The sequence below is a fragment of the Staurois parvus genome, unplaced genomic scaffold (assembly GCF_062004578.1).
Source record: "Staurois parvus isolate SC_StPar_1 unplaced genomic scaffold, SC_StPar_1.0 ptg000576l, whole genome shotgun sequence".
Classification (NCBI taxonomy): Eukaryota; Metazoa; Chordata; class Amphibia; order Anura; family Ranidae; genus Staurois; species Staurois parvus.
This window is the reverse complement of record NW_028318372.1, coordinates 3,276,791-3,348,879: the sequence shown is the minus strand read 5'-3', so window position 1 is coordinate 3,348,879 and position 72,089 is coordinate 3,276,791. Positions and strand designations below refer to the sequence as shown.

Sequence of the window (72,089 nt, the reverse complement as noted above, 5' to 3'; positions counted from 1 at the left end):
AGCTCTGTATAACCTGTATGTAGCATCTGTTACTTATGGTATACAGTGCTGTGCTCCAGCAGCAGTATGGGGACTTCCCATCTGCTGCTGAATCAAAGAAGAGTCAGGCTGAGGGCTTCTCCAGCCATTCACAAGAAGCCTTATATTTTTATCAGTGTATACAATGCTTCATCTGGTTGGTTGGGATGAAAAGGTGAGCAGATGACCAGATTTACTGCGGCGTTCATATTCTCTACCCCGGTATATCAGCGAAGGCCTTTCATTCATTGATAAGAGCACATTCCTTTGAATGGCTGAGAAGCCCTCAGCCTGACCCAGTTGTGTTCTGGTAGCAGATGGGAAGTCTCCGTCCTGCTTCCAGAACACAGCATGTATGTACATACATTTGTATACAGCGCTGACAGCCACTGTATCAGTTAGTAAAGGAAATAGTTTGTTTGAGCCAGCTTGGTCCAAACAAAGTATTTCAAGTAAAAGTAGAAATGGACTGAGACTTTAAAAACCTCATATTTTTTCCCTACCTTCAATTAATTTCTCCAAAATGGTAACGTTCACTGAAAACTCCAAATTTTTGCCAGAGTTTTAGGAAAATGAAAAATTCCCATTTTTTGACAGTTGTGTTGCATCAGGCATTCAGCACACATCCCTAGCCAAGATAGCTAGCAAATGACTGTGTTGGATTCTTCAGCTAACAGTTGATCTGCCTCTTTCAGCAAAGACAGTGGTGTCCAACCATCCTCCTCCTTCAGTACCACAGGAGGAAGGTGTTATAGGTTGCTGTAGAGCAAGGGTCTCCAAACCTTCTAAACATAGGGAAGAATATTGTCCTTCAGACTTTAGGGGGGCTCAGATTGTGGCCATTAAACAACGCCTCAGGCTTGGTGGTCATTTGAAGAAAAAAAAATATAGTGCTTGCGGTCAGTAGAAGGAGGAATAGCACCCCGTAAATGTTAAAAATGGAAGAAATGCTGCCCCATCATTGGTGTCAATGGGAGCAATAGCACCCTATTGTCAGTGGGAGAAATGGTGCCCTATTCTTGCTGTCAGTGGGAGCAATGGCACCCCATTGTTGGTGTCAGTGGGAGGAATGGCACCCCATTGTTGGTGTCAGTGGGAGCAATGGCACCCCATTGTTGGTGTCAGTGGGAGCAATGGCACCCCATTGTTGGTGTCAGTGGGAGCAATGGCACCCCATTGTTTGTGTCAGTGGGAGGAATGACGCCACATTGTTGATGTCAGTGGGAGGAATGGCGCCACATTGTTGGTGTCAGTGGGAGGAATGGCGCCACATTGTTGGTGTCAGTGGGAGGAATGGCGCCACATTGTTGGTGTCAGTGGAAGGAATGGCGCCACATTGTTAGTGTCAGTGGGAGGAATGGCGCCCCATTGTTGGTGTCAGTGAGAAAATATTAGTGCCTTGTGTCAGTGGGAAAAATAGTGACCCAAGGGCTGGATAAAGGCTTGCAAAGGCCTGCATCCTACCCACGGGGCACCGTTTGGAGAGCACTGCTGCAGAACAACACATTTTGTGAGAAGAAAGTTAGTTCTTCCCAGTACCATCTCTTAGACCTCATTTGGGTCTCATAGACATGGTAGTTGCTGCTATTGTTCCTGCCCCACACCCTTTACTGCACAGCATTCAGTATGATGTTGGGGTGTGCTGGTGGCATGACCTTGGGCATAAAGCATTAAGGGCTGTAAGATTGAAACCAGTCTGCTTGGTGGGAACTTTGAAGGGCAAAGGCCAGACTGGCATGATCCCAAGGAGTGTTGTGCGATCCAGTCAATGGTGGCCTGTTTACTCTCTGGCCTTGGCTATCTTCCATTTATGTTGAATTTTGATTGATTTATGTAGTAAAATAAATGCATTTCAAACAAAGCAGAATAAAACGTGCAACACAACAGTGCATGGTAAATACGCAAGGTCTTAAATTGAAAAACATGGCTAGCTACACTTAAAACCTCTTTGTCATTAGGTCAGGCATCTGTCAAAATGTAAGGACTATGACATACCTTGAAGATAAGTAGCAAAGTTCTGGGTGGTGTTACAGAGATTTTTGGAAACAGGCCAAGAAACATTGGAGAGAATCAAACTCTCCAACACATCAAAATAAATAAATAAAAGTTTGCACACTGATCTATGTTTGGCCAGGTATAATGGAAATTCAAGGGGTCTGCTGTGAATCCCATAATGGTGGCAGCAGTTCCACCTGTGGATCTGAATCTAGGGATGATAAAGAATTTCAGAACTTTCAGTTGGAAGGTTGTACAAGACCACCAGGGAGCTTAGAGAAAATAGCCCAGGCAGCAGCACTGGGAGGCAGTTTGCAAGCACCCAGGCATGGGAGGTATGAACCCCTTTAAATGATGCCATACCTTTATCCAATTATTTATCTTAGAGCTTTCCTCTATAATTAACTTCTTTTTTTTTTTTTTTAGCTTCGCTGGAGGAACATGGGACTGGGAATATCTAGGATTTGCTTCTCCAGAGGTAATAAACTTTTATTCTTAAAATAATTTCCATCTGAGGTGGACAGATCTAAATTCAGTATGTGGAGGGGTTAGACAAAATGATAATGAATTTATTGAAGTAACTGTTGGCATCCTTTCCCAGAGCTTACAGTCTTCATACAAACAAACACATTTTTGCTAGTTGTAGAGGAATCTGGTTAACTAAGCACATAGAGCAGCGGTAGTCTACATTCTTCATATGGTGGGCTTCAAGTGTGGCCCCCAACATCACCAAAGGGCCGCACGTTAAATTCAGTGAAATTGAATTACCAGAGATAGCAGACACACAACAGGATATAGTCAAAGACAATGGGCATAATAAGAGTGATGGTCAGAGACTTTGGACATGCTGCAGGAGACTGTCAGACACTGTGGCCATGCTATAGAAAGTGTTGGAGACTCTAGACATGCTTCAGGAGACATTGATACTGTAGACATATAACATTTACATATTACATTTCTAGGCTGCTAGAAATTACTACTAAGGCAGGGCAATAGGGAAACACAGATTAGTGTCTTCGGGGGCCCCAAGGTCCTCACCAAAAGAGCTAAAGGGTGGGCGCCAGGCATTTGGAGGAAGCGACATAAACAATGAAAGCACCTATAAACTCCATGCAGAACCTTCTGTGATTTTTAAATTGGTATGCCCATATTGCCACAGTTTTAAACTGTCACCTGTGGAAGAGATGCCTCCCATAGTCCTTATTGTCCTTTAGGAAATAGAACATAGAAATCCATCCAGTCTATCCAGCTTCTGCAGTCCTTTGTCACCTTGTACCAACTGACATGCATGTTGATCTAGTGGCTCCTGGATTTCCCTTTCTGCATGCTTGTTTTGAGTCAGGGATTCAAAAAGCAATAAAGCCATTGCATGAACATGTGACTTGCATTTTCAGGAGTCTATTTTATTTATTTATTACAGGTACTTATATAGCGCCGTCAATTTACGCAGCGCTTTACATATATATTGTACATTCACATCAGTCCCTCAAGGGGCGTACAATCTAAAGTCCATAACTTACATTCATACATACACATACTAGGAACAATTTAGACGGGAGCCAATTAACCTACCAGCATGTCTTTGGAGTGTGGAAGAAACTGGAGTACCTGGTGGAAACCCATGCAGTCACAGGGAGAACATGCAAACTCCAAGCAATTGGTGCCATGGCTGGGATTCGACCCAACGACCCTAGTACTGCCAGGTGGAAGTGCTAACCATTTAGCCACTGTGCTGCCCAGTGAGTTCAGAAATTCAGAGTTCAGTAATTGCAGGCTTGATGGTTTTTTTTACATTTTTACCTGTTATGCAGCTGTCAAATGCCACAGGTTTTACTGCCCACTGCAGTCTGAGCATTTCAAAGCTTGACATAGGGAGGAACTGGAGCCTACTTATGACTTGGCCTGTAGAGATACAGGAATCTTTTTGATGCTTAATGGGTATTTGAGGCATCACATTGCACCAGCACTAAATCTTACCTTGCAAACATCCCATGTATATTACACTTTATATGCTTACCTGGAAAAAGGGATAATTGTTGGAGGAGTGCTAATTTAGGTACGATCTTTAATCACCCTTACAGGAGTATGCAGAATTCCAGTATAGGAGAAGACACCGACAGCGCCGTCGTGATTTGCACAGTATGAGGAGCAACACTCCAGATCCCGATGACCACACAGAAAGCACTTTGGGTACTCTTCAATTTTCTAGACTGGCATCAGCAGCAGTGCAGTTGTTTTCATACTCACTAAGATATCTAAAGATGACTGTAAGCCTATGAACCTACATTGCACTAGTGAGCTGGTGAACCCAGAATACATTAGCGAGTGTCAGCCTGTGAACCCAGATTGCACTAGTGTGTACTAAGGAAAACCTGCCAATATATTCAGATTGCACCAGTGAGAGTCAGTCGGTGAACCCAGATTGCACTAGAGAGCCAGCCCTTAAAGGTCAACCCATAAAACCAGATTTTTCTAGTGAGTCTATCCATGAACCCAGATTACAATAGTGAGGGTCAGCCAGTGAACCCAGATTGCGCTAGTGAAGGCCAGCCCGTACATCCAGATTTTACCTCTGAGAGTCAGCCCATGAACCCAAGTTACACTGGTGAGACTTGGCCCACAAACCCAGATTGCACTAGTGAGAGTCAGCCTTTGAAACTAGACTTTACTAGTGAGAGTCAGCTCATAATCCCAGAGTGTACTAAGTAGAACCTGCCAATATATTCAGATTGCACCAGTGAGAGTCAGTCCGTGAACCCAGATTGCACTAGAGAGCCAGTCCATAAAGGTCAACCCATAAAACCAGATTTTACTAGTGAGTCAATCCAAGAACTCAGATTGTGCTAGGGTAGGTAAGCTCATGGAACCAAATTGCATTAGCGAGGCTTGGCCAGTGAACCCAGGTTGCACTATTGAGTCAGCCTGTGAACCCAGACTGTACTAGTGAGAGCTCACAATCCCAGATTACACTAGGTAAAATCTGTCCGTATATTCAGATTGTATTAGTGAGTGTCAGTCTGTGAACCCAGATTGCACTGGTGAAAGACAGCCTATGAACCCAGAGCCAGCTTACAAACCGTTGTGAGAGACCTGTTGATGTTACAAGAAGGATGGGGAAAGAAAGAGCTGGTGCAACCAGAAAATATCTATTTCTGTACAGGGGAAGAATAATGGAAATTACATAGAAAGAAGAGGAATTAATTTGCCCTTTTAAAATTGCGTTTTCAGTTTGATCCCTATCATTTCAGATACCCTGGAGGTTCGTGGTAGCAGGAGACATGGCACATCCACGGTGAGTCCGACCATCACTGATCCAGTATATACTGTATCTTCTTACTCAAAATATATAAAGAACAAATATTTCTGAGGTGATCACATTCCTTGCAGCAAAGCTGAATAGGTTTAGCGTCACTGGAGCAGAAATCATATCAGCCTTAGGAGCTGGAAGATGGCAGCTTTTTTCATTTGTCAGAAAACGTTTCCTAGCGAAACGTTGAGGTTGCCGTTCTCCAAAAACTAGTTGCCTGGTCGTCAGTCAGTAAGGATCCTTTCTGGAAGCATTGTTTATAGGTTGGACACTAACCCTTGCAATCTCTGCAAGTGATTCTAAAACTTTTCAAGTCTCTTGCTTTTTAACTGGTTGTGTGTTCTGTACAACTTCTCTTAGATTTGTAAATGAATGCTATTTTGTAGCCTAAGGTAACAGTTTAGCTGCAAAAAAAAAAAGAATTCTCAGTCCACCATGATATCACTATTGCGTACATTTACCATCATGAATTCCTTTGCAGGCGCTGAGTTCACTGGATGACGACGATCCCAACATCCTCCTGGCCATTCAGTTGTCTTTGCAAGAATCTGGCCTCAGTGTCGATGAAGAGACTAGACAGTTCCTCAACAATGAGTCTTCACTAGGAGCCATAGGTTCATCTCTGCCTACAAGACTTGATCCATCTCCGATAAGCTTGGAGAACCCTAGGTCTGCATTGAGTAGCTCCGAACTGCTAGAACTTGGCGAAAGTCTGGTAAGGCTAGGAGCTAGCAATGACCCATATGCAATAGACCGCATACACTCGAATTCATTCACCGATGTCCCAACATCCAGCAGTGACCTCGATTCTTCTAGTCAAGACCCCAACATGAATGAGAACCTTCTGGGAAACATTATGGCATGGTTCCATGACATCAATCCTCAGAGCATCGCCCTTATTCCGTCTATGGCCTCAGAATCAGACGTTGATTTACAGCCGCTGAGTGTCAGCGACCAGCTGCTGTCTTCTGCTGCAAATTTGGCAGAGGAGCATGCACTTTTTCAGGATGCACTAATTAACGAAGACCCAGAAATGAGAATAGAGGAGATTGCTTCCGAGCAGATAGAAACTCAGGCTGAAGCGATGTCACAGAGTGATGACCACACCAACGAAGTCATGAGCAGTGTGGCCAGCTCCGAAGATATCTCAAGTAGAACTCCTGAACCCCCAACAGAATGGGTCGAACAAGTACATTTGGTATGAGTACGACAAAACCTAAACGTCTATCCGGTAACCATATTCAGATCCTCACATACAACCTCAACACAATGCCACCGTACATTCTAGACCACTTAAGAGATGGATCATGTGTTGGGAATTCTATTAGACCTTTAACTCAACTTGAACTTTTAAACAATATTTTCTGCATTTAACTAATGGAGTTTGATTGCCTTTTATTTTTTTTTTTGTTTTCTTTTTTCAAAACAAGAAATAAGTAGGGTGAAATCTTTACTCAAATAAAATGCAGTCGTCATGTAGCCTTAGCTTGGTAATACTTACCTTGAAGATATGGGTTGAGTTTTTCTGTTTTGTTTTGTTTTTTTTTAAGATCACGTAGGTAGTTTAATTAAATCCTTGCTGTGTTGTCATACCTCAGTTTTTCCCCCTTGCCACAGAAATTCGAATCACTCCAATCATATTCCTTTTGCTTCCTTTGTTATTGTCACTTACGGTTGATAGTTATTTTAACTACAGCAGTGAAACTAAAAACAGAACTGTTTTGTGCAAATTGAATTTGGTGTGAGCAGTGACACAACTCTGCCAGTGACTCCTCCCATGTTTTTGGTTTTGTCATGCCTTATATCTTCTGTCCAGACCAATGTTTGGATATTTGGTGTTCTGTCAAAATTAGCTTGTAATTTCCACTAGAAAGTTGTGTTTTGATACATTTTATTGGCAAGCTGACATTTTTATTTGCAAACACAACTTTTATTCTCCATAGATGGGACATGGCTTTTAAGCTGTATGTAATTCCTGATTAATGTATCTCCTCTTCCCAACCTGCAAAAAATGTACAAGCACATAAGACATTTTAGAAGACAGCGGGAAAGAAAAGTTAAATAAGTAAGTAACTGAGTTAAGTATTTCTGGAAGAAGTTAAAAGGGACCTGTGAGCAAATGCTGTCATAAGGCTTTAGCAGCCTTGCTGCTATTGATAAAGAGTTGTAAAACACTGAAACCGCTTTCCTGGAGAAAATGCAAGTCCCGGCTCATTGAAGACCTAGGCATGTGGTCACGTGATCTCTGCTGAACAAATCATTCAATCTGAAGTCTGAACCTTCTCTTCAGTAAAGATCAGATGGCAAATACCTAGACCTTCAGACAAGTGACCAGCATATGAGCGGAATCGGGAACAGCATTTTCTCCAGTAAGTGTTACTATTTCAGACCTCTTTTTACTCTTTTATTTTTGAATCCCAAAGAGACCGTTCACTTTACCTTATGCTAGCATTTGAGTACAGGTCAAGTTTAATATATGTCTAAATAGTATATTTATAAATGGTTTTATTTCTAGTCTAAAAATAATTTCCTTGCATAATTGTCCTTAACCTAGACTTGCTGTTTATTGTTCACCAACAGGTCTGTGCATTACATGTGCAACAGGCACATTGCAAATGGATGTTTTAAAATAATGGCCCTTTTCATTTTATAAGTAGCAAAGCTAAATGAATGTGTTTTTATTTTTCTTAAATTAATTCAGGATGCCTGATATACTAAAAATGTGATTCTACCATCTGAGATATAGAACTCATTATTTGAATATCATAAGGAAGGGTTTGGTTTCATGACAAGTCCTCCATGCATTCTGGAGCCTAGCAGGGAGTTCTACCAACTGACAGTAATAGGGCACGCTTGGCCTTTCAAGTACCTTTTTAAAGTGATTCTAAAGGTACAAGTTTTTTTTTTTTTTTTACTTTTAAAGCATTAAAGTAAAAATCCTTCTGCATGCATCTCCCCTCTGAATACTTACCTGAGCCCGATCTTGATCCAGCGATGTGCACAAGATCAGCAGCTCTTTCGGTTCTCTCTCCTCATTGGACAGAGTGATCACGCTTGAGCTCCAGCTTGCTTCGGGGGTACACAGCAGTGGGGAGGAGCCCAGAGAGCCAACGGTGGACCCCAAAAGAGGAGGATCGGGACTGCACTGTGCAAATCCATTGCACAAAGCAGGTAAGTATGACATGTTTGTTATTAAAAAAAAAAAAATTGCATTTATAATCCGTGAGTTCCTATAAAGAATCCACTAGAACAGTGGTTCCCAACCTCAGTCTTCAAGTACCCCCAACAATATCCTGTTTTTTGGCATTTCCTTCACCTTGCACAGGTACTTTAATGCAATGTCCTTGGCTTGATATCAGTGAGAGCTATTATACCTAAGGGAAATTTCCAAAATATGACCTGCTGGGGATACCCGAGGGCCAGGTTGGGAATTACTGCACTAGAAGGTACAGCGTTTAAACCCGCTAGTGGATACTTTATAGGCATATATATGGTGGAGTTACTGCATTTGGTCACATTGGTAGACAGTTGGCTGTTGAGAAAGTCTGTGCACCTAAGGAGGATTTTAAATCTAGATCTATAAATGCCAGATATTGGCCCAACAGTCTTACATGCAGGCTCACCTTTGGTTTTGCTGCCCCGTCATGTTTCCCTTGCTAATATACAGTCAGCAGTGTAGGGGTGGTAATTATTGAATTAGCCCATGTCACTTACAGTGTACTATAGCTTAGAAACAGGAAGAGTGCTGTTTGATGGTGGGTGGGTGAACTTGGATACAATCCACAGTCCATGATGTGGACAGGCCTATGTTATGCGATAATCCAGAAACCCCAGATTCAGCTTGTTGCCCCCAAACCTCATAAATCTGTAAAGACCAAGTGAGGGATCCATCGCTAATACATTCCAGTTAGGTAGGGCAAACTAACAGTTTTGCATTAAACACCAGAAAAGGTTGAGGCCTGTGGTCTCTTTTTGTCCGGGTTATTTGATTTTTTTACTGTGAACTTATGAATGGTGACCATCAGAAAGGCAAAGAGTTGCTTTTAACCTAATTTTATGGAATAAAAGTGGACCTGCTACATGTGAAACTCACTTGCAGCATCTAATTTACTGACAAGCATGCCATTCATGAGAAATGTCACCTGTCAAATTCTCCTCCAGTTTCTGACATAATTTCACAAGAAAAATTACACTAAACTGTATATGACCACTCAGAGCCAGGTAGGTTTTTCTAGTGCATGCTGAGAATATTCTCATACGCAAAAGAGAAATATGCACTGTTCCGGTACATAGGATGGTCACGTTTTCATGAATACTTGTGAATATTTATAACTGTCTGAATAACAGCAGCTTTGTGCAGATATGTAACAAGGTGAATATAGAAGGAATGATGTACAGGTAATGCATGGTCAGTGTGTAATGTTTGTGTCCTGATGTTTGGACAGGTCCACTTTTAAAGTAAGTGAAGACGTAAGGCATACTGTTTTACTTTTGAAGTGCTGAAGGGGTTGATGTATTGAGCTGATGACTGGCAATCGTATCAGTCAGGGAAGTTTTCACTTCGTACATTACTGATAGTTGTTGGTAAATAGAGGTGTTCTTGACTTACATGGACATACAGGAACATAAGAAAAGACAGGGTATGTGATGGTGTGAATGTAGCATGTATATGTTTGCAGAGTGAGGTGGAATCAGAGCAGATGGGCCTTTAGTTAGTCATGTTTACAGAATTTGTATAGGCAAGAGTATTTAAAGTCGATTGTCATCCCTTATTGAATCAAATTTAAATAGGGATACACGACCTGTAGGGAATGTTTGAGGAGAATACTTTTACAGTATAAGGTAGTGGCCCTCAATTGCAGCTCTAATTAGCAGGGGTAAGTTACAAGAAGAGAAAAGGCAGACACACAGAAAACCTATTACATTATATAGCCTGACCATCACACCTATGAGTTTGTTGCACATCCCATTCCAAAACCATGGGCGTTTTTATGGAGTTGGCCCATGCCTCCCTTTGCAGCTCCTAGAATTCTGGGATGGTTTTCCACAGCATTTTGGCTATGCCTGTGGGATTTTGTGCTGATCAGGTCAGGTACTGACGTTGGATGAGATCCTGGCCTCCAGTCAGTGCTCCTTTTTTTTCCAAAAGACAGTAGGGTTGAGGTCAGGACTCTAAGAAAGCCACTTAGGTTCCTCCACACCAAACTCACCAAAATGATATCTTTAAGGAGCTGGTTTTCTACACAGGGGCAACAGTCATGCTGGAACTGCAAAAGGCCGCCCTCCACCAAACTGTTACCACAATTGGTCTAAAATGTCTTTGTATGGTGAAAGGTTAACAGTTCCCTTCACTGGAAACACCAAAATTCCGTCATTTGGAGGGCTGTCCTTATACTTTGGCCAAATAGTAAGTGCGATGGTCAGCTGTCTGCAAACGTTTGGCCATATAGATTGGCTTATTGTTTAGAGTCTGTTTCAATTTAAGTTTTTGAGAAAAATATTAACAGCAGATGTTCCCATTGACTTTTACAGGACACCCGCTAAGGGTCTGCTGCATGCCAATTGCTCAAAGACAGGATTTTTTTGGGTTTTTTTTTTAAATATATATATATATTCATCCGCATGTGCCTGACACAGAGTAGGAAATCCAAAAACAGCAAGAGTTAATTTTTTCCATGGATAGGGTTGTTTCCTAAAATTTCTGCAGTGTAAGTTTACGTAATCTACGTAAGTAACCTACCATAACCTGACTTATACTCTACATACTTGTTCCAGGGCAGTGCCTTTATTTGGGCAATTTGATTCTCAAACTTAGAGGAAGCATGTACTGCATCTGCAGTGATGGCACATTCTGAACTGATAAAAAGTTTATTCAGCAGTTTATTTTTAATTTCATATTTTTGCTTGCTTGCCGTGCCATATTTTCACGACTGTATTTCAAATAGAAGTTTTTATTTTTCCATCTATTATCTGTATGACAGAAAAATTTCTTTGAACTGAGAGGAAGGGTGATGCAAACTTGAGGTGCAGCATGACTATACTTTGTATGTATATATAACATATACAGTTGGATGCTTCCGTGTACATGTACAGTATAATTTACAGCCAAAATCTAAATGATTTGAGACAGGTTTTTTTTTGGGGGGGGGGTTTAGCCTTGACTGAGGCTTTAAAAGAAAATCATTTGTTTGAACTCATTCCTGTGCTGCTTCCTTGTTGTCCAGTTACAGCATTGCTCACAACTTTCTGAAATCAGAAAACTTAACACCCCTAATTCCAAGGACCATGAGAATTGATAACTAATATATGAAAAATGTTTGGATAAACCCAAAAGAGGTTTTTAAGCACTGTTTTTCCTCAATAACGCTTTTTTAAATTTTAAATAAAAGGAATGCACCTCCCTACATGACCTTTTATGTAGCTGCTGGGGGAGAGGTGAAGGGAATACTACAGAGTATGATATTAGTGAAAGCTCTGAGTCTGCTGGGCCTGCCAATATCACATTGAAGATGGCGGCTCCCAGCAGCAGTGTCAGGGCTTTTGGATATCTACAAAAGGAAAGTTTTTACAGGTAAATAACATGCATAAAATACATTAAATATACATATAATCTTATAGGAAGAGTTTTGTTGATAGGTTTGGTCTGGTGACAGGGTCTCTATAAATACTATATTTTTATAGCGAACCGTATGCAGAGGCTTATGGCGCCGCTCCAAGCCAGGAAGCCAAAAGAAAATCACCCCGCTGACGAAGGAAGTGGGAGCGGTGTCCGCAGGTTGCTCCAGACACTATGTAGGATGAGAAGATGGACGCCGCTCTACCCTGTCCCTGGAATCCCGTATGGATGGAATGGGATGGCCTCAGCTGCCACTGTGGCCATGCCCTCTGACACATTTCACCACATTTACTGGGGCTTGGTCACAAAGGCATGCAGGACACCCTCTCCCTTTCACCCTCACCCTCTTTTGTTCTGAACACCTCTGTGATCAAGTCCCCCTGGTGGGCCAGGCAAAGCCCATCAGAGGGTGTGGCCAGAGCAGGGGGTGAGGCCATCCCATTCTATCCATACTGGACTCCAGGGACAGGGTAGAGCGGCATCCATCTTCTCATCCTACACAATATTTTTATAGTGATCTATACAGACGGATTTGGTTCAAAAAGATAAACCATCTCTCCGAATGGGGAACAGTTGGGAGTTATGTCATAGGCTTGGGCAGGTTGATGACTAAGCTGCATTGCTTAACCATGGTAGTAAAAAGTCTGGTCTGCCTGGATCACAACTTGGACTGAATATAAATTTTCCTCCTCCAGGAAAAATGTTTATATAATTTCAACTGTGCATTTAATTGGTAGACTGGAGTTCAGCATTTGGCTGATGTCCGGCAATGTGATTCTGCTGCTAGTGCCAAATCCCCAGCGGCAAAGGGCCTTCCGCTTACCTATATGAAAATGCTTCCTCACTGGCCCAGAATACTGCTAAATCTTGATGGTTAGAAAGGGGAGAGACATCTTACTGCCCTTAGCTAGCAAGAGAAAGGTTCCATAAGAACAAACAGCCTCATATTAATCCTGCTGCTGGCGATTTGTTACTAGAAGCAGATTCACCTTTCTGGCATCAGCCTTAGAATTCCCTGTGAGGTTTGAGAACTGGTTCCAGAATCAGATCATATGGATCACGTATTGGGGATGTGGTTTATAATGCAGTGGTAATACAGAATTGTTTACTAATCACATTTCACATTTTTCTCCCCCATTGATAAGGATGTGAATTAATCATACTGCATAAGACATCACTGTGCCTTTCCTTTGCTGATCAGTATTTGCCACATTAAGGGGAAAACTAGAAAATGTCAGCCTGCTTTATGTTGTTACAACCTTTTCTAAACCATCCATGACCTTGCTTTTTATAGTGGACTCAGCACCTACACAGAACAGAGATGGCCATTTGGTCAAAGTTCATCCATTTATTGGGAATGAATGACAACACTAAGGCCTCCTGCACAGTTCAGGTGATTGACTTGCTCCTGACTATGGATGAGCTTGGTTTCAGTCTGAACCCAAAAGCTAGCTGTCCTTGCTGGGCCAGTGAGTTGTGGGTGGGAGATTTCCTGTACATATTGGCCATATTAGGTCAATGGCATTGATCTAATAAGGCCATGAGCCAATTTTAGGTTAATGATGGCACGAGCATCCCCCACCCCATAATGTCTGTCACCTGTGGGTCAGGTAATCGCCTACCCACAGCTCTTTGGCCCAGCAATGACAACTAACTTCCAGGCTCGGATGCATCAAACCCTGAAACCAAGATCATCACTAACTTCCAGGCTCGGATGCATCAAACCCTGAAACCAAGATCACCACTAATTTCCAGGCTCGGATGCATCAAACCCTGAAGCCAAGGTCATCTCTAACTTCCAGGCTCGGATGCATCAACCCTGAAGCCAAGGTCATCACTATTCTTGACCAGTAGGAAACCACAGAGCCATTTTATAGCCATGGATATACTTCACAAATTCTGCTAGTCATGTTGATTGCCTGTTGTACTATAGAATAAGTACTTTCTAAATTTGTTAAGCATACATTGAAAAGCTGTGGCATGTATCAGCACTCCTTGTTCACAAATAATCCATGATACAGATAAATTGCTATTCAGACCAAGAAATTGTTTAGTCTATTAATAAAATAGTTTCTGCATATTAAAACATATTTTGTCCTAATATTGTAGCTATCATTTCCAAAGTGTAGGCTGAAAAGGAGAAAACATTTTTTGTAATAGTAGACTTTAAATACCGAGGTTTGAGGTGGTAACCATTTTGAACTAGTTGACTTCCTGGGATTTACTGAAATTCCAAAGGATAAGCCTGGCTGAATTGATGGGCAGCCCATAATACAAAGGACTATTTGTAGATCACAAGACAGAGTAGTGCCCACAGCAACCATTTATCTTCTCAGTTTTTTTTTCTCATCTGCCATGCTTATTGCCTGTTTGAAATTCCTTCTTCGTGTATTTAGGTAACCAAGGTCGTTGATTTCTCTTCATCATAGTGTTTTTGTGGGCTGTTGGGTGACATTGACCTTAATATCTCGATGACAACAATCATTTTCTAATCATTCATTCTTTTGTGTGTTATATCAATGCCTTTTTGTTTTTACTGAAACATTGTAAATTTACTGTTCTCTTTATATTCTCAAATATCCCCAACCCACCTCATCTTATTGGGACATAGCACTTGAAAACTGCTAACTTTGTACTAACCAAATGCTATGTGACTTAAAAATTAAATGTTGTTGCTGTTGTTAGGAAATTTGGTGACACTGTTATTTGAGTATGGTCTTATGTGGTTTTGATGGCCAAGGAACCCTGTTGTGTAAAATACCCAACTGAGCTGGCAAGCTGGTGCATCTTGAACGTTCAGAAATTGAAGTGCAGTTTTCTGTGTTTAAAGGGAGACTGATCAATAATTTTTAATGTATAACATATGGCCAAAGGTTTGTTGAAACCTGACCATCACCATTCTAAAACCATGGAATTTCACTACATGGGTGGTTCTGACACCATATAGTGGGGTGTGTTATACTTCTGCAAAGAGGCCACTGTTTACACACAAAGAGCAAGGGTCCTTCTCTGCAGCTGCTGGTAGAGGACAGGCTTTTCTACTTGGGCTGTAGCTGCTTTAGAAAGAAAATGAACTGAAAGACTTTGAACGGCTTTTGTTTTGATGCACCTGGAATATACTGAGCTGATTTAAATGAAACATTCATTTGGGCTTTCATATGCCACACAAATACATTTACATTAATTTTATAAATTAATCTACAGTCTGTTTACAACTGTTACATTTCATTTAATTAAAAGCTTGATTAGAAGGAGCTCCAGGTGCATTTAAAAAAAAATTTTTATTCTTTGTGTGTTGTACACAGAACATTTAAGAAGTGCAGAACAGAAAGTATCAAAACCACTAAATAGTATGCACCCAAAAATTAATCCGGGTGCTCATCTCCCTTTTGGAAATGATACTTATTATTGTGGTATAACTTTCAGATAAGAGTTCTGAGCTACACTGGCCTTTTCTGTTTAGGTAGACCTCTGTAAAAGGTTGTACACTCAGATTGTAAGCTATGTGGCCAGCTATAAACCCTTCGAAGAACATCTGCTTAGAGATGTATTGTGATCACCACCCTATAGCAAAATAAATGTGATATTTCCTTGTGCAGATTGTCTAGTGTTTGTTTATGGGAAACACTGTATGGCAGATAGGAGACTTCCCTGTTTCTGGGCTCTCTACCAGGCAATTTAAACTGACTGTTGACCTGTTTGTCCATTGAATCAGTTGGAATACTTACTACTGGGATATGCCACCATCACTATGTTATTTGTAGTTGTCAACTTTCTCCAGTAAATTGGGAGGGAGAAAAAAACAGTGATGCCCTTTGTGTGCCAAGTTTTTTTGCTTTCCCCGACTAGTTGGCCATGCGAGGGAGAGGAGGAGGACAACTTCCATAATGGGGGGGGAATTCCCCACAGAGACTTGGCATCAATGGGGTACTTGGTGGATTCCACTATTTTTTCAGGCTACGCCGATATTTACTGTATCTGTTCACTAATCATTTGCAATTGGGTACTTCCAGCTTCATGGTTGACGTTTTTATATAGAACTCTTTGTGTTGGTTGTAGCAAGTCTTGTTTTTGCAGTGCAGGTTATAAAATAGAAGGGAATACTGGGTTGCTAAGGGCAAGAGAGTGGGACTGATTAACGAAAACTGTAGGGAAGGAAAAATAAGATTGTTGCCCATTGCAGTTTGAGGTTGTATCTTTTACTGGGACTGGGAAATAAAGTGAATGTTCTAGGCCAGACATTCTCAACTAGGGTTCCCCCAGAGATTCCTAGGGGTTCCTTGATTGACCTCCCATTTAATGTTGCTTGCATAGTTCCAAGGCCAACACCACTTGGCAAAGCCAGCAGCATGACACCAATGATCTTTTTATTTATCTTTAAGGATGGCATTCTGCACACCACTGTAAGGGTTTTATTCTTCTCACTGGCTGCCAATGTATAAAGCATTTTTTCTTTAGCTCCAGATGAATCGATTTCAGTGGGAGTTCCCTGAGACCTGAGGGTGGTGTTAGGGGTTTTGATGAGATAAGAAGGTTGAGAAAGGCTGTTCCAAGAAATGGCTTCACTTTCTGTGCTCCAGTCACAATATTTGCAAGGCGATCAGTGCAATGTATACAGACATGTCTGCCAGCAATGTTAACGTTCCACTGGGCAGTCAGGGGGGGGGGGGCCCTGGACACCTGGTGGATGATGTCACAGTCACAAGCAATAAAACAAATGATTTTTCATCCTTTCTCTACTTTAAAACTAAAACAAGTTTTGGCTGGAGTTGAATGGTCACCATCAATTTCATGCTAAAAAAAAAACAAAAAAACTGTTCCACCCTTATACAATGTTTCGGATTGTGGTAAAAATAAAGCAAGGTAGTGAATTTGACCATATTGGCAGGAATGGCAGATTGCTAGCGAATGTGGTAGAAAGAGTGATTGATCCCACAGATGGTACAACGTCTTGGCTTTCTTCTAGAACCAGTGTCATAAACCCCTTGGGTCGTTCTATTAGTCAATGGGCAGGCCCTCTTTGTTGATTTTATGTTAGGCCAAGTGGTTTCTCCACTCCATGCTTAGTACATGTCGGCGTTCAGCAAAGTCTTGGCATTGTGCTGCTCTGTATACCAACCATGTGTAGAGCTGCAGGCTGCTTTTTTTTCTTTTATATTACTTTTTTTTTTTTTTTTGCCCTGTAAAAAGAAACCTAGGTTCAAAGTTACAGGTGGTGTATATACACTTTTACTTGCGCGAATTAGTCCCAAGTGTTGAAATTTAAAGTATAGCTGAAGTTTCGGATAGAGTGAAGAGGAATTTTATTGTTGTCTGTGTCCCTGTTGGGAATATTTACTGCCTCTATTTTGTCCTGGTGACCATTATCACTGAAAGTGAAGGGAAATCTCAAATTTTAAATAGTTACCAGAACAGGAATAGAAGCAAAATCTTCCAGTGGGGAAACTAGTTTCAGTGACTACCTAGGATTTCCCTGCACTTCCTGTTCTAGCTATAGGACACAAAATGAAGGGAATTCTACCCAATGGGACACAGCCAGAAAAAAAAACTCGGGGGGGTTATAACCCTGCCTTGCTCTATCCAAAATAAAAAAAAATTCCCTTAGATTGACTTTAAGAGTTTAGTATTAGTAATTGTATTATTGGACTGCACAAAGGTTTGATCCACAATGTGAACACCTACATTGTACACGGAATCCCATGTTACTTTTGGCAGAAGACTTATAATTGTATAACTATGAGAGTTAGATCACAGTGATTGAAACGTGTCAGCCCTGAGGGTATGCTAAGCACTTTACACTTGCTCCAAGGTATCAGTCCACACTATACTGCGGCCATTTTGCCTTTAAAAAAAATAAAAAGGAAAAAAAAGGCCACATAGCAATTTTACAATCCATACACCCTAAATCTGAAAATGCTATTTTGTAAGCAGGTTATTTTGTAATGCAAAATTAAAAAAAAAATACTGTAACCTAGACTTGTTATTTGCACTTTCATAATCTATACTTGATACATTCCCATTTTATATACATTAGAGGACAATTCTGTAGATGTCTGGCCAAATGAATGCTGTTCATAAAATGGAAACGTCTGATTAAACATTTATTACTTTAACAGTTTTTCATTTTGTCTCATTACACTCTGGCTTGTATTTGTCTTGTGTTCTGTCTGATTTTTATTTTTGGATGCTGTTTCAATAAAATGGGGTTGACGTGGCTCTCTTTCTTCAAATGCCGTTCTGTTTGTGAGGTAACAAAGATTTTATACTTTTGAAAAGTGAACCATTGGCGGATCAGTTTATAAAATAGATTGCCCTGTGTTCATTTTGTAACTTGAAACAGGTGAAAGGCAAACATTTTCCAATTCCTTTAGGCCCCATTCACACTTGTACTACTCCAAAGTTGTGCAACTTTGAATGGGTGCCACTTGGATCTGACTTGTCCTTCTGCAAAGTTGGACCCACTGTTGCATGTTAAACAGGTACGACTTTCATCCAACTTTTGAGGGTTAACATTGATGTCTATGGCCCTCAAGTTGCATGAAAGTCAGACCAAAGTAGTGCATGAACTACTCTGAAGTCGCTGCAACTTTAAGTCGCACATACAGTGCTCAGCATAAATGTGTACACCCCTTTTGAAAAGTAAGATTTTAATCAATATCTCAATGAACACGAGAACAATTTCCAAGATTTTGACTAAACTGAGTTTCATAGAACATTTGTTTAGCTCATTACATGAAAGTCAGGTTAGTAATATAACTTTGATTACAAAATCTTCAGTTTTACCCAAATTAGTTGATGCAAAAATGAATATACCCCACAACAAAAACTACTCCCATCTAGTAATTTCTATGTCCTTCAAGATTTGAAAGGACAGAATCAAGTCTTCTAGACGTGGTATGAACAAGTTGGCAACATCTTGCAACATTGATCTTTTTCCATTCTTCAAGAATGACCTGTTTTAGAGCCTGGATGCTGGATGGAGAATGATGTTCGACTTGTCTCTTCAGAATCCCCAATAGATGTTCAATTGAGTTCAGATCAGGAGATATACTTGGCCACTGAATCACTTTCACCCTGTTCTTCTACAGAAATGCAACTGTGGCCGTAGATGTGTTTCGGATTATTTTCATGTTGGAAAAGTGCACAATAACCAAGGACACGGAATGTTGGTAGCATCTCTTTCAATATAGAGCAGTACATCTGTGAATTCATGATATCATCAATGGAATGCAGCTTCTGACACCAGCAGCACTCATGCAGCCCCACAGAAGGACACTACCTCCACCATGTTTCACTGTAGGCACCATGCATTTTTACTCCTCACTTTTGTGATGCCATACAGTTTTGAAGCCATCAGTTCTAAAACAATTTAGCTTGGTCTCATCACTGAGGAGTTCAGAATCTCAGTAGTCATCTTTTTCTTCAACATGGGCAATGGCAAATTCTAGGCAAGATTTTTTTGTGCATGGCCTTTAGGAGAGGCTTCTTTCGTGGATGACACCCATGCATGTCATTCATCTGCAGTGTATGCAGTCACAGTAAACCGTCACCCCCAGTTTGGCTTTCAAATTCTTTAGCTAACTGCAGCGAACTTGCATGGTGATTTTCTTCAACCCTTCTCCATCAGAAGACGCTCCTGTCGAGGTGTTAAGTTCTGTGGATGGCCTGGATGTCTCTGTGAGATGGTTGCAGTTCCATCTTTGTTAAATTTTTGTATCACTTTTGCTACAGTATTCTGACTGATAAGTAAAGATTTGCTGATCTTGTCATCACCTTTCTTATGTAAAGAAATTATTTTTTTTTCTCAGGCCTTGTGACATCTCTCTTCCATGTGGTGCCATTGCTGGCAGAATGAAATGGGAGGGGTTTTCTTTGTTAAGTAACGCCCTTATATAATCAGCTCTCTGCTAGACACCTGTTTAATGAATAATTAGACTTGCCTGTAGTTGAATTCTTGTTCATTAGAATTCTGTTGTCTAAAATTTAGCTTTGCTCCTGAGACTTTCATTGGGGTATATTCATTTTTCCAACACGGTCTTGAATTAATTTGTCAGGAAGAATACTTTTTTGTGTGTGCAAATTAACAAATCTTGTTTGCAATCAATGGCCCACATTTGTGGGAGTATTTGGTAGTATAGTGTCCCATAGAAAATGTTGATTCTGAAAGGAAAATAAAGGTTTTCTGACAAATCTGTTGGGGTGTACTCATTTCTGCTGAGCACTGCATATGAATAGTTATCATTGAAAAACATGAGGTACGACTTCTCATGCAACTTTGATGTCCAAAGTCGCATGACAAGTAAATGACACAAGTGTGAATGGGATCTTAGAGGCTCATTCACAGTATGTGTAATGAATGGTGTTTTTCAGCAGGGATAATGCCATTTACAGCAAGAGCACATAGAAAACAATTGTTCAAGTTATACAATATGTGAACCCAACATTTCATTTTTCTGATATGTGCCTGCTGTACCATGTACTTGTATGAAAAAGTATCCTGTTTTCTTTGTATTGCTTCCGTTCTGTGAAATCCCTGGTGTTCCTGCCAGTCCCTCTGCTTTCTTATTTAAAAAAATTACCACACCAGGCATCAGAGCACAGTGTGGTCAGTTCTCTAGCTTTGCTGGGAACTCAGCCTGCTGTCATCCAATGATCAAACTTTTGCTGACACACCCACACTGCACAGCCATTCACTTGGAAATCCAGTGTCCTGCTGTTTCTCCTCCCCCACCTTTTATGCAGCTGAGAACAGAGGATATGTGATCACTAATTTAAAAAAAAAAAGTGTATTTTTTTTTTTTTTTAATCTATATACAAATGTTTTGCCTTTAATTTCTATTTTAGATGCAATGAGCTGTTTTACAAGGTGAGGGTTTACAATCACTTTAAATTAAAAATAAACCATGCAAGGAGTTGATGAAACATGCATCACATCGCCCCCTGCTGGACCACACACAGACAGCTGTCTGCACAGTAAGACACTGCATTTTGCTAGTCATGCTAACCCTCACCGCACTGAAGATTGCCTATGCTGTTTTCACATACACCCATGGGACACAAAATATGCCTGGGTATTTTAGATTGGCCAGACAATTTCTCCAGGGATAGGGGGAAGGCGGTTGCTGAATGGATATTTATAGAATTGGTCCGCCACACTATAATGTAACTGTGATATTAAGGGAACTGTACGCTAAAGGGGCACTGTATTGGTTACAGTGCAGTCACCTTTATATCACAGTGCCCCTTTACATTACAGTGCTCCTACCAAATCACAGTGCCCCCCTTTTCTCTCTAATCACACAGCAACGAGATGGCCCAATCCAGCAAAGAGACATGCCCATATAACAAAGAGGCATCCCCATCCAGCCAAGAGACAGCAAAGTCCAGCAAAAAGACATCCCCATATGACAAAGACATCCCAATGAACCCTCACTACGGTAACACTGGATCAATGTAGGGTTCAGTGTGCTCAACTTCCTCCCAGCATTTGATGACCCTCTTCACCCTTGTGCAGCTGTCAATGTGTGCCGGCCAGTGAAGCAAAGAGGCCGCCGTTATCCTTTCAGTGCAGTGTATCTGCAGTTGCCAGCCTGGGAGGTGTGTCTCCTGCAGGCGCTTCCTGCATGTCCCTGGAGCCATCTGGAGGTGTCATTGGAATCCTCCAGGTCAGAGCCAGAGGTTACCCGGGACACCTGTGGCGCCACCCTGGTGGGTGAGAGTATTTCCACCAAGAAATGTGAAAGTCTTTCTGTGTATATTTGAAGAGCCAGAAGCTCCTAGTTATGAGACGGTGTGACAGCCATCCGCCATTGAGGAAAGTACTGGTGGGGTCAATGGAGATGTGGATGTGTCTATAGGTAAGGTGTGTGGAACAGACATTGTCCCTGGCAGGACTGTGGAGAGGGTCAAGGTAGCCCCCTCATCTCTCCCCTCCTCTGACCTTTCAACCGCACTGCCCCCCACCACACCCAAGGCCCCGCTTACCGTAACCCCCCCAGCACTGTACTCCTTCAGCCCTGCTACCACTGAGGAAGTCACCAGGGTCTTCTCAGAAACCCGCATCACTACATGCCCCCTGGACCCTATCCCCTATCATCTCCAGTCGCCCCCCTCCTCCCTCATCCGCTCCCTTACCCACATCTTCAATCTCTCCCTCTCTACTGGCGCATTCCCCTCCCCCCTAAAGCATGCGCACATCACCCCCATACTCAAAAAGCCCTCCCTGGACCCCACAGACCCAAACAACCTCAGACCCATCTCCCTGCTGCCACTCACTTCCAAGCTCCTTGAGCGCTTAGTCTACGATCGCCTGAGCACCCACCTAACTGACAACAACCTCCTTGACCCACTACAGTCCGGCTTCCGTCCCCAACACTCCACTGAAACCGCCCTCCTCAAAATCACTAATGACCTACTAACCGCCAAAGGCGACTACTCTGTCCTCCTTCTCCTGGACCTCTCCGTGGCCTTCGACACAGTTGACCACCCCCTCCTCCTTAATAAACTACTCTCCCTTGGCATCAGAGACACCGCTCTCTTCTGGTTCTCCTATCTATCCCAACGCTCCTTCAGCGTTTCCTACAACGGTGCCACCTCCCCTCCCCCTCTCTGTTGGGGTCCCCCAAGGCTCTATCCTCGGACTCCTTCTCTTCTCCATCTACACCTCCTCCCTTGGCAAACTCATACACTTCCACGGCTTCAACTATCACCTCTACGCTGATGACACTCAAATTTACCTCTCCACCCCTCACCTCACCCCCACAGTCTCCGCCCGCATCACTCACCTCCTAAACGACATCTCAGACTGGATGTCGCTCCATTTCCTCAAGCTTAACCTCTCCAAAACCGAGTTCCTTGTCTTTCCCCCTGCCCACGCCCCCCCCCCATCCTATCCATCACTACCAACAACACCACCATCAATCCCGCCCAGCAAGCCAAAGTCCTTGGCGTCACTTTGGACTCAAACCTTTCCTTCCAACTTCATGTCAAATCACAATCACATGTAGGCTCCACCTCCGCAACATCGCCAAGATACGTACCTTCCTTACCCCAGACACCACTAAGCTACTCGTGCACTCCCTGATTGTCTCGCGACTTGACTACTGCAACTCCCTTCTCACCGGCCTGCCCCAGCGCAGGCTCTCCCCGCTTCAGACCATCCTGAACTCAGCGGCTAGACTCATCCACCTCACCAACCGCTCCACCTCTGCCACCCCCGTCTGCCTATCCCTCCACTGGCTCCCGGTTGCCCAACGCATCAAATTCAAACTGCTAACTCTGACCTACAAAGCCATTCACAACACTGCCCCAAACTACCTCACCAACCTGATTCCCAAGTACCACCCTACCCGTACCCTTCGCTCCTCACAGGACCTCCTTCTGTCTTGCTCCCTGGTCTCCTCCTCCCATGCATGACTGCAAGACTTCTCCAGGTCCTCCCCCATCCTCTGGAACTCACTACCCCAATCCATCAGATTGTAACTTCCCTCCTCACCTTCAGGTGCTCCCTGAAAACCCACCTCTTCAGGGAAGCCTACCCCACCCTTACCTAACAGCCGTCCTCCTTCATTCCTCCTACCACTCCATCCCCCACAGCCACTTCCTCCTGTACCACTACCCCCTCCCTCCTAGATTGTAAGCTCGAAAGAGTAGGGCCCTCTAACCCCTCGTGTGCTGTTTGTTGTTGCTGTACTGTTTCATGTATTGCCCCCCCCCCCCCTCTATTGTACAGCGCTGAGCAAACCCTTTGGCGCTATATAAACTCGATGTAATAATAATAATAGTAGATATGACGCAACGCTCTGGGAGAGCACCACGCTATTGTGGCCGATGAAGATGAGATCGCCTCTGGGGAGGTCCTTTAACCACTTCCATACCAGGCACTTTCACCCCCTTCCTGCCCATGCCAATGTTCAGGTTTCAGCGCTCTCACACTTTGAATGACAATTGCGCGGTCGTACAACACTGTACCCAAACTAAAATTTTATCATTTTCTTCCACAACTAGAGCTTTCTTTTGGTGGTATTTAATCAACGCTGGGGGTTTTATTTTATGCTAAATTAACCAAAAAACATTTTTGAAAAAAAACCCACCTTTTTCTTTGTTTCTGTTATAAAAGTTTGCAAATAAATAATTGTTCTTTACACATTTAGGCCGAGATGTATTCTGCTACATGTCTTTGGTGAAATTAGGATGTATTCTTTAGTCTGTAGGAAAGTTATAGAGTTCACAAACTATGGGATATATCTGAAAATTTATCAATTCTGAAGTATTGACAGCCAATCTAATTTCTTGAGGTCCAAGAATGTCAGAACAGTACAGATATCCCCCAAATGTCAGGACAGTACAGATATCCCCCCAAATGTCAGGACAGTACAGATATTCCCCAAATGTCAGCACAGTACAGATTTAGGCATGGTTGCAGAGCGGGAGGTGAGCTGCGGTCTGTGTCAGCCCTGCTGTGCGACCTGGTCATCAACAGGCCACTCTTCTTAGGACATACAGCCCACCAGTCAAATGCCCTGTGGCCAGTCTGGGACAGCCCATGGCCTTTTTTAGGCTGTGTATGCATTGCTCAAAGCATTTGCACAATGCATGTACTGTATCTAAACTTCATTGACATGCATTACAATGCATTTTATATACGTGCTTTGGTAATGCTTTAATTCATTTTTAATAGATCCCCATGTACAGTGGGGATCGAAAGTTTGGGCACCCCAGCTAAAAATTTGTATTAATGTGCATAAAGAAGCCAAGGAAAGATGGAAAAATCTCCAAAAGGCATCAAATTACAGATTAGACATTCTTATAATATGTCAACAAAAGTTAGATTTTATTTCCATCGTTTACACTTTCAAAATAACAGAAAACAAAAAAATGGCGTCTGCAAAAGTTTGGGCACCCTGCAGAATTTATAGCATGCACTGCCCCCTATGCAAAGCTGAGACCTTCCAGTGTCATGGATTGTTCTCAATCATCGTCTGGGAAGACCAGGTTATGTCAGTCTCAAAGGTTTTAAATGCCCAGACTCATCTGACCTTGCCCCAACAATCAGCACCATGGGTTCTTCTAAGCAGTTGTCTAGAAAACTGAAACTGAAAATAGTTGACACTCACAAAGTTGGAGAAGGCTATAAGAAGATAGCAAAGCGTTTTCAGATGTCAATATCCTCTGTTCGGAATGTAATTAAGAAATGGCAGTCATCAGGAACAGTGGAAGTTAAAGCAAGATCTGGAAGACCAAGAATAATATCAGACAGAACAGCTCGCTGGATTGTGAGAAAAACAAGTCAAAACCCACGTTTGACTGCACGATCCCTCCAGAAAGATCTGGCAGACACTGGAGTTGTGGTACATTTTTCCACTATAAAGAGATACTTGTACAAATATGGTCTTCATGGAAGAGTCATCAGAAGAAAACCTCTTCTACGTCCTCACCACAAAAATCATCGTTTGAACTTTGCAAATGAACATATATACAAGCCTGATGCATTTTTGAAACAAGTTCTGTGGACCGATGAGGTTAAAATTGAACTTTTTGGCCGGAATGAGCAAAGGTACGTTTGGAGAAGAAGGGGCACAGAATTTAATGAAAAGAACCTCTGTCCAACTGTTAAGCATGGGGTTGGATCAATCATGCTTTGGGGTTGTGTTGCAGCCAGTGGCACAGGGAACATCTCACGAGTAGAAGGAAAAATGGATTCAATAAAATTTCAGCAAATTTTGGATGGTAACTTGATGCCATCTGTGAAAAAGCTGAAGTTAAAGAAAGGATGGCTTCTACAAATGGATAATGATCCTAAACACACCTTGAAATCCACGGGGGATTACATCAAGAGGCGTAAACTGAAGGTTTTGCCATGGCCTTCACAATCTCCTGACCTCAACATAATTGAAAATCTATGGATAGACCTTAAAAGAGCAGTGCGTGACAGACAGCCCAGAAATCTCAAAGAACTGGTAGACTTTTGTAAGGAAGAATGGGCAAAGATACCTCAAACAAGAATTGAAAGACTCTTGGCTGGCTACAAAAAGCGTTTACAAGCTGTGATACTTGCTAAAGGGGGCAGTGCATGCTATAAATTCTGCAGGGTGCCCAAACTTTTGCAGACGCCATTTTTTTGTTTTCTGTTATTTTGAAAGTGTAAATGATGGAAATAAAATCTAACTTTTGTTGACATATTATAAGAATGTCTAATCTGTAATTTGATGCCTTTTGGAGATTTTTCCATCTTTCCTTGGCTTCTTTATGCACATTTAATACAAATTTTTAGCTGGGGTGCCCAAACTTTCGATCCCCACTGTACTTCCACGCAGCCTCAAAGCATGACAACACCTACATCAGAATATACTTGCTCTGCTTTGTGGTGAGTTGTGCATAAGCATGCTTTGAAGGGCCAAAGCAAACGAATGAGCACGGGTACACGTGCTACAAATCATCAAGTATATATGTAAAAAAAATTCTGTACAACAGTCCAAATAAAGCCTCAAGCAAAATATGATAAAATCATCCTGCAACATAAATGTGAACACGTGCTGCGCTAATTCAACTCAATAGTGTAAGAGCTCAAACATACAACAAATATCCAGAGTCAAAGAACAATATATGTGAAACACAAACTATGTGCAGAATCTGTGATCAATTCAAATATTTCAAAGTCTTTTCCCAAAATTCGGGATAATGTGCACTTGCAAGTGATCAATTGCCGCCATCCCTTAAGGGGTCTCTGCTCAGCTTCAATATTGACCCTCATTACAAAGTTCATATGCATATGTGGTTTATGTCAGGACTCGGGTATAAATTCACAGGTGGACCCAGTATTATTAATCTTTCAGCTCAGAAGTAACCCCAGGACTTAACTCCACATGTTAAATGATAAGACCAGCCTGTGAGGAAATGTACCCAATAATTAGGCTGTTTCTGCTTTAAAGGAATAACTCTTTGTGAGATCATGTCTGGTGTCTTAAAATTGTTTTAGTAAGTTACCAGCTTGCACAACATTTGGGGCTGAAGTTGGATCTAAGGTCTTCTCTTTCTTGGACCGCAGAATAGGAGGGTACGTCTTGGGTGTCCACATTGCTTTCTGGTGATGTGGTCACTTCCTACTGACTGCCTATCGGTTGGGTTTTCAAAGGTACGGAGACTCCAGTGGTAGCCTAGTAATGTCACAACGAGAAGCAGTGAGAAGACCAGACGATGGTGGGCTCAAACTACAATAATGAGTCACCTTCACTGTTGTAAGTGGTGCTGTGACAGGTCAAAGGACTCAGATGAGTAGAGGACTTTATAAGCTGAGGTTGAACATGTGTAAGGGTGGATAGGAGGGAACAATTTTTTGCCTGAATATGTATATTGAGTTAAAACCCCCCTTTGCGACCTCCACTTCCCAGGAAAGGCTTTTTCCAAGACTGTGGAGTGTGTCTGTTTATTTAGCCAAAAGTGCATTTGTGAGGTCAGGTACTGATGTTTGATGTGAAGACCTGGCTCAAAACCAGCATCATTCCAATTCAACCCAAATCTGTTCAGTGGGATTGAGGCCATGTCTAACTCCCCCCCTCAACAGTTGCTACTAGGTTGGATGCTCACAATTGTCTACAATATATTTGTGTGTTGTGACATCAACAGTACCCTTCACTGGAAACACCTGAACTCAAAAATAATTTATGGGGAAGGTATGTACACCAATCTGCAATAAAATTCTGTATACTGACATGTAATGTGAATAACATTGATTATCTCATAGCAATGGTATGTGAAAGTGTGTGGGATATATTAGACAGCAAGTGAACATGTCCCTGAAGTTGATGTTTTGAAAGCCAAAAAAATGGGCAAGTGTAAGGATTTGAGCGACTCTGACAAGAGCCAAATTACAATTGAAAAACAACTGGGTTAGAGCATCTCCAAAACTGCAACACTTGTGAGATGTTTCTGATCTGCAGTGGTCAGGGCCAACCAAAAGTGTTCCAAGGAAGGAAAACCAGTGAACTGTCAATAGGGTCATGGGTAACCAAAGCTCAGTGACGCATATGGGGAGAGAGGGCTGGCCTATCCATCTGATCCAATAGAAGAGCTCTTGTAGCTCAAACTGCTGATAAAGGTACTGCCGGTTCCAATAGAAAGGAGTCAGAACACAAAGTGCATCCCAGTTTGTTGTATATTGGGCTGTGTAGCTGCAGGCTGGTCAGGGTGCCCATGCTGATCCGTGTCCACAGCCAAAAGTGCCTACAATGGCCACATGAGCATCAGAAGTGGACCACGGAGCAATGGAAGAAGGGGTCTTTGAGGTGTTGACTTGGCCTACAAATTCTTTTGAGCTCAGTGCAATCGAGCATCTGTGGGATGTGCTGAAAAAATAAGTCCAATCCATGGAGGCCCCACCTTGCAATTTAACGGACTTAAAAGATCTGCTACGGCTTTGCAAAAAGAGTTTTCTTTCTCTTGGAAGGAAAAAGCACTAAAATATTTGGTAATAAATTTAACTGTATCCTCAAAGAGTTAATATAGGGCAAATTATATCCCATTATTAAATGAAATCAAGGATGAAATGAGAAAATTAGGGACAGGTGGTACATCTTGGATAGGACGAATAAACCTGATAAAAATGGTAATAGTTCCAAAGATTTTATATAAATTTCAAATGATCCCAATAAAGCTGCCAGGATTGTATTTTAGAATAATGAAAAAAATTATGATAAAGTATATTTGGGGGAATAAAAAACCTAGAATAAGTTACGAAGTTTTAACTAGAGACAAAGAGAATGGGGAATCGGGTGTTCCGGTGTCAAGGTCCTACCTTTTTACCAGAGGTTATGTTACTCCATGTGCTGGCATCCATCTTGGATTTCTGCAGAGCATGGTGGGAATCTTTTATGCCTTCAGGTCTCTGAGGTCCATCCCCCAGAGGGGTGTGGCTGATGACATATAAGCCTGTGTTCCGCACATGCTCTTTGCACTTGTGTCTTGTGTCTTTGTGTTGCTATTACTCTGTTCTGACTCTCGAGACGCTCCTGGAATCTGACTCGGCTTGTGACCTGACCATTCTTTGTGTTCTCCTTTGATCTGACCCTCCGTTGCTGAACCCGGCTCGTGACCTGTGATTCTCGTCTGCTGTCCTGTACCGTTTTTGTCTCGTTGTTGACCCGGCCTGTGTGACTACTCTATTGTCTTTACCACTAGCTACACGCCATTGGCGGCGGCCATTACCGCAGCTGGGGTGCCTCGGGGGCCGCGACCTGGTTCCTGATTGCGTCAAGTCCATCCCCACCACCAGGGGCCCGAGTGAAGGGCAGCCTGGGACTTAGACTCCGCGCCCTGAGGGACTTCGGTCTGTAGGTGGTGGTTGTCGTCAGCCTGTGCGTTACTTTGATATTAGGCCTGCCTGTCCATTTCCCAGCTCCTGCCCTGACATCCGGATTTTAAAAGATATTATAATTCAGTATTGTGCATTATGTGTTCAATCAAAAATTTGTGATAACAAGGGAAAAATTGGGTAAATATAGAAAATATATTAAGCAAACCACATTTGAATCGGATAATATGGTTATTACCTCACTGTCGTGGATTGATAGATAGCACAAGCATATTTACACAAAATGTTTTGAAAATTTGGGATACAATGCACAAGCAAATGGGATGGGAATTCAACTCAATATTGATGCCCATTGTAAATACAGATTTCTTCCCGCCGGGGAATGAAAATATTGCAGGGAAATGGATAAAAAAGGGAGATGCACAATTGAGAGATATAATGAAAGGTGAGGAAATTTGTCCCTTAGAGGAAATGAAAAGGAGGACTGAGCTGTTTAATAAAGTGGATGAGTGGCGGTATTGTCAACTGAAGCATTTCATAGGAAAACTCCCTAGGCCCTTAAGGAAAAAAGAAAAGGGGAACCCATTTGAGCATTTACTTAGTACACGAGGTGATGGGAAATATGGAAGTTCAAAAATATATAAAATTATTATGAGGTTGACAACAAACACGATCCCTGCTTATATGGAGAAATGGGAAAAAGAATTTGGTTTTAGGATAGAGGGAGAAAAGCAAATAAAGATTTATAAGTTAACACACATAAATGTAAATGTGAAGGATGTAGAGATGAATTACAAATGTTTAGCGAGGTGGTACATGACACCAAATATAGTTCACAAACAAAATAGGGACAATTCACCTTTATGTTGGCGGGGATGTGGGGAACAGGGCACGGCGGTACATATCTGGTGGGAGTGTTATAAAATTCAGGAATACTGGGAGGAAATAATACACCAAATACAGGAAGTAAAGGGGATAAAAATACCAAAAGACCCAGGGATCTGTCTCTTACATGGAACAGAGCTAACGGTTAAAAAATACAAAAATTCTGGGTTATTGCATTATATTAACGCAGCAAAAATATTGATCCCCACATTTTGGAGGCTACAAGAAGTACCAAAAATATCGGATTGGATAAGAAAAGTGGATCAGATATATAGAATGGAGGAACTATACCATATAGATGAGGATAAAATAGAATCTTTTCGCGAGAAATGGAAAAAATGGGAGGAGTTTAAGAAGCTTAAGTTAATGGAAAACACTTAGGAAATGGAAGAGGAAGAAAGCCCTAGGACTCTCAATGAGAGGGGAGAGAAGCTGAGTGGAGAGGGAGGGAGGGGGTGGGTGCTGGTAGTTGAGGGGAGGGAAGGGGATGTAGTGATTGGGTTAGGGTGGGGGGAATGGGAAGTTTAGTATTTTTTTTTATTTGTTGATAATAACAGTTTAATAAGAGTTTTTATTCTCTGACTTTACTGATGAAATGTAAAATGTAATAAAATATTAATAACTGGGCAGCACAGTGGCTAAGTGGTTAGCACTTCCGCCTGGCAGTACTAGGGTCATTGGTTTGAATACCAACCACGGCACCACCTGCCTGGAGTTTGCATGTTGTCCCTGTGACTGCGTGGGTTTCCTCCGGGTACTCCGGTTTCCTCCCACACCCCAAAGACGTGCTGGTAGGTTAATTGGCTCCTGTCTAAATTGTCCCTAGTATGTGTATGTATGAATGTGAGTTAGGGACCTTAGATTGTACGCTCCTTGAGAGTTAGGGACTGATGTGAATGTACAATATATATGTAATGCACTGCGTAAATTGACAGCGCTATATAAGTACCTAAAATAAATCAAATAAAAATAAAATAATAAAAAAAATAAAAGATCTGCAACTGATGGCTTGGTGCCAGATACCACAGCATACCTTCAGAGCTCTGGTGTGGAGTTCATGCCTTGATGGGTCAGAGGGACCTACCTAATGTTAGGTGGGTCGTCATAATGTGATAACTGATTCCTGTATTTTTGCTATTAAAAGTAGTTGTGTTGGTTAGCTGTCCACAGCGTTTTATAAATATAGTGTGGTTAACAGAGAGCTCCCAATCTCTACTTTCTACAGCCAGTCACATAATCAGAAACCCCACCTTGCCTCCCAGCATCAGAATCCTCTTAAAGGGCTGGGAGGTGCCGGCATTAAGGGGTTAAACAATGTTCTTTCAACCTTGTGGGAACAGATCGGGAAGGTAATTTTCTGTCCCATCATGACTCTACCCCTGTGCACAAAGCATGGTTTGATGAGTTTGCTGTGGAGGAACTCAAGTGTTCTGGCTAGAGTCCTGACTTTGGGACAAATTGCAAGCCGGGTCAGCAGTACCTGACCTCACAAATGCATAGGACATCACTGCCTCACCACTTTATCCAATCAGAGAATGCTTTCCATTCACTGAGAAAAATTCTCTGAACGGCGCCTCCTGTGCTCAGTAGGCAGCAGTGTAGCTATCTGGCACAAGACTAGGCGGCTAGAGGACATCACTGTAGTAGTGGTGCCGCCACCAATGATTTCCAGCATCCACTGGGATATTCCAGGTATGACACATACCAAGCTGGACCTATGCAACTATACTATAATAACTTAACCTCAACTTTAAAGTAGATGTGAACTACAAATGAATGACATTTAGCTTGCTAAGTCCCAGTTCCAGAACCAGTTGGCTTATTTTAAACAACCCACACTTGTTTTTGCATCCCTCGTACATCTCATTGCTGCTGATCTGCAACCTCTTTGCAGACACTTTCTGGATACATGCATTCCAGCGATGGCTGCATGCAGGGCCGGTGCTGGACTATTCTGCGCCCTAGGCAAGACCAGCTACTTGCACCCCCCCCAGGACAGGTGGTGGGCAGTAGGACAGGAGAAGGCAGTGTGACAGGAGGGGGACTGTAGGACAGAAGAGGGGCAGTGTAACAGGTGGGGGACAGTAGGACAGGAGGGGGCAGTGTGACAGGTGGTGGGCAGTGTGACAGGAGGGGGACTGTAGGACAGAAGAGGGGCAGTGTGACAGGTGGGGGACAGTAGGACAGGAGGGGGCAGTGTGACAGGAGGGGGACTGTAGCACAGAAGAGGGGCAGTGTGACAGGTGGTGGGCAGTAGGACAGGAGGAGGGCAGTGTGACAGGTGGGGGACAGTAGGACAGGAGGGGGACTGTAGCACAGAAGAGGGGCAGTGTGACAGGTGGTGGGCAGTAGGACAGGAGTTGGGCAGTGTGACAGGTGGGGGACAGTAGGACAGGAGGGGGACTGTAGCACAGAAGAGGGGCAGTGTGACAGGTGGTGGGCAGTAGGACAGGAGGAGGGCAGTGTGACAGGTGGGGGACAGTAGGACAGGAGGGGGCAGTGTAACAGGAGGGGGACTGTAGCACAGAAGAGGGGCAGTGTGACAGGTGGGGGACAGTAGGACAGGAGGGGGAAGTGTGACAGGTGGTGGGCAGTAGGACAGGAGGGGGCAGTGTGACAGATGGTGGGCAGTAGGACAGGAGGGGGCAGTGTGACAGGTGGGGGACAGTAGGACAGGAAGAGGCAGTGTGACAGGAGGACTAGCACAGAAGAGGGGCAGTGTGACAAGTGGGGGACAGTAGGACAGGAGGGGGGCAGTGTGACAGATGGGGGACAGTAGGACAGGAGGGGGGCAGTGTGACAGGTGGTGGGCAGTAGGACAGGAGGGGGCAGTGTGATAGGGGGGCAGTGTAACAGGTGGGGAGCAGCCATATGGGCCATAGAGCAGAGTGGCAGTGCTGCAGAACTCAGTGAGTAAAGCATGAGTTATGGTAAAGTGGGGTCGGCACTGGAGAAGCTCTGCCCAGCACATGTCCTGCTGAAAGCGGCTGGCAGGATACCATAGATGAGTTCAGGCAGCCCTGGATGCCAGCACCGACCAGGTTAATCAGGAAGCCCCTCAAAACAAAGGTATCATCTACTTCAGCCAGCTGCTTCTCCACCCTGTGCTTGGTATCTTCTGGCAGGGGCTGAGGGGAAACCAGATGCATTTTGGTGGGCTGAGCATGCAGCAGGTGTCCCGGACTGACCAGTAATGGCTCCTTCCTCACCTGCATTCTGAGCCACCAGCCGGCTTGCAGACCGTAAGGGACTGCCAGATCTGAGAGCAGTGAGAGACAGGGACATGGAAATGGAGTGAGCAGCGTCTCAGCTGCTACACACTGGCCCCAGACACCCAGACCCGGTGGCATCTTCCTCTGTCCTTCCCTTCTTCCTCTACCTCTGCCGCCCCTACTCTCAGCTCACGGATTAGATTGCCTGCCTGTGCTGCTCCCAGACGCCCCTAAGCGGCAGTGCGCCCTAGGCGATTGCCTAGTTTGTCAAGTGAAAGTGCCGGCCCTGGCTGCATGGGATACCTTAGGGCGGGTCTCTTGATGTTAACAGCAGTGGATGAGGTCTTTGTAATATCTGCTGAACTGGCCACGTGTTTCCATTACAAGCCTGTCTGAGAAGGCGACAATAGAAGAGTACAGGTGGGAGACAAGGGCAGAGCATTGTCACTTTTTAATAAGAAATGCCTGTACCAGGACCTTTTTATGGTAGAATTACCCGATCTTATAGTAAAAACATTCTACTCATTTAAAAATAAAAAAAATGAACCTATTACAGCTTCTATGAGATTTAATGATTGGGTAGACATATACTTGAAGGAATGGCTTCCACAAGGGTCTTCTCACATGAGGAGTTATTTTTATTACCCTTGGCACATGCAGGTTATTTCCCACTTTACATCTTCTTATCTAATGTACTCTTGTTGATTCATATTTTATCTCTAATAGAAAGTGATATTTCACAGTTTTTGCCACGCCACTAATCAGCACCACTCTTGGCACCTCATACAGAAACACAGCGTCATCAGGCCATGGGGCCTTATCTGCCCGTGTTACACCTTCATCAGAGCTCCATTGCATAATCAGGAATTGTGTAAATTTTGACTAATATTTTGGAACAAGCGGACTCACCAGGGAGTTTTCCATAAGAAAAGAAAATTCAGCTCCACCCCACTGTATCATAAAGCCCATCCCTCACTCCCCATGGATTGTAGGTGTAGTCCACCCATAGGTGAGATTTTAGTTATAGGTGGAACGGGTCAGGCCCAAACATGAGCTCCGCCTGCTATAATTGGGAGATCTGGATTGCCCCCCCCCCCCCCCCCCCCCCCGGGAACTTTTAGTGTTGTCATCCAATCTTGTGTGTTCCATCTCCTTCTGCATTCAGTTTTTCTATATGACTTCAGGTTCTGTCTTACATCTGATTATAAAGTCATACTGAACTCCTCAATCAGTGCAATATTCAGGTGAAAGCAGCTCTAGGTTATCTAATGTACATATGCACATTGCGGCATTTACAGGCATATTTTACAGCAGTGTTTAGGGGCATAAAGAAAATGCCCCAAACCTGCATTCAAAGAGGAGTTTGAATGTGCCTAAATGCAGGCATAGGCATGTAAATTTAATCTAATGGCTAGAACAGATTAATATTGAGAGTTTACGCTTCTATGCATCTAGACGCAGTACGTGTGTAAACATGCACACGTATGTTCATATACATGCAACATTAGAGGCTTTTTTTCTGCCAAGTTCTGGCAGAAAAAAACCAACATATTTTCATACATTTAACAATTGATCATAATATCTTTTCACATATGGTGCATGAGAATTGAAAGGGAGATTCTTATCAGGATGTGCGTGAAAAATGGGTTCTTCATTCAGTGCGTGTCCTGCAATTCTCCCAGTGATGTAACACAAATATCTTTCTTTTCAACGAGCCTACATTTCTTTGAAATATGTGTTCAGAGTTGATCTTAACAGAAACTAAAATATACAAAAAATAGTTTAGGAAATCAATCTGCGTTCACAATGCAGATGTGCGTCTACCCATTCTGAACTTAATGGGATTCTGAGGGGATCACATAATGGCATCTGTTTTTTCATACAAGGATATGGTCTCACACACCAAGGTTCAGACAATGCCACTGGTTAAAGTGGAACCAACATCAAATTATTTGTAAATCTATTGTAACGTTTCTTACCTGGAGATCCTGCCATTGATAGTATTTCCTGTTGCAGACTGACAACACTAAGCCACTGGCTGAAAATTAGTAGCAGTGTTGTCAGCCTGTAATGCAAGTTCCTTCAGGCTTGGCTTATGGGATCTCATGAGCCTGATAGGCCGCACAATGACTAACCAGTTGGCAATGGCTTTGCATTGTCAGTTACAGAGGTCAGGCATGGCTTGTTTTACAGCTAATTTATTTCTTGTTAGATTAACCCATCCCTCTTTCACCACCCATAGTCTTCTTGATTCCCTGCAATCAGCCCAGTGCCAAGACCCTGGAGTTCACTCTTGCCCCACTGTAATCCACCATCCAAATAACGGGCCACACACCAAAGACGTTCAACTCCGGCCAAGGTTTACTGCAATGATAGCACCCTGCAGTGTGTTGTCTTTGCAATAAACCTGGCTGGTCTTTGGTGTATGGCCCGTTATTTGGATGGCTAATGAACTTCTTGTTAAGAATACAAACTTGAATTTCCATATCTTGGCCACAAATTCACTTTTAAATATCTAAAACATTTGCATAAAGGTTCATACACAAAACCTATGATAACAAGATATGGAATTCTATAAAATACATAGATACTATTGTATTATTATTATTATTTTTTTTTTTTTTTCAAACAGGTTTTTCCTCTTTAGGTTTTCAATCCTTCACAGAAAAACAAAACAAAAAACAGTAGTAAATATACAGAGGTCAGGCTTTGTACAATAATACAGGATGGATGGAAATAACATCTCAATATGCACACAAAGAGCAATCATCCCTCTGCATTGTGAGGTGGCAAACTGTTTTATTATTTCATGTTTGTTAGTACAGTTATTTCTACAACATAAAAACAACAAATTTAGGTAAAATCTTACTATAAAAAATAAATAATTTAAAAGGAATCTGTCATCTAGCTATTTGCTGGAGTTAGCCTTCAATGAAAGCTCCCATGACATGCCAAACTCTTTGTTTTGGGACAAGGAAGTATCTGTTTAATTACACTGACGTCAGTTCCAAGGAACTAGAATGCAGCTTCAAAGTCCGAAGATAGAAAATTTCATGTTAGGCTATTACTATTTAGCCTAACAACAGGTTTACCTTTAAAAATCAGGAAAAAAAAAAGTATAGTGATAAACATGTGCCTGGGGTATATTGTCCCCACTACTGCATGTAGATAACAGTTGCAAACTGCTTTAGTAGTTGGATATGTCAGTAATGAGTTGAATGCCATTGTTTAAGGTACAGTAATGGGCTCCACCAACAGTCCTTCTTCTGCCTTCTCAGATAATTTCTGTCTGATAGCAGAACATCTTAAAATACCTCAACGACATAACCCAAAAATTGACAGAAGAAGTATAAAGAGGTTTATAATGTCCACATAAATGTTGAGGGTAGCAAAGATGTAATCCTCTGGGCTCACTGTGTAACGATGTTTTCCTCCAAGAATCAACTGAGTATCAAAAACCAGGTACTGAAAAGTAAGAAAACAAAATCATGTTGTTACTGTATGTACATGTGAAGATTAGTGTAGTTGTATAAAATTCACTAGGGTTAATGCAAAGGTCTTTTGTGGTAAAGTAAATATTTTAAATCATAAACGTTTGCATATGCTACAGCCACAGACAGCTTTTGAAGCTATATCCTGAGCATATAATATAAAGCAGTCCCTAGGGTGTCATTCACCCTAACGTTTTTTTTATGTTTTAGTTTGCTTTCCATGTTGCTGCTGAATAGATCCACCCTTTCTATTTGACATGGTTTACCTAAACGTGTCTTAAAGGATAAGTTCACCTTTGGAACATGTAACATGTTCCCATAGCCGCTGCCTCCCCCATTCCCTCTGACAGATAGTACAGGGAAACTTCTCCCCATACTATCTGTAAGATTTGAAAACAGCGCAGCATTGTGGGGCTCCACCCGCACGCCACGTCACTCATTCACAGTGTTCTGTGAATGAGCGCCTACAAGTTCCGACAGCCTTAGCGGCTGTGGGCTTGTAGTTTTCAATGAACTACCACGGCGCTGTGGAGCTCCGTGGTAGTTCATTAAAGCTTCCTGTCAGTATATCTGCTTGCTTGTACATCCTGTACGGTAAGCAGATCTTCTGACAGGTCTGCAGGAGACCTGCATGGCATCAGTGATCTACTGATCGCTGGTGCAATGCTTTACAGGCCCCTTTGGGCAAAAATAATAAATGCACATTTTTTTACCTGCAAAAAAATGCATTTATTATTTTTGTCCAAAACATGAAACTATCCTTTAATGCTAGTCTCCTGGCATCCCCTGTCAGAAAATTCCCAATTTTACCAATTGCTCTAGATATCCACCAATGCCTCTTGTGTGAACTTTACAACTCTTTTCTCTTTGTAACAGTTTGATGGATAAGCTCCACTTAAGAAAAATATTACTTACCATCCCAAATACTAATGTCCCAATGCATGCATAGACAATGCTCAACCACTGGAAGAAGAGAAACAAAGGCCGGAATTAGGACAAACACATCAATATACTAGTGACTATGATGTGCAAATTGATTAAATTGCATTTAGTTGGGGATCCACCTTATTTGCTTTGCTGGGCAATATAGCCAGTAATCTGGCTTATTTTTGAGCAAATAAACCCTCTGATTTCTCTCCACTGTGAAGTGAATTTTTAGATCCATGAATATATGCAATAAATTAAAAAAAAAAAAAACTTACAGGTTACTCTAGATCCCTGGAGCCCAACCTGCTACTGGAGGTGGCCTCATGCAGCCCTTTGGCACTTTTTGTGTGGCTCTCAGGACCCCTGTAGGCACTAATCTGTATTTGCCTATTGTCCTAGTATAGTAGTGGTTCTAGCAGGCTCATGTAATATGTCTGCTAAAGCATGGCCCCACTCTCCAACACCTCCTTTAGCATATTCATAGTACTGGACAGTCTCCTGCAGCATGACTGCAGTCTCTGACTATCTCCTGTATTATGTCCTCAGTCTCTGACCATCTCCTGTATCATGTCCTCAGTCTCTGACCATCTCTTGTATCATGCCCATAGTCTTTGACTATATACTGTTGTCTGTCTGCTTTCTCTGATACTGAATATTCACTGAATTATATGTGTGGCCCTTTGGTGATGTTGAGGGCCGCACTTGTGCCATATCACGAAAGCTGACCACTGCTGCTCTAGATGCCAGATTGACACTCCCAATATCTGCTGAATGGAGAGGAACACTGATCAGTCAGAGCCACTGATTGGCCAACTATGCCTGAAAGTCACTCCCCCAAATGTTTTGGGCAGAGACTCCATGATCAATGTTGTGGCAATACTGATGAGACCTGGTGCCTTGTAAGCTTTTTAACACCTTCATCATGGAACCTGGATGGCATTTTGTAAAAGAACAAAAGGAGTTGTTAGAAGACATCTGCTTTAATGCTGTAAGAAAATTTCCAACATTTGATATTTTCTTATTTATAGTATATGAATGGCCTGAAGGGAGAAATGAACATGGATTTGTGAGATTACTTACATATGATCTGAAGATGGCAGCCAGTATCCCAAAAGACAATAATACCAAAAGTGCAACCATCAAACCTCCAGACAGGATAGTAAAATCCCACTAGAAGGAAAGAGTATGACATCAGCTCTTACTATACAAGTAGCACACACAATATCAATGAACTACATACAAAAAAATGAGTGAATAAATGAACAGATTCTATCGGAAATGTGACTGATTTAATTGAAAAGACCAATGAACCCAAACAAAACTTAATGGAAAAGGACAGCTGAAAATATTCACAAGCATGTAATTGCAACTTCACATATTGTCACAAATGTTCCACATTTCTAAAACCATCCTGGTGGTGTGTGTGCCTATTTTAACCTTTTTCGTTGCATCTGATGTAAGGCTTGCATTGACAGCAACGGTGGCATTTCAGTAGCTGACTGTTGGCTATCTTGTAGAACTAGCATGCCGCTCCCTTGGCCTGAATCACCATGATTCCTGAACTCTACTGCCCCTCTCGGGCACCTGGGACATCCATGGTGGGTGTTAGTGGGGAGAGAGGAGGATAATCAGTGAAGATCCTCTGAGCTATCTATTCTTAAAGAGAACTTGTCACTTACATTGTGCTTTCACATAACAGGCTTGTCAGCTGCCTATGTGATAGCAATAAAGTTACAAAAAGAAAAGAAAAATAACTGAAGCTAAATAAAAGAAACCCCAAACTTTAAAGCTCCTGTATGTATGTATGTATGTATGTATATACAGTGGGGCAAAAAAGTATTTAGTCAGCCACCAATTGTGCAAGTTCTCCCACTTAAAAAGATGAGAGAGGCCTATAATTGGCATCATAGGTAGACATCAACTATGAGGGAAAAAATTAGAAAAAAATCCAGACAATCACATTGGCTGATTTGGAAAGAATTTATTGCAAATTATGGTGGAAAATAAGTATTTGGTCAATATCAAAAGTTCATCTCAATACTTTGTTATATATCCTTTGTTGGCAATGACAGAGGTCAAACGTTTCCTGTAAGTCTTCACAAGGTTGGCACCACACTGTTGCTGGTATGTTGGCCCATTCCTCCATGCAGATCTCCTCTGGAGCAGTGATGTTTTGGGGCTGTCGCTAGGCAACACGGACTTTCAACTCCCTCCAAAGGTTTTCTATGGGGTTGAGATCTGGAGACTGGCTAGGCCACTCCAGGACCTTGAAATGCTTCTTACGAAGCCACTCCTTCGTTGCCCGGGCAGTATGTTTGGGATCATTGTCATGTTGGAAGACCCAGCCACATTTCATCTTCAATGCCCCTGCTGATGGAAGGAGGTTTGCACTCAAAATCTCACGATACATGGCCCCATTCATTCTGTCCTGTACATGGATCAGTCGTCCTGGTCCCTTTGCGGAGAAACATCCCCAAAGCATGATGTTGCCACCCCCATGCTTCACAGTAGGTATGGTGTTCTTTGGATGCAACTCAGCATTCTCTCTCCTCCAAACACGACGAGTTGTGTTTCTACCAAACAGTTCTATTTTGGTTTCATCTGACCATATGACATTCTCCCAATCCTCTTCTGGATCATCCAAATGCTCTCTAGCAAACTTCAGACGGGCCCGGACATGTACTGGCTTAAGCAGGGGGACACATCTGACACTGCAGGATCTGAGTCCCTGGCGGCGTAGTGTGTTACTGATGGTAGCCTTTGTTACGTTGGTCCCAGCTCTCTGCAGGTCATCACTAGGTCCCTCCGTGTGGTCCTGGGATTTTTGCTCACCGTTCTTGTGATCATTTTGACCCCATGGGGTGAGATTTTGCGTGGAGCCCCAGATCGAGGGAGATTATCAGTGGTCTTGTATGTCTTCCATTTTCTAATTCTTGCTCCCACAGTTGATTTGTTCACACCAAGCTGCTTGCCTATTGCAGATTCAGTCTTCCCAGCCTGGTGCAGGTCTACAATTTTGTTTCTGGTATCCTTCGACAGCTCTTTGGTCTTCACCATAGTGGAGTTTGGAATGTGACTGTTTGAGGTTGTGGACAGGTGTCTTTTATACAGATAACAAGTTCAAACAGGTGCCATTGATACAGGTAATGGGTGCAGGACAGAGGAGCCTCTTAAAGAAGAAGGTACAGGTCTGTGAGAGCCAGAAATCTTGCTTGTTTGTAGGTGACCAAATACTTATTTTCCACCATAATTTGCAAATAAATTATTTCCAAATCAGCCAATGTGATTGTTTGGATTTGTTTTCTCATTTTGTCTCTCATAGTTGAGGTCTACCTATGATGCCAATTACAGGCCTCTCTCATCTTTTTAACTGGGAGAACTTGCACAATTGGTGGCTGACTAAATACTTTTTTGCCCCACTGTATATATATTGGCTGGATTTATTATCTAAAGCAGTGGTCTTCAAACTGCGACCCGTAGAATAGTCCTTGGGGCACTATTCCTCCCACTGATACAAGGCACTATTCCCCCTAGTGACATTAATGATGAGGCACCATTCCTACCACTGACATCAACAATGGGGCATAATTCCTCCTACTGACACCCAATAAAATATCATTCTTCCCACTGATCTAATTAATGGGGCACTATTCCTTCCACTGAAGCCAATGATAAAACATGATTCCATCCACTGCCACCAACCATGATGCCAGGGGCATTGTTTACTCCCACTGACGCTGGGGCATTTTCTAGTCCTACTAGCGTCAGTTAGTCTGGCCCCCCTATAGTCTGAAGGACAGTAAACTGGAACTTAGTTTAAAAGGTTTGGAGACCTGATCTAAAGGCATTGATTTTATCACTTTGTTTCTCTCATAAAAATAGTAGAGGGACAGATGATAAGATAATTCAGTATTTTTCAACATATATTATGGTAATTTTTTTACCTTTGTCTGTAGTGCAAACAGGGTGAGACCCAGTGAGACAACTATGGTGGCTCCTGTGGCCCACATCACAGCATCAGCGTCAAAAAACCTGGAAACAAAAGAACACAAAATCATGGGGAAAAAAATAACACCCAGTCTTCACTGACAAGTGAAGACTTCATTTTGAAATAGAAGATGAATTAAATATCTTGCTTATGGCTAGTAGCTAAGTAAGGGGTATTTTGTTGTTGAGAAGTAACTGAAATGCGTGAGTGCTCAAAATGGGGAAACGTGAGGAAACAGGTTCAGTTGCCATATAACTAAGGGAGATGTGGCTGGTCTCAGAGGCTTTCGTATGGCTAGGACAGAGGTCAATGGTTGCCTATTTTTTAAAGTCTGAATAGAAATATGAAGGCTTCCATTACTCAACTCTCCTGAGAATCCTAGTTGTTTGGCTAATCCAGTGGCTTAAATAGTCTGATAGAGATAAAGTCATACTGAGTTTGTCCTCTATAGTTTTCTGAATGCTTGTTCCAGCTTAGACACTCAAAATACTTCTTGCCTGTCTGTTCTTGGCTTGAATATTCTCAGAAGGAGATCTGCAACATCAATTCACATCTTTCTAATGACATGGGCAGTGTTGAAGGCACCAGGGGGATCTGGCAAGTATGAAGTTTCATCATTGGCAAGGTTGCAAGAGCCTTACCTAGAGTACCAATCATGATGGTCCATCAAAACTGCCCAGTGGTGAAGATCAAAGTGATCAAGTTGGGGTTAGAGAGGTTTCCTTGTAAACAGACAGGACAAGTGGGGTGGCAAACCCCAGACTTATAGTGGGCAGGTAAGTGAGCTTGCCTACTTACTTTGACAATGGGCTAAAGATTGGTTCAGTGAGTGGAGTTTCACTTACAGTTGTGTTCAAAATAATAGCAGTGTGTTGAAAAAAGGAAATTCACAACAGTCCAGAATAAAAGGAGATAGTAAGATTTCAGCCTTCACAAATGAAACAAAGATGTGAAAAAACTTACGCTGCAAAAGTTCCTAGGAGACATCCTTCACATATTGTCTGAAATCAAAGCACATGGCATGTGTTGGTTAATTTTTCTGGAGTTGTGTTGGGGTCTTTTACTAACTTGATCTAAATTAAAATAATTGTGTAAAATTGTACAAATCAATGTTATATATAGCAAAAGGTCCTCATTTATTTAGTATGTTACCAGCCATACACATGGTCAAAAGTTCAAATTACAGGGTTCCCTGGAATTTCGCTTGTGCCTCGGCTAGTCATACAGGCATATGTTGTTCTTCCTCCTTTGGTCATAGATAGCTTGCTTGTCTCTTCCTCACATGCTTGTCTCCCGGACTTCTCCAGAGCTTCTCCCATCCTTTGGAACTCTCTACCTCAATCTGTCTGGCTATCCTCGACTCTGTCCGCCTTTTGGTGATCCCTGAAAATGCATCTCTTCAGGGAAGCCTATTCCACCTCCACCTAACAACTGAACTTTGAATTCTTCCATCAGCTCAACCCCCATAGTTATTGCCTTTTTGTACCACCTGACCCACCCTAATAGATTGTAAGGTCCTATGAGCCTATCTTGTATTTTATTTTATTGTATTGTATTTTTACTGTCTCTCTTTATATTGTAAATCGCTGTGCAAACTGTTGGCTCTATATAAATCCTGTATTATAATAATAATAGCCCATCCACAGGTATGATTCATCCAAACAGTTTCCAACATCCATTCCGCGGACAGTGGGTGTGATCACTTCATCACTGCCTATGTACTACTCAAGCAATTATTCCTATATATCTGAGCTGATCTATTTTGACTTCAAGGGTTGACTTTCTGTGAATGGCAGCAGTGCCAAGCAAACAACCCTTTGTGATTAGTGTGCAGAGGGGAAGCTGCTTGACACATTACCGGAAGATAGAGGCTATCACTGTAGTAGTATAAAGTACCCAACAGCGCCAAAAGGTATAAAATACCAAGCAGCCAGAAATAAAACTGCCCCCCTGAGCTGACAAAATTATTCATACAAACTTTCTCAATAATCTCCCCCAGTCCTTTTAACAGTCTACATCCTATCTTATGAAGAAGGCGATTGATGACGAAACGCGTCGGACAGAAGTGACATCAGACGCAAACTGAAAGTACCATGGCAGCCATTTTCTAAATGGTTTTTCATGTCCGTTTTTAATGTAAGCAGAGTCTGAAGGTAAATAAATCTTTTTACATACTTCTGCACTATAGTCCCTATGTTTCAATTCGATTTATCGGGAGCCTGTGGCGAGGTGGAACAGCTAGAAGGAACTGGAAAGTATTAAAAAATGGGGAATTTTGTGGAGACATTGGACATGCGTGTTTATTACTATAGTTTGGTAAGGTGCATGGCCTGAAGGGGGAGGTGTGGAGCACAGATGGTGGTTGGAATCTGCACGTATGGTGAGATAGCTTATTTCATGTTTTACTCGTGGAGGTTTTGAGTTTTTAAGACATCACACTATGTAATTTTTTATCTTTTTGGGAGCAAATTTTTGGAAGAAGAGGATACTTATGTGACAGGTTTTTGAAGAGACATACACCTTAAGATATATATTGATGCAAAGAATTTTTCTATTGAAGGTAAGAGTACATAGAAAAGAAGGTGGATCGCTTGGGGTATCACATGGTGAAGAGTCTGTGGCATTTTTTTTTCACTTATGAAGTGAGCACAATAATTTATTGCATATTTATACAAAAAGTTTGAACATACTACACTATATGGTTTTTTTTCTGATTTTAGTGCAATTTGGCAGTGTATACAGCGGATGGGACAGAGATAAGTATTCGTGTGGGCAAAAAGGAAGGAATTCCTTCTGGTGGATAGTGCCCAGTGATTGATGGTGGTGATGGGCCCTCTTGGGATTAGGCTGCTGCCTTTTTTTCTGTGCGACCTTATGGTCGTTTCAGCATGTAGACGTGGATGAGAACAAAGGAGCACTCAGTGTCCAGAGAAATGCAACTTCTGAAGTATGTGTCAGGGATCTCCTCGATCCCTGCCGCGATGGTCCCGGCGCAGGCGCACTGCTCCACCTAGTACACGGGCACTAGGTCCGGGCCGGCCGCGGCGTTCGAGCTCGCGCATGCGCAGTAGAAGCCGCGGCCGCCCGCTGGGCACCAATGGCAGCGCAGGGCGGGATATTTAAAGGTCCCTGAGCTGTCATTTCGTTGCCTTCTGGTCTTACCTGCTTCCTGTGTTCCTGTACCTGTGCCTAGTAAGTTATTGACCCGGATTGCTCTTGACCTTGCTGACTTCTCCTGCCCAGACCCCTGCTTGCCTGACCTCTCTCCCTGGATGCCCCTTATTAGATCTGATCTCCTGTTGCTGACCTGGCGTGTGACCCGACGATTCTCTGCCTGCTCCCTTGTACCTTACCATCCTCTACCTTACCGACTCGGCCTGTCTGACTACGCACTTGCTCAGCCATCCATCCATCCCATCGGGCTCACCCGACCTCCTCACATCTGGCTCTCCCTGGTTGGAACCCCTGGCGAACACCCCTACCACTGACAGGTGTGCTCAGTAGAGGCGACCTGGTCTCGGGGTACTACAAGTCCATCCCCACCATCAGGGGCCCTGGTGAACAAGTACCCTGGGGCTTAGACTCCGCGCTCTGGGCACGCCTGACCAGTGGAGTGCTAGTGGTGCCGCTCGGCGGTCCCTCACAGTACCAGAAGGCCATGACTGAGCCTCGAGGAGGACTCTCCCCGTTGGACGAGGTTTGCAGGCACCTGGCCACCCTGACGCAAGCAGTAAACACATTACAGGACAGATGTCTGCAGATCGAGAATCGGTTTCAGGCCTGCACCATATCTGTTCCTGTTTCACAGGCCCCGGTTCCCGCACCACCGGTCGCAGCAGCCCACGAGCCGGCTCCTGGGCCTCCCACATCACTCCCTATGGCGGAACCCCGAGTACCCTTACCCGAGCGCTTCCATGGGGATCGCACACGCTTTCGGTCATTCCGGGACTCCTGTCTGCTCTATTTTGAACTGCAGCCACGGACCTTTTTGACAGAATCGGTGAAAGTGGGGTTTGTTGTCTCCCTGTTGCAGGGTGAACCCCAAGACTGGGCCCACCGACTAAGGGAAAACAATGACCCTCACCTGGTTACGGTCGACAGCTTCTTTAACGCCATGGCCATCTTATATGATGACCCACAACGGGCGGCCTCGGCCGAGGCCACACTATACGCACTCCGACAAGGTCGGCGTGCGGCTGAGGAATATGCCTCTGACTTTAGGCGCTGGATGGGTGACACCCGTTGGAACGAGTTCGCACTTTTGCACCAGTTCCGTATGGGCCTTTCTGAGGCCCTGAAAGACGAGCTCGCCCGGGTGGAGGTGCCCGAGACATTAGAGGACTTGATTGCACTCACCATTAAAATCGACCGTAGGCTACGGGAGCGCAGATTGGAGAGGTCTGGTCAGGGTCGCGGAAATCCCTGGGGGTCATTTCAGGGATCCAGTCAACATACTAGGCCAAGCATCCAGAACCTGCCGTTTGAAGATGCTCCCTAACCCATGCAGCTAGGCCTGGCTCGGCCTAAACTATCGCCTGAGGAACGCCAGCGCAGACGCTCCCAGAATCTGTGCCTGTACTGCGGCGAAGCTGGTCACATGGTGCGTTCCTGCCCGCAGAAACTGAGTAAGTTCACCTCATCTTCTTTATCTGTTGGCAATATGAATCCGTCCCAGTACTTAGTTGTTCCCCTCTCCTTTCAGCTTTCAGAAAGGACCGTGGAGGTGACGGCCATAGTTGATTCGGGGGCATGCAGCTGTTTTGTGGATATCAATTTTGCTCACCAGCAGGGTATCCCCCTCCGCCCAAAGGAGAAGGGGTTTCACATCTTTTTGGCTGATGGTTCCCGGATAAAGTCAGGAGTTGTTAACCAGGAGACCCCTTCCATTGTGACTTCCATTGCCGGTCAGCACCGGGAACTCCTCCGCCTGGATGCTATTGCATCACCCCTTTTCCCAGTCATTCTGGGGCTCCCTTGGTTGCGGGCCCATAACCCCCAAATTGACTGGGAGACTGGGGTTGTCTCGTTCCCTTCCCCATATTGTCGGGAACTGTGTCGAACTTCGGGCCCGGAGGTCCCCCAGGTCCTCCTGTGCTCTGAAGGGGATGACAGCCTAAAACAAGTGATTCCTGCAGCCTATCATAAGTTTCTTGATGTGTTCAGTGAACGGGGAGCAGATGCTCTACCCCCCCACCGCCCATATGACTGTCCTATTGATCTGTTGCCCGGTTCTGAAATTCCGTTCGGGCGAATTTTTCCCCTTTCTGAGCTAGAATTAGGGGCCCTGAAGGACTATATTGAGGACAGCCTCCGAAAGGGATTCATCCGTCCTTCCACTTCCCCGGCAGGTGCAGGGATCTTCTTTGTAGAAAAGAAGGACAAGACTTTGAGGCCATGCATTGACTATCGGGAGCTGAATAGGGTCACCATTAAAAACCGTTACCCATTACCACTGGTACCTGAATTATTCCAGAGCTTAAAAGCTGCAGTAGTTTTTACCAAGCTGGACTTAAGGGGAGCCTACAATTTGGTTCGCATAAGGGAGGGGGATGAGTGGAAGACGGCCTTCCGCACCCGTTTCGGCCATTTTGAATACCTGGTCATGCCGTTCGGGTTGTGCAATGCGCCAGCCACCTTCCAGCACTTTGTAAACGACATCTTTAGGGACTTCCTGGACATCTTTGTCATCGTCTACTTAGACGACATTTTGATTTTCTCATCCTCCCTGGGGGAGCACAGGGTACATGTAACAAAGGTGTTGGGGCGGTTGCGGCAGCACGGGTTGTACGCTAAAGCAGAGAAATGCTGCTTTGAACAGGCTAGCGTTACATTTCTGGGTCTGATTATCTCCACCACGGGGGTCGCAATGGACCCTCAGAAGGTCTCAGCGATCCTAGATTGGCCTGAACCCACGGACAGGAAAAGTGTCCAACATTTCATTGGGTTCGCAAATTTCTACCGGAAGTTCATCAAGAACTTCTCGGGTCTGGTCTCCCCCATCACTCAGTTAACTAAGCTTGGGACACGATTCAGATAGACGCCCGAGGCACAGGAAGCTTTTGAAGCACTAAAAAGGTTATTTACCTCGGCACCCATTCTGGGTCATCCCGACGCCTCCCTGCCCTACATCTTAGAAGTAGATGCATCAGAAAACGCAGTTGGCTCCATCCTTTCCCAGCGGAAGGGCGCCAAGGAATTACTTCACCCAGTAGCATTTTTCTCACGGAAACTTACCCCTGCAGAGAGGAACTACGACATTGGGGATCGCGAGCTACTGGCTATCAAAACCGCTTTAGAAGAATGGAGGTACCTGCTGGAAGGTGCCTCCCATCCCATCCTGATATTCACGGACCACAAGAACCTGGAATATCTGAAGACGGCCAAATGTCTACGTCCACGACAAGCAAGATGGGCATTGTTTTTCTCGAGGTTCCAGTTCCACATCACATACAGGCCCGGCTCGAAAAACACGAAGCCTGACGCGTTGTCGCGCATGTACGAGGACACCAAGGAGATCCCAGTACCTGACACTATTCTTCCTGCAGGAAATTTCTTGGCCCTTCAGACAAACCTTCGCTCCGAGATCCTGAGAGCGTCCACAGCGATGTCTACCTCCGATGGGGCCCCCCTCCAGAACAAGGAGGGACTCCTATGGAGGGAGGACCGGATTGTGGTGCCGGAGGATGCCCGAACCTTAGTCTTGGGACATTGCCATGACCATCCACTGGCAGGACATTTTGGGCCGGTCAAGACCCTGGAACTTCTCCGACGTTCCTTCTGGTGGCCGGACATGGCCAAGGATTGTAAGAACTACGTGGGCTCCTGTGCCATCTGCCAGCGGAACAAGCCTTCAAGAAATAAGGCGTGGGGCCTGTTACGTCCATTGCCCATCCCTGAACGGCCCTGGCAGAAAATCTCTATGGACTTCATAGTCGAGCTTCCACCTTCACTGGACCACACAGCAATTCTCGTGGTCGTGGACCGCTTATCCAAGATGGCCCATTTCATCCCTTTACGGAAGACTCCATCAGCAGCCGAGACAGCCCAAGTCTTTATTCGAGAGATCGTTAGACTGCATGGGGTTCCCGAAGACATCGTCTCGGACCGAGGGGTGCAGTTTACCTCGCGGTTTTGGAGGGCGTTGTGCAAAGCCCTGGATATCAAGCTGTCCCTTTCCTCGGCATTTCACCCTCAGACCAATGGCCAGACCGAAAGGACCAATCAGACCCTGGAGCAGTACCTGCGATGCTACACATCATTCTCTCAGGACGACTGGGTACCACTCCTCCCTTTGGCAGAATTCGCGTACAACAACGCTTGCCATTCAGCAACTGGGCAGTCCCCGTTCTTCGCCAACTATGGGTTTCATCCTGTCTTCCTCCCGGACTTAGTCCCGGAATGCCCGATTCCAGCGACACAGGATGCACTGACCTTCTTCACCTCCAACAATAAGAAACTACAGGAAGCCATCCGTCAAGCCCAAGAAGACTACAAGAGGGCTTTTAATAGGAAGCGAAGAGGGGATCTGGTTTTGCAGCCCGGAGAGAAGGTTTGGCTGGCTACGTCTAACTTGAGGATGCTCTGCCCGTCAAAAAAGTTGGGACCTAAATTTATAGGCCCTTTCTGCATCAAACGGATGGTCAATGAGGTGGCCTATGAACTTGTTCTCCCTGAGACACTCAAGATCCACCCTGTCTTCCACGTGTCCCTGTTGAAACCAGTAGTCCCTGATGCCTTCCCGGAACGAGAATCCAGGCCCCCGGAGGCCGTAACAGTTGAAGAGGAAGAAGAATTCGAGGTGGAGGCAATCTTGAAGTGCCGACGAAGGGGGGGCCAGACCCAATTTCTCATCAAGTGGAAGGGCTACGGCCCTGAGGACAATTCGTGGGAACCAGCCCATAATGTCCATGCACCTAGGCTTGTCCGGTGGTTTCTTTGTGATCACCCGTGGTGGAGAGATCGGGTGGGCATCCGGAGGTTGCCCGTAGGGGGGGGGCAATGTCAGGGATCTCCTCGATCCCTGCCGCGATGGTCCCGGCGCAGGCGCACTGCTCCACCTAGTACACGGGCACTAGGTCCGGGTCGGCCGCGGCGTTCGAGCTCGCGCATGCGCAGTAGAAGCCGCGGCCGCCCGCTGGGCACCAATGGCAGCGCAGGGCGGGATATTTAAAGGTCCCTGAGCTGTCATTTCGTTGCCTTCTGGTCTTACCTGCTTCCTGTGTTCCTGTACCTGTGCCTAGTAAGTTATTGACCCGGATTGCTCTTGACCTTGCTGACTTCTCCTGCCCAGACCCCTGCTTGCCTGACCTCTCTCCCTGGATGCCCCTTATTAGATCTGATCTCCTGTTGCTGACCTGGCGTGTGACCCGACGATTCTCTGCCTGCTCCCTTGTACCTTACCGTCCTCTACCTTACCGACTCGGCCTGTCTGACTACGCACTTGCTCAGCCATCCATCCATCCATCCCATCGGGCTCACCCGACCTCCTCACATCTGGCTCTCCCTGGTTGGAACCCCTGGCGAACACCCCTACCACTGACAGGTGTGCTCAGTAGAGGCGACCTGGTCTCGGGGTACTACAAGTCCATCCCCACCATCAGGGGCCCTGGTGAACAAGTACCCTGGGGCTTAGACTCCGCGCTCTGGGCACGCCTGACCAGTGGAGTGCTAGTGGTGCCGCTCGGCGGTCCCTCACAGTATGGTTCATAGACGTCTATGAAAAAGTAGCAACACGTACATCAAGAAAAGCATTTCAGGGGAATAGACTCCCCCTTCTTCAGGGTTGTTGCTGCACACTATTTAATGGGAGCAATTTCCATGAATGGTTATGTTCAATCAAGGTTTTCAGAAATCAGAATGGCAGGATGCTGGATTTAGTTGCATGGACCCCACCCCCCTCCCTGACAGAACACACTAATCAGCGCTCACAACCATTGGCTGAGAACCCAGATCGGATGCTGGTTTCCAGCATGTCCCTTCGAAAAAAGCTGTTCCTTTGACTGGCTTCTGTTGGAAGAACAGCTGTACGCATGGTCCGAATGTCAGCCAGTTCCTAATGATTTGGACGATATTTGGACTGTGTGTAACCCAGCTTAAAAGAAGACTGTTGCCCCTCATAAAAGGAAGCATGTAAACACCTCAATGGCAAACCAATATTTCCGCATAAACATGGTACACAACTATATTTACTATGAATATGATATAGGACTCTTTAGCCATGTAATGCTGCTAAATGCATTTAAACTACAGTTACCCTTTAATTCTTAGTCCTTTCATGATGTGTTTGGAACATTTTTGTAACCTGAAGATATAACATATCCCTCATATAAGTGTTTCAGTTTATCCAAGAGTCTGGCACACTACCTATAGCTAGTGTCCATTTATCTCTCTATCTTATTCCCTTGCCAAACAGGCTTCATTCTTTTTTATTAACACAATACAGCAGCTGAAATGAAAAAGAAAAAAAATGTCTGTGGAACATTCGAAATTGTTCCTGACATTCCACTTACAAACAATCCTAGCAGTATGTAGTTTAGCGGAACTTTGCGACGGGCTTGGTCACAGCAGGCCAGGACCATAACCAAGATGAAGGTACAGGGTCTGCAAAACAACAGAGCATGGGTATGTCATCAGCAATATCATCTTTAGAGGGTGCTACACAAAAAAGAACCCGTATCCTAGTGTGCTGCTAGAATAGTGTAGTGAATTATAGGTAAAATTATTGTGTGAGTCATATGATTGAGGTCAATAACTCATATGATTGAGTTATTGCAGGTCAGCTGGATGACTCAACAGGCTGTGGTTCTATTGCCTCCTCCTGACTCTGGAGGACCATGGAACCTTCCAGAAGTTGGTAAGCAGGAAGAGGTGGAGACCTCATCTGCATGTTCATGAAACTCTGGCCAATCCCAGATTTGGAGGCCCTGGTAGAGCGGTGGACTGGCCCATAAATATGGGAGAGTCAGGCTGACAGAGGAGTCGGGTGGAAGATGGAGTGCAGAGCAGACTGTCGGTGCCTAGGAGCAATCCCCGAGGTCTGGGGAGGAGCAGTCTCTAGACTGGGCTCGGGCTGGCTCAGGAGGATACATTCAGCAGAGAGGTGCAAATGGGATCAAGGCCTGGAGCAGTAAGGAGCAAAGAGGACAGTGTGAGTACAGCAACACACTCTGGGATCTACAAGGGGAAAGACTGCCACACATAGCAAGCTTTCTAAGGACAGCACTGCGCTCAATCTTTAATCCTTGTCCTTGGAGATCTTCCGGGAAGCCAGGAGGGCTGGTAGTGCTTGCAGGCTGTGGAGATGAGAGCAGTTCTATAGGGGGAGAGAAGACATCCCTGCATGTACAGTTGTGTTCAAAATAATAGCAGTCAGACATCACTAACCTGATCAATCACTGTTTTTGGTAGAAATGATATTTCTACATGACATAATTTACTAGCAGGTGTAGTAGAGTAATAGAAATCCAACAGACCCAACAGTCATGACATGCATGCTGCTGATTCTGTGTAACTGAATCACTAATTGGAAGGGGCATGTTCAAAATAATATCAGTGTGGAGTTCTATTAGTGAGGTCATTCATTCTTTGAAAAACAGATGGCAATTATTGCCCTTATTTAAGGAAGGAAGGCAGCAAATGTTGTACATGCTGGTTACAGTGCATTTCTCTCTGAAATTCTGAGGAAAATGGGTCGTTCCAGACATTGTTCAGAAGAACAGCGTACCTTGATTAAAACGTTGATTGGAGAGGGGAAAACATATAAAGAAGTGCAGAAAATGATAGGCTGCTCAGCTAAAATGATCGCAAATGCTTTAAAATGACAACCAAAACCTGAAAGACGTGGAAGAAAGCGAAAAACTACCATTCGAATGGATAGAAGAATAGCCAGAATGGCAAGGACTCAGCCAACAATCAGCTCCAGGAAGATGAAAGAAGGTGTGACGTTCCCTGTGAGTACTGTTACAATTAGAAGACGCCTATGTGAAGCCAAGCTATCTGCAAGAAGCCCCCGCAAAGTCCCACTGTTGAAAAAAAGACATGTGCTCAAGAGGTTACAATTTACCAAAAAGCACATTGACTGGCCTAAAGAGAAATGGCGCAACATTTTGTGGACTGATGAAAGTAAGATTGTTCTTTTTGGGTCTAGTGGCCAGAGACAGTTTGTCAGACGACCCCCAAACACTGAATTCAAGCCACAGTACACTGTGAAGACAGTGAAGCATGGTGGTGCAAGCATCATGATATGGGGATGTTTCTCATACTACGGTGTTTGGCCTATTTATCGCATACCAGGGATCATGGATCAGTTTGAATACATCAGAATACTTGAAGAGGTCATGCTGCCTTATGCTGAAGAGGAAATGCCCTTGAAATGGGTGTTCCAACAAGACAATGACCCCAAACACACCAGTAAACGTGCAACATCTTGGTTCCAGACCAACAAGATTGACGTTGTGGAGTGGCCAGCCCAATCCCCGGATCTTAATCCAATAGAAAACTTGTGGGGTGACATCAAAAATGCAGTTTCTGAGGCAAAACCAAGAAATAGAGAAGAACTGTGGAATGTAGTCCAATCATCCTGGGCTGGAATACCTGATCACAGGTGCCAGAAGTTGGTTGACTCCATGCAACACAGATGTACAGCAGTTCTCAGAAACAGTGCGACTACAACCAAATATTCATTAAGTGATTCAAAGGAAAGCAAAATCTTCAAACATTTTTCAGTTTATATAGTGAATGTTTGAGTTTGTAAAGAAGAATACAAACACTGCTATTTTTTTGAACAGTCTAATATTCACTTTTCTTCAATTTTTATTTAGAGGAACAACACAAATGTGATCTATTTTTCTTCATGTTATGATTTGGAATAGAATGTGTCGTGTTCCCAATGCATTTGTGTGTATGGAAATAAAAGCTATTAGAAGGATTTTGAGCTTTATTCACTTTTTTCAACACACTGCTATTATTTTGAACACAACTGTAGCTACAAGAAGTAAAGTGATTTCTGAAGGGCTGTTAGTTCCTCGCCCGTAGAGTGCAGCTGCTACTGATCTGCAACAACTGATGGCTTTCAGAAAAAGAAGAGTCCAGGATCTGCTTTTGTACATAGGAAGGAAATGTCCCCCTTCCATTGTTTCAAGCTAAACTGGGCACCCCATAATCCCTATTCCCCATCCAAGTTGCTTTTCGCTAATAAAACAACAAAACCAAGCCCATGGACTGGTCATTGTCTTTGAATGCAAGTTGGTGTGAGAAATACCTGTTACCTGGCTGCCTGGGGTGAGGCTTAGGGATACCTACAACACAGCGGCCTTCACGAGGGTAATGCTACATATCAGTGGTGTATTTAGGTTTTGTGCTGCCCTAGGTAACACAAAAATCGGCGCCCGCTGCAGAGAGAGCCTGACATTGACCAACACCACCCCTGCCTCCCAGCCGAGAGAGCCTTCCACTACCACTGCCCCCCATACACCAGCCACCATCCCCCATGGCAAGAGAAAGACACTCACCTTCACAGCTCCTTACCTCCCCAGGAACGAGAGTCAGGCTGTGCATACACCATCATGAAACCCGCAGCCTCTCTAGGAACCCACCAGGATCCTATGCCACGTGTGTCCCTTCTTCCGAGGGTCAGTGCTGCCCCCCCTGAAAAATGCCACCCTAGGCAAATGCCTTGTTTGCCTTGTGGTAAATACACCCCTGCTACACATGGCAATCCATCTTCTTATGACACCTCTACTCTGTAAATCTGACATCAACTTGGCATCAAGGCCTCTGCTTTGTTAGCATAAAGATAATCTAAGAGGCAAAACTACTGTTACCCATACCCGCCTTGAATTTCAGCTAATTCATCAGGAATTAGACAAAGTTCAAGCTGCAGGTGGCCCCTGTTGGCACCACCTGGCTTGACAAAAGTTGCTATATTTTTTTTCAGGAACCTGGAAAGTATTGCACCAGCGATCAGCAGATTGTTGGTGCCATACAGGTCTCCTGCAGACTGTCAGTGTTATCTGTACAGGCAGGCAGGTTTACACTGACAGGAAGAATCAATGAACTACCACAGAGCTCAACAGCACCGTGGTAGTTAATTGAGGACTACAAGCCGACAGCTGCAAAGGCTGTTGGGACTTGTAGTTTCCCATTCACAGAACTCTGTGACCGAATGAACGTTTGTTTTTTTTTTTTTAAATTGTAACAGCTAGAGGGGGAAGGAGATCCCCTGCTAGCCGTCACAATGGGGGATCAGGGCGGGGGGCCAGTCCCACAGTAACATGTTACACATTACACCCTGAATATGGGTGTAACATGTTACGAAATCCTTTAAGACACCAGTGTAATAGGTGCTCCATATGTTCTACATTTAGTTGTAAAATACAGATGTTATATAAAAAGAAATAAAAATAAAGAATTTAAAAAACTTGAAAAATTTATAAAAAATAAATAAACTGACCCAAACCCACTATAGGTTCCTTTTGAAGACATTGGCTGTTTGTTTGACTTAGCAATGTAAAGACAGCTTATAAGATGACTTACATGAGGGCATACAATATATATGGATAGTCCTGCACCCAATTTCGGAGTGTTTTCCTACAAGATAGCAAAAGTAAAATATATACCTATATTAATCTGAATTATATGCTACATACAGTATATACAGTACACACACCAAGTTCTCAGAACTGGATATTATTTTAAACCAATCTCCAAGCAAATGTGTATCTTCCTTTTGTACCAATTTCCTGAACTAAAAACTTAAGATTTTGCTATTTACAGATTCTGTTTGATGTTTTTGGAGAAGCAGAGGTGAGAGCCTGCTGGAAATGTCACACGAGATTAGGAACAAGATCTGTAGACCTAAAGAATTGCTAAGCCTTAATTTTTTCAAATAATGAATTTAAAGATGAACTCCTGGATAAGCAAATATTCTCCAAATACGAGAGTCAGGTGTATTAGTTCTTCAGTATCTGTGTGCTTTCTGTATTTTTTCCAGATCTGCACCGTAATCCAGTGTGAGACTCTGTGCAGGGACTTCCTGTAATAAAGACCACTCTTTGCTGCTCTCTTTCCTTGTGCAGGGTGACTGGTCCTGTCTCCGCCTCCTCCTGCAGTTTTCTGCAGGCAGCCTGTAGTGGGTGGGGATTGCTGAGTCCTTCCCACAGATCTGCTCGCAAGAAACCTTCCATGGTGCAGTATCTCCGGTCCTCGCTCCGTCCACCCTCCGCACTCTATTCTTGAAGAATAGACTGCGGAGGGTGGACGGAAGAATAGAGTGCGGAGGGTGGACGGAAGAATGGAGTGCGGAGGGTGGACGGAAGAATGGAGTGCGGAGGGTGGACGGAAGAATGGAGTGCGGAGGGTGGACGGAAGAATGGAGTGCGGAGGGTGGACAGAAGAATAGAGTGCGGAGGGTGGACGGAAGAATGGAGTGCGGAGGGTGGACGGAAGAATAGAGTGCGGAGGGTGGACGGAAGAATAGAGTGCGGAGGGTGGACGGAAGAATGGAGTGCGGAGGGTGGACGGAAGAATGGAGTGCGGAGGGTGGACGGAAGAATGGAGTGCGGAGGGTGAACGGAAGAATGGAGTGCGGAGGGTGGACGGAAGAATGGAGTGCGGAGGGTGGACGGAAGAATAGAGTGCGGAGGGTGGACGGAAGAATGGAGTGCGGAGGGTGGACGGAGCGAGCACCGGAGATACTGCACCATGGAAGGTTTCTTGCTTTATACCCTATATATGTTACCTTGAGTGGAGGAGTGAATAAGGTGCGCTGGGCAGAGGTCTTTTTCCTATCTCATGGTCCCCGTGAGGAGTGGAGAGGATCTGTTACTGTTTATTATAGCCCTGTGGCCCTGTGTGGGTCAATGTGTGGAGGTGAGCAGGCATTGCTGCCATTTGAGGATTTCTGTTCTTTTTTCACTGGAGTGAAGATCACATCAGCACAGATTCACTTGCATGGACTTTATGTTCTCAATGAACACATATATAATTTGATTGGTTTGACGTTTGTATATACACCGTGTGTTTTTAGAGATATTGATAAATAGCACGGGAATTTGTTCTTCTTAAAGAATCGATTCACAATTAGTTTGTCACATATTCAAGGTCATGTTTCACTTATACTTGTGGAAAGAGATATTTATTTGTTTGCAATTATTTGTCACTGAGCACTATTGTGTGTGCACGGCTAGTAATATATAATATTTATCTGTATTTAATAGATAGGATATATAGCGCTTCACTATTTACAGTTACTTTTTAAGTCCAAGGAGGTGCATGCAACCTCATGAATTTATCTCTTTAATTTACATTTTTACTGAGTGCCAGCAGTACAGCTATCGCTATACTTCCAGTGCTCAGATATTGGATCTTCTGGACTTGAGTTCAGCAACTGTTTGAGCAGTTTAGCAAAAAGAGAACTGGGCAGGGCTGACACCACTCAGTCCACAAAAATGCTGTGTGCTGTCAGCCCACAACAGGACTTAGGAACGAACTGCATTTCTGGCAAAGTAACTTGCAACTTGTACTTGTAACTTGTACTTGCAAGGTCTTTAATAGGATAAAACACAGTAAAATATGCATGTGTTTTAGAGGTGTACTGTTTTTTTTTTCCCCTGACATACACTTACCAGAATGTAAACATAAACACAATTCCAAATGTGAGAACTAACTGTATGGTCAACGTAAAGTAGACTTTCCGGATAAAAGCTGAAACATAAAATAGCAATGGTTATAGAATACATCATTAAAATGCCTAGTACAGTTTACGGTCCAAAATAAATCTGCGGTCATACCAGCGTGGTAGATTGCTATAGACACTCGGAAAATGATCCTATAGAAGGGGTTGAAGCTACCGATCAAGCAGCAGAGCCAGCTGCCAGAAGATTTGGGTCAGGATGGAATTTAGCACAGTAGCCCCGTGTCATTTTCCTTCGGAGCCCGATCCGCGGTCAGATCACAATCCAGAGGCCAGTGACAGAAGGAAGTGATGCGGCAACTCCTCACCAACTGTTTTAACCCCATTTTTGTTGACAATCCCGCTGAAACATGTGGATTGCCCAGAGTTGCAGGGTGTTTGCGGCGCTTCTCCATTTACTTGAATGTGCAGCGTTCGGCGGTCTTTTGCGTCCACCAATCGTTACATGTTGGGTGAAGCTTACCACGGGTGTGAAGCAAAGCATCACCCCTTCGGTCAATACTGCCAACTACTTGAATTTGTACAAGCAGCCAGTGTAATCTGGGCACTTTTCTACTGACCGTAAATGCCTGTAAGATGTAAAATGTGCCAGTGAAAATCTGGCTGTGACTGCTTGGCTCAGAAATGCATGTGCTAGCTGAGACCATCCGAGGCACCGAGTTTGTGTTCTGAGCGGCGCCAGTGGGGAGGGCAGGTCTTCTGAACTCTGGCAAGACAGTACAAGGAGGTGCCAGCGACTCAGGAGTGCGTGGTCACTTCATGCTGTGTTGTGATGATGTCATGAATGGTGCAAATGCAAAGCCTCCTTCTCCCTCTCTCCCTCTCCCCCTCTTTCTCCCTCCCTCTCTCTCGCTCTCCCCTTCCCTCTCTCTCCCTCCCTCCCCCCTCTTTTTCTCTCTCTCCCTTTCCCCCCTTTCCCCCCCTCTCTTCCCCTCTCTCTCCCTCCCTCCCTCTCTTCTCTCCCCCTCCCTTTCTCTCTCTCTCCCTCTCTTCCCCTCTCTCTCCCTCCTTCCCTCCCTCTCTCTCTTCTCTCTCCCTCTCTCTCTCTTCTCTCTCCCTTTCTCTCTCTTCTCTCTCCCTCCCTCTCTTCTCTCCCCCACCCTTTCTCTCTCTTCTCTCTCCCTCCCTTTCTCTCTCCCTCTCTCTCTTCCTCCCTCTCCCCCACTCCCCCCTCTCTCTCTTCCTTCCTCTCCCCCACTCTCTCCCTCCCTCTCCCTTCCTCTCCCCCCTCTCTCTCTCCCTCTCCATCTCTCCCTCTTCCTCTCTCCTCTCTCTCTCCCCTCTCTCTCTCCCCCCCTCCCCTCCCTCTCTCTCCCTCCCTCCCCTCCCTCTCTCTCCCTCCCTCTTTCTCTCCCTCTCTTCCCCTCTCTCTCCCTCCCTCCCTCTCACCCTCTCTCTCTCACCCTCTCAGAACAGGAATACAGGTGAATCTTTAGAATTGGGGACATAAATTCTGGTAATCCTGCTGGCTACCAAAGATTTCCCCTCGCTTTCTGTGGAAATTAAGGGGAAATCTCTCCAGTTGGACATAGGTCACAAAAAATGATGGATTATAAGAACCCACCCTTAATATATCAAAAATAACATAAGACATATGTGTATACCTTAACATCTACCTTAAATATAATTGCTAATAACATATTGAACTTGTTTGTAGCTTAAATACTGAAATTTGCACTTAAAACTGTGATTTTTGTAACTTTTGGAAATGGCAGTAAAAACATGGCTGTGCTAGTAAATTTTGGGTGTTGTTCGTGAATTTCATTCTGGTAGGTTGGCTCGCATGTACACATCCTCATTTGATGCCTAAGCTTAAGGGGGGGGGGGTGGTAGGCATCAAAGGTGGGGCTTAACCATGCATTTTTGCATCCCCCCCAACCACAAGTCTAAATGAAGAATAAAGAGGAAGGGGTTCATTCAAGACAGGGGAGGAAGAAAAAAAAAAAAAAGGACAAATGAACTTTGTTTTAAAGTGAACTTACCTTGAACACCAGTTTGTACAGTATATACCCCTTCATTACTAGGCCATTTTTTTTAGTTTTCAGTGCTGTGATAGTTTGACTGAAAATTACTCAGTCTGGCAACACTTTACCTAAATTAATTTTATATCATTTTTAGATGGATAGAACTTTTTTGGTTTATTATATAAAAGGAAAAAAAGACTAAAATAGTTTCTCTTACTTTCAGTTATAAAACATATCAAATAAAAATGCCATTACAGTGCGAAATGCCCTAAAAATTACCGCTTTTTGGAAAATGGACAGCCCAAGGTGATCTAATTTTTGCCACTTTTTTTTTAAAGAATTAAAAAATGCTGCCTCCACCTAACAAATGAACTTTTAATTCTTTCGTCAGATCATCCCTCACAGTTAATGCCTTTTGTACCACCTGTCCCACCCCCATTAGATTGTAAGCTCTTCTGCGCAGGGCCCTCCTAACCCTATTGTATTGTAACTGGACTGTCACATTTTATATTATTATTATTATACAGGATTTATATACCACCAACCGTTTGCTCAGCACTTTACAATATAAAGGGAGACAATACAGCAACAATACAGTTCAATACAAGAGGGTTAGGAGGGCCGGATCCTGGGAGCTTACAATCTAAGAGGGAGGGGCTGGTGGTACAAAAGGTAATAACTGTGGGGGTGAACTGGTAGGAGGAATAGAAGATTCCATTATTAGCTGAAGGCAGGATAGGTTTCCCTGAAGAGATACAGTCAGGTCCATAAATATTGGGACATCGACACAATTCTAACATTTTTGGCTCTATACACCACCACAATGGATTTGAAATGAAACGAACAAGATGTGCTTTAACTGCAGACTGTCAGCTTTAATTTGAGGGTATTTACATCCAAATCAGGTCAACGGTGTAGGAATTACAACAGTTTGCATATGTGCCTCCCACTTGTTAAGGGACCAAAAGTAATGGGGTCTTCCGGGTCTTTTGGTGTTGCTGAGCTCACCGGTGCGTTCCTTCTTTTTAAGAATGTTCCAAACAGTTGTTTTGGCCACACCTAATGTTTTTGCTATCTCTCTGATGGGTTTGTTTTGTTTTTTCAGCCTAATGATGGCTTGCTTCACTGATAGTGACAGCTCTTTGGATCTCATCTTGAGAGTTGACAGCAACAGATTCCAAATGCAAATAGCACACTTGAAATGAACTCTGGATCTTTTATCTGCTCATTGTAATTGGGATAATGAGGGAATAACACATACCTGGCCATAGAACAGCTGAGAAGCCAATTGTCCCATTACTTTTGGTCCCTTAACAAGTGGGAGGCACATATGCAAACTGTTGTAATTCCTACACCGTTCACCTGATTTGGATGTAAATACCTTCAAATTAAAGCTGACAGTCTGCAGTTAAAGCACATTTTGTTTGTTTAATTTCAAATCCATTGTGGTGGTGTATAGAGCCAAAAATGTTAGAATTGTGTCGATGTCCCAATATTTATGGACCTGACTGTAGGTTTTCAATGATCGCCTAGAAGTGTGCAGAGTAGGTGATAGTCAGATAGATTGGGGTAGAGAGTTCCAGAGGACGGGGGAAGCTCTGGAGAAGTCCTGGAGATGAGCATGGGAGGAGGAGACAAGGGAGCTAGAGAGTAGGAGGTCTTGCGAGGAGTGGAGAGTATGGTTTGTGTGATATTTAGAGACAAGATCGGTGATGTAATTTGGGGCAGAGTTATAAATGGTTTTATATGTTATTGTTAATGTTTTGAATTTTATTTGTTGGGCAATGGGAAGCCAGTGGAGGGATTGGCAGAGAGGGATGGCAGATATGGAACGGTTAGTAAGGTGGATGAGTCTGGCAGCAGCATTCATAATAGACTGAAGAGGGGATAGCCTGCGATGAGGTAGGCCAATGAGGAGGGAGTTACAATAGTCAACGCGAGAGATAACAAGGGAGTGAATAAGTTGCTTAGTGGTTGTAAAGTGCTGCACAAACTGTCGGCACTATAGAAATCCTGTATAGTAATATTTTTAATAAGTATTAGGGATTTTCCATTTTTGATAGGTAGGATTGAGTTCATCTTTAAGAAATTATATTTTTTCTGAAGGGAAATATGAAAGGAACAATTATAACAATGAAGTACCTGTATCTCATTGTATACCATAATCAATATATTGAAATGCCCTTGTTGATTCACTGGACAGGCATCTATGATGTAACACGTACCACCATACTACAGATAAGAATTGTACATTCTCACCAGTGATATTGTATGGAACTGCACACAGAGTGGTTAAACATTAGCCATTAGTATTTTCCAAGGCAGACCTTTAGCCTTTGATCATGAATCAAACACATTACATTAGGTGAGGCCCATAATGCTCACTGATTTTCCAGATTTTGTCATTAATACTCATTAATACATTTCAAAACTACCATCAAGGCAGCCACTGTGGTTCCCATGGGGCCTACTGCAGATAGGGGACCATGAGGTGAGTTAGTAGGGTCAGCCCCACCTACATGGTGAGCATTGCGGTACTGCATCATAACACCTGCCTCCACAATAATTGGACCTCAGAGACTGCAGCTGTGTTCCCACTTCCAACAGATACTGTCCCATTGGTACTGACAATGTGCAGTGAGACCCCGTCTCCCCCAACTCTGCCTGCTTTTCTATGTAGGCAAAGTTCACTATTTTATGCTTTGCCAGGTGTAAATTGATAAAAGAAAGTGGCCAGCATCAGGAAAACACAGTAAAAAATCACAATAAGTGTTCATTTACATTTGTGGTTGGGGAGGGGTGGTAAAAACAAGTGATTGAGATGTGTTTTTACAGCCCCCAACCACTCCCCCTTAAAGCAGTATTACACCCCAAAACAGAAATGTTTTACATTGCAGCTTACTGATCTTTGAATGTGGTGGCTGCATTTGTTTTCTTTTTTCCATTATTTTCAGTTGATGATCTGTCTAGTAACACACTTCCTGTCTTAGGATGGCTCCTGGATGGAGGAGCAATAGAGACACCCTTGGGCAGCAGCGTTGTCAGTCTTTGGGGTTAGGGAAATGTTAGATGCACAAGTAGATTTAGATGGACTGAACAAAAATAATAAAGCCAAACTTTAGCTCACACTTTTTAAGTATGTAGCACTACCCTCTTGAGGGCCACTGGATTTGTTTGGGTCCCCCTAAGCTTTGCACAACCAGGTAACATGCATTTTCCATACTTGCACACTTATAGTCAGTAAACAGTCCTTGAGCTCGTTTTTTAGTTGTTTTTATTAAGGGGTAACAACTTGGATGGGGTCTAGGGGAATATATATGCCCAAGGAGCTGTAAACCTGAGGACAAACTTCACAGCAACAATACTGTACAAAAAGCAGATTAGCAAAAATGGAATACAGTCTTTTTAAGGAGCACTGAAGTCCCCTTGATGTATCTTCTCAGACACCAGATGAATCCTCCTCTTCACCCAGCTACATTGAGGGTATCCATGGACAAGGGGTCCCAAGATCTAACAATGAAGTAGTCCCGGATGAGAACTAGTTGGGTTTTGTACCTGACCCCCCCCCCCCTTATCTGGCCCAGGGGGTGTAGGAGTACTTACAATGACTTGTCCTGTCCTGTTAGCTTGGTTGGTTAATGGCTGCCTTCAGGCCTTACACTGGGCTGGCTCCTTCCCTGCTGCACAGGTTGTCCTCGCTAAGAGATGGTGGGACAGTGGTGATCCTCCAGTCCAGCAATCAGCCATTACGTAGGCTGCCCTCCCTGGGGCCTCCTCCCAGGCTCCACACTCCAGCCTTCCTCTCAGTCCATCTTCCACCCTCACTGCCTTCTGCTCCCCAGGCTCTGTCATATTTGAGGGTCTTCCATGGCCACCATGCCTGGCCTCCTGCCATGGAATTGACAAAGATCCCCCATAAACATGCAGATCTGGGCCTCCTCCCCTCCTCTGCCCCGTTCCAGAAAGTTCTCTAAGGTTCTGGAAATGTGGGGGGGGCTCCAGAAGCCCTGACGTATAGAACCTCTCAGCTTGTCCTGAAGTGAACTCACTACCTCACTCCCAGGCTAACTCACAGGCTGCTACCCAGCCTCTATAAAAAAAAAACCTATCTAGCTAACATGGAGGGAATTACAAGTAGTTACAGTGACAGTTTTGTTCCTTTTTGGGTTTTATATAAATTAATAAAAGCTGATCAGTGTATGTATTCCTGTTAGTGATACATGCTTTGTTTTAGCACTCTGAAACATTTGCTGGACTGTTTGGTCTGTTGAAAAACTGAAAGTTTGAAAAAAGTTGAAAAATTGGAAGAAAGTTGATAAACTGGAAGTTGAAAAATAACATTCAGGTTTGAGAAAGAACCATGGCCAGCCTCGAAATGTGTGGCCCCACCCTCGACATGCTGCCGACATCATATCTGGTCCACTCTGTGCTCCACTGAGACCTCCACCATCTCCCTGCTTCTTCCATTCAAGCTGGTTCCCAGCCTGACATCTGGATTGCCCAGGCTGCAACTTTTTGGACGAGAGCCCATACCCCATGAGCCAACCCCTAACTGGGATCATACTTAAAGTGGCATTTCTTCTTTATTATGTGAGTTCCTAATTTACATGCACTTACCATTATTGTCTACTGCTGTGCTTAGTCTGGCACCCCCTGTTGTGTTCTTTTGGCCCTACAGGTTTATCCTACTGACCAACCCAGTGTGTCTGCCTGGACTGAAGTACCCTGCTGTGCTGAGGTTCTCCACCAGAGACCCCACTTTATTGATAAGCCAGTGTTTTTAGCTGTCATATGTGAGTTGCCAATTGTCTTTTACCACAATAAATATGTAATGTACTACACTCAGAATGCACCCTCATGTTCTCCTTATCTGTTCACTCAGAGATACTTCATTCTCCTAAGAGGTGTTACATCAAGTGTTCTCAGCTCAGAAGAATGTTGCCTTGGAAGTTCCTATTGGCCTTCAAGGATTTTTTTCTGATCTCACTATACTACCAAGGTTCACACTCGTTATATTCCCGTTCACCTAAGGACTTCTGACATCAAGTCATTCTTTGGACTGTTCTTTTTGCTGACTTATGATTTGATTGCAACAAGAAGCCTCTGTGTGTTCATCCAATGAAATAAAGTGTTGAATGCAGCCAATACCCGAGAAAACAGATTGAGTTATGTGTTTTACTGGTGCAGGCTTGGCCAGGCTGGGCCTCAGGAGCTTCTTCTTGGACCATGTGTGTGAATACACCTGGTGAGAAAGGGGTTAACTGCGTGGTGGGCAGGAAGATGGGGAGAAGAGGTCTTGGACCGACATCCATGCATGTGACAGTAAAGATTTGGGTTGAACAACCTGTGAAGCCCTGCAGAGGCTGCTTGTGAAGACTACATATTAGACAAGGTTGAAGTATGACATTCACATTTTTTTGCCAAGGGTCAAAGGTATCTGCTGAAAAGCCTTGAGGAAAAGCTATCCAGTCATTGGCTTTGGCTGGCTTGAAGTCTACCTTTCTCTGTAGCAGAAACCAATGCCATGGCATTGGTGATTCCAATGATCCCAGCAGAAAGGTATCTGCACTTCTAACAATCATGAATTGGGGGTAATTTCTCCAAATGAATCAAATTTAGAGTATAGGTTTGGCTGGTATGGCTTCAAAAGAAGTGTGATTTGACAGCTAAAGCCTAGAGAGCATTTTAAATACAGAAAACCCTAAAAACAAGTCCAGCATGCAGACAATGTAGCTAAATTAAGGATTAATTTACCTCTTCTGATGGCACGCTCAGAGAATGGGCTGCTATCCTGGAGTCCAACAGTGTAATCTGGAGGTACTTCTACATCAGGCTTGTTCCTGAGGAAGGCCTGGTGAGGTTGCTCAGGAGGAGTAGGAGGAGGGTAGACGTGGTATGGCGGCCCACCCATTAGTGTTGGGTTCTGTTCGCTGTATGGTGGTGGGTTTGGCATAAAGCTAGCATTCTGATTGTAGGGCACAGGGGGGTAGGCAGGGTTTTGCACAGAGTAAACATAGGTCATCTCTGGATTAGTGACATTATTCTGCTCCTTTTGCATTTTTATTTCTGCAAAAAAAAAAAAAGAGAAGAAAACTTAGAGGGTCTAATTTACATGAAAATATCTAATATACAAATTTTCTTGGACAAAATCTGTGATTCATTACAATGTACCACATCTGGATCTTTTGTTGCTTTGTGACTTTGATATGATAAAGCAGAACTCCAGGCAACCAGCTAAACGCACAGATAAAATACACGTATGGAAGCGGTTTTATCTGCCAGAGAATTTATATTTCTGTCTTTATGCTTCTAAGATTAAGCACCCCTGCCACAAAGCACAGCCCTGCTTGGCAGAGCAGGAAACCCAATTTTTCTCTGATGTGGTTCAGTGACACTTACAGATGTTGGGGCTGATTTATTAAAGGCAAATAGTCTATTAACTTTGTTAGGAAAATTGCACTTTGCAATTCAATTTTTGGCATAACTTGGTGAATGAGGTGAATTCTGCTGACTTCCATCATCCAATTAGGTGCGTGGTCAGTTTTCTGGCTTGGCAGGGAACTTGCCTGTCCTCCAATGGCTTCTCCAACCATGGCTTCACTTCTCTCCTTTCCCCCATAGTCTTCCAACTCTGGGGGGTAGAGCCCCAATCTGCACCAGCCGCAGTTGCTCGGTGACATCTGCAAGGCCCATCCCGTGACATTACAGAGTAGACTCTGGCAGAGGAAATGGGGAGTGACAGCACAGCAGGACACAGAGGAGTCCGGGTACGTGGACATTGTCAGCCTGGGGAGCCTGGCCTTCTGCACCATTGTCCAAGCACAGTAGACATGGATCTCCTGACCACTGGGGAACATGTGTTCACTGTGGAGAGCATTGAGAAGAAGATAATCCACAAGGTAAGTCAATGGAAATCCTGTGAAGTCACTTTGCTACTTCCCCTGACTTCTGAGCAAGAGTCCATGTTAGAGATCACCCCTATGACTAGGCTGATTACTCACCCCCCTGGACCTTTTTATATAAAAGATGATCACTTGATCCCCTGGCTTCTTATATATTAAAAATGCTAACTAGATCTCTTGGCTTCTTGATTTCAATCCCATGGCTTCATACTTATGAGAGATGGTAGGTACTGTAGATCCTTTGGTTTCTTATATAGAAATGACAATCACATCATCCCCTGGTGTCTTATATACAACATGTTTACTAGATCCCTTGGCTTCTTATATACAAGGGAAGATTACCTGGGCTGGTCAGTCTAAAATGCTTGGGTCTCATTTTTTGTCCCAGTCTGGGCCTGCATAAGCGTAACTATCAAATTTTTTGTTGCCATCCATGAATCTGCTGGGTAGATTTCACCTCATTTCCTGTCCATGACACCAGTACAGGACATAAGGGAAGTGATTTTTCAGTGGGATAAGAGGAAACAGGCCATAACAACCACCTGACAGAACTTCTAACCCTTCCCTATTTTACTGAAAAAGTATTGCAATTTACATCTCCACTGAAGAGATTTCCCATTTTTCCAGCACTGAGAGGAAATCTTCAATGAGATCTTATACCGTAGTAAAAACCTAACATGGGTTCTATCCTTATCCTACTTTGTCCAAAAAAAAACCTAAATTGGGCTTTAGTTTATATCAAGGTAGAAAAAAACACTATTCCAACAAAAAAGTCATATTAAAAACAAAAACAATTTGCTGTTGAAGTCTTGCACTGTGGAAAATACATTCACCTCTGTTTCAGAGCTGCCAGTTTGACACCCCTGATCTAAGGCGTTATCAACCCTGAAAGAGTTAAAGCCTAACAACAGTGCAGGCAGACACACCAGCAGGAGCTTTGAGGTCAAATAAACACTTGGAAGAAGATTACAATGGACTGTACTGCAGACAGACTTTATGCCAAGAAGTATAGGAGCAGTGGGGAATGAAACTTATAAAATAATAATTATTTTAGCCTTTCCCTCTACTTTTTCTCTACAATGCCTATAGCTACAGAGGTGAATGAAGGTTTGCTTTAAAGCGCTTTTACTCACTGTTCAGGATATGTAAATATTTTAGTGTGAATATTCTGAGTGCAGGTTCCATTTAAAACAGAACAGGTCTCTTACATAAGTAAATGTTCGCGAGCAAAAGAATCAGACTCAGTTTTTGTGTTTTACCTGCCTAGGATTTGTAATTCTATGGAGACCACATTGGGAGTTAGGAACTCCTGCCAGACAAAACAATGAAGATCTTGACCCCCTTGCAGCAACAATATAGCAACAGCATAGCTTGGTCAAGGACATTGGATAAAATGCCAAAAACCTTCTGAGTGGACAGGAAACTAACAGAACTGGGGAGGTTATGTTTCTGCTCTCTCCTCCTGTCAACACATGTGCATGTCGCAGAGTCTGATTGGTTCCTTGTACTCTCCTCCCAGTCTGACTGCTGCTCTGCAGTGGATTACAGATGTCCATTACCAAGACAAATTCAGATAACTACACTGATTGCATACGCTGATGTCCGTATCTACAAAATCCAGTGGAGAAAAAAGCATCCAAGAGGTGCTAGGACCAGGCCGAAGGGCCTGGTATAGGGTTGCCACCTCATTTCTTTAAAACTAAACACTTATTAATTGCACAGGTTCTGAGGCTAATTTAATGCAGATACGGCTCTAAGTGAGTTTAATTATCACCTTAATGAGCCACAGAACCTGTGTAATTAATATGTGTTCGGTGTTAAAGTGATATGGTGGCAACCCTAGCCTGGTATAGACTGATGGGGAAACCCTGTGCTCTTTTTTTTTTTAAATTTGCGGGCTTGTTTTGTTTACATTCTGTGGTCAGAGGGGAATCCCACTGACAGCAGATGAGTTATGGTTGTTAAGGATGTGGCAGCCACACGCTTCTTCACAACCAGCTATTTACAATACATTTGAATAATTTGTTATGTTATCGAATGAATACGAAAATGTGATGTCATCTGAATGAAAACAAATGAATTGAATGCATTCGTTATCTTCGTTATAATGGTACAATATTTTTTTATTCGTTGTCATTCGATTTTATGTCTATTTGAAAATCTGGATATTTTCGTCCGAAAAAGTAACCAAAGCAAAGCGAGTTGCACGTGTCAAATAAGAACGTTTAAGCCTGGGTTTACACTTGTGTGGTGCGGTATATCACATGTGATTCGCATTCCTCTGCAAATTACATGCGATGTGTGTGCGGTGCGATTGGAGCCATACATCTTGTATGGCTCTATTTGCACCGCACCCGCACCAAAAACATGCAGGACCCTTTTTTGGGTCCGCACTAGAATCAGATCGCATGGGTTGTCACACCTATGCGATCCGATTCTGTACATCGCACCACGTTTTGCAGACCGTTTTCGGGGTGTTGTTAACTTAACATACACACCCGCTGCGGTTCACATGAACGGGGTGCAATTCTGATGCGGTGTGGAATTCGCACTGAAAACACTGCAAATTCCACACCGCATCAGTGTGAACCTGGACTAAAACTGAACTTTCCTGTGTAAATCTGGGAAGCAGATTGCTGGATCAGGACAGTTACTGGCCAGTATTATCCACGCTAATGTCCCGTACACATGATAAGAAAATCGTACTAAAAATTTTGCGGAACTACTGATCGAATGATTTTCTCTTCATTGATGAGCAGAATGTTTTAACCGATAGCGATACTGTGAACGACAAAATCTGGATGAACAGTGAAAAATGTCGTTTTGCATACGAATGACTGATTTTCTATGCGGTGGTATGATGGTCGTACAAAAAATTTTTATCAAGCGCTATCACACATGAGCAGAACCAGAAGATGACCCGGATGTTTATGTCCAAGGAATCTTCGTAAACACAAACAAAAAATCCAAATGTTATAAGTAGATTGGCCTAATGAGATAATGAAAGCAGAATTCTGCAGATTATATTTTATGTATCACTATTTATGTATATAGGTCATGTAATAATCTATATTATACTCATTGCTGGTAATTGTTGTGTATATCGCTCGTTCTGGCCGGAAGGGCGTGGCTACAAGGTCACACCGCACCAGTTCCACTTGAAGAAAGACTTCAACGCTATGTATTGCCTGACGAACAATTTTTTTAGATTGGTTAATGTGGGCCACGATTTCAACCAACGAACGAACGCCTCTCGGTCGTCCGATCGATTGATTTTCTAATCGTGTATTTCCACCTTAAGAATCAACACTTGATTCAGTCTTGATTGCTCTTGCAGAGACTGCTGGCTAGTCACTCTCCTGATCCAGCAATCAGCTTCCCTACACAGAATCTATTTTGAGTCTAATAAAGGTTCCTATGTTACCTGAAGCCCTGATAAAGGGAGAGTTTTCACTGACCCCCAAAATTCATTGACAGTTTTCACGAATAAACTAATCAATACATTTGGCCTATCTATAAAATGTCATATTTAGGGCAGCACAGTGACTAAGTGGTTAGCACTTCCACCTGGCAGTGCTAGGGTCATTGGCAGGGGCGGACTGACCATTTGGAACCTCGGGCACTGCCCGAGGCCCCGTGGTCAGTAGGGGGCCCCATGAGATGCCCTTGGTACCTTTTTCATAGGCTTTTTTGAGTTTGGGCAAGGACACAGGGGCCCCATGATCCCCTATTGCCCGGGGGCCCCATGAGTTGTCAGTCCGCCCCTGGTCATTGGTTCGAATCCCAACCATGGCACCAGCTGCCTGGAGTTTGCATGTTCTCCCTGTGCCTGCGTGGGTTTACTCCGGGTACTCCGGTTTCCTCCAACACTCCAAACACATGCTGGTAGGTGAATTGGCTCCTGTCTAAATTGTCCCTAGTATGTGTATGTATGAATGTGAGTTAGGGACCTTAGATTGTACACTCCTTGAGGGTTAGGGACTGATGTGAATGTACAATATGTATGTAAAGCGCTGCGTAAATTGATGGCACTATATAAGTACCTATAATAAATAAATATTTAACTGTGTAAGTTTATGCATCACTTCAACAAAGCCATGTACAAGTGATTTATTGCCACATTTATTTAAAAAGTCAAAACAGCTGATTGGCATGCTAGAAAAATTGTGAACTGATTTTTAAAAACTTCAGTAAAATGTGCCGTAATTTTGGCATACACACCTGGCCAATTTAGACGGACAAGCTGTATTTTTTTTAGCTATTGTTATTAACACACAAAAACTTTTTATTTACAAAGTCCATGTGACCTTTCTGTAGATGAGTATTTCAATAAAATATGGCAAAATCAACTAAAATCAGCTGTAGTTAACAAAATAAAAAAAAATGGTTAACAGAAAAAAAGAATGAACAAAACTATATATTATGCTGTCATAAACAAGATGAATAAAGGCAGCAAAAGAACAAACATTCATTCTAAATGTAGTGTACAGAGCTTTTTGAGTTTAAAAAAAAAGCTGCTTTATGGGGTTTTTTTTAAAGGATATATAACTGCGTTTGTTTTGTATTTCCCAGTTTTAATTAGAACTGAACTCCAGGCAAATATAACAAAACAGGAAACTAAAAAAAAGATAAAACACACAGAATCAATGTTTTCTAAAATACCTAAAAAAAAAAAAAATATATAAAAAGAGTCTCAGATGTGTAGTAAGGAATCATGTCCCACATTTTAGTCCATATGGGTTTAAATTAAATAAAATCTGTTTAAAATTGGTTTAAAATTAAAATCAATGAAACAAAATGCTTAAACTGTGACGGTCACACCTACATAAATGTATATATCATTTACATAAGATTGAAACATTATTTTAATCTCCTGGACTCTCCTAGTGATAGATCATTCTTTACTGCACTAAATCTTGCAAAATACTCCGTAAAATGTGCCTTAATATACTTTTGTCACTTATTGTTCCTCTGGAAAATTATTAAAACAAAAACGTTTAACTAAATTAAAATTAAGAAAACAAAAAAAACAAGTCAGTTAAAAAAAAAACTACAAACAATCTTTTGAACCAATTTGAAATGAACAAGTGTAAGCGCACTATAAAATAACATTTTAAAAAACTCAATACATTATGTACATTTCAAAATAGAATTTGGTACATATGTAAAAGTAGTACCGTATGTCTGGGTATCACAAATTGTAATAATTCTAAATAATATTTAAAAAATCTTATGAGAAATTCTTACCCGCTGGTTCAGCTGTGTCTTTGTCGTTCCAGATAGTCAGTGACAGCCAGTAACAGGCATTGTTCACACTGAACCCAATAACCAAACACGGTTATATTTCATGTCAAAGTTCGTCACCATCCGCTGGGCAGCACTTACCTGATTGGTGGAGAGAGGTGTTTACACAACTCAAGAACAGATAACATTTTTCCTTCCTAGTTTGGGAACTGTAAAACACAAATACACTGTAATAATACACGGTGTCAATCTAAGAATTGTTTGTTGCTCTAAATATATAGACAGTTTAAAATTCCAGAATCAGAATATGTAGGTAAAGGTGAACTCTCTGAAGAGACAGCAGCACAGAGATGATCCATAGTGTAGTAACACCAAACTTCCTGTCTTTTCCACTGGAGACACCTCCTGGAAGATGGAATCTTCAAAGAGGGGAGAATAGCCCAACAGCACATCAGTAGCCCAAGGCTCCAAAAAAAATCCGTAGGATCTTCCTTGGGGATTGGAAACAAAAGAAACACCGTGTACTTCCAAGTATGGAGGA

General features: G+C 43.4%; 2 protein-coding genes across 2 annotated transcripts in view; one reads left to right on the top strand and one right to left on the bottom strand.

The window, feature by feature from the left end:
• Positions 1 to 18,152, top strand: part of ANKIB1 (ankyrin repeat and IBR domain containing 1) — a 219,450-nt gene extending 201,298 nt beyond the window's left edge. The window contains exons 17-20 of the mRNA XM_089692132.1: positions 2,440 to 2,491; positions 4,095 to 4,203; positions 5,262 to 5,305; positions 5,802 to 18,152. Coding sequence (XP_089548258.1) covers positions 2,440 to 2,491; positions 4,095 to 4,203; positions 5,262 to 5,305; positions 5,802 to 6,524 — 928 coding nt within the window. The 3' untranslated portion in view covers positions 6,525 to 18,152. The remainder of the gene's footprint in view (positions 1 to 2,439; positions 2,492 to 4,094; positions 4,204 to 5,261; positions 5,306 to 5,801) is intronic.
• Positions 18,153 to 36,120: 17,968 nt separating this feature from the next.
• On the bottom strand, positions 36,121 to 71,612 carry LOC149450282 (protein lifeguard 1-like). Its single transcript, XM_089692131.1, has 10 exons — positions 71,552 to 71,612; positions 65,157 to 65,468; positions 57,371 to 57,449; positions 55,281 to 55,334; positions 51,257 to 51,347; positions 42,711 to 42,748; positions 41,704 to 41,791; positions 38,840 to 38,929; positions 37,748 to 37,795; positions 36,121 to 36,806 (listed from the first exon to the last, which is right to left on the bottom strand). Exons 2-10 carry the CDS (start codon positions 65,458 to 65,460, stop codon positions 36,657 to 36,659), a joined length of 942 nt encoding a protein of 313 aa, XP_089548257.1. The 5' UTR covers positions 65,461 to 65,468; positions 71,552 to 71,612; the 3' UTR covers positions 36,121 to 36,656.
• Between the last annotated feature and the right edge of the window lie 477 nt (positions 71,613 to 72,089).

Bases quoted from the DNA above. Each gene is read 5' to 3' on its own strand.
- LOC149450282 (XM_089692131.1), bottom strand. From the start codon at position 65,460: ATGCAAAAGGAGCAGAATAATGTCACTAATCCAGAGATGACCTATGTT. The intron at 42,749-51,256 runs GTAAGTGGAATG...CTTTGATTTCAG, and splicing joins ACATACTGCTAGGATTGTTT to ACAATATGTGAAGGATGTCT. The intron at 41,792-42,710 runs GTAAGTTTTTTC...TTTTGTTTCCAG, and splicing joins CTCCTAGGAACTTTTGCAGC to GTTTTTTGACGCTGATGCTG.